Below are 72089 nucleotides of genomic sequence, written 5' to 3'. Positions count from 1 at the left end.
GATAATGGCTATTTTGCACATCAATGCAAACCTTTTCTATTTTTACTATTTAAAAAAAAAAAAAAAAGCCAAAGTATGTCCTGCAGTATCTCTAAAGCTAAATCAGACCAGGATAAGGGAAAATTTCTAAAAGTCTTGCCTTTTTGAATTAGTGGGAAGATAGGATTGTGCGGTAGGCAGACCACTGGATTAGGACTCAGAAACGGCTTCCTAGGTGGCGCTAGTGGTAAAGAACTCGCCTGCCAAGGCAGGGAGACAAAATAGATGCGGGGCTCCATCCGTGGGTCGGGAAGATCCCCTGGAGTTGGGCATGGCAACCCACTTTAGTTTCTTGCTTGAAGAATACCCATGAACAGAGGAGCCTGGTGGATCCATAGGGTCACAAAGAGTCAGACACGACTCAAGTGACAGCATGCTCGCAAACGGGCTTCCAGTCTGAGCTCTGCCATTAACTTGCTTTGTAAGTTTTGCTGACTACTTAGACTCTGGTGCTTTATGTGTAAAACAAAGAAGTGGACAGGAAGATGTATGTTTCCACTCTGATGCTGTTCTCTGGTTTCTCCCACCACTCCAACTATTATATCATCTGTCTCAGTTTTGGTTTTGGAAGAGGATATTGGTTACGTTTACAATTTGATCATTCCTTCCCACACACTGGGGAGGCTTCTCTGTACTTCCCTGATCCATCAGAGTCCTAGTGATGCTAGGACTGCCCATAGTTCCACTCAGGTTCCTCAGAAGGTTCTTTTTGGAGTCCTCACATTTTCTTTATTTCTTTATTTTCCTCCAGGCTCCTCTCTGTAGTTATGTAAACTCTTAGTGGTTTCCTACACAGTAGGTGAGCTCTGCATGCTCCTCAGGGCTGACGGAAGGTCAAATTCTCAGGCCTGTTGCTCAGGTATATTATGCCCCTAGCATGCCCAGGTTTTAGACTGGCCTGTGAGGCCTTATCAGCTATGAATATAGATGAGTCACCTGAATCTCTTATCTTTAGATGGAGATGATAATGACCATGTTTTCTTCCCTTTTTTTTTTCTTTTGCTGTTGTGTGCAATTGATAAAACTATCTATTAAATTTTAAGGAGAAAAAATGCTGCCTAAACTCTGAGGAAATAGCTCCCTGAGTTTCAGACTGCCTGATAGTAATAACAGACATTACTCTTTGGAAATGGGCATAAGACTTTTAGTACTTATTGATGGAGAATGGCAATGCCAGGCTTTGTTAGGAGCACCCCTTGGCCTGGATGCAGAGTTCTCAGAGAGCCTAATAGATGTGTTGTCGTTCAGTTGCTAAGCCTTGTCCATTTCCTTGCAATCCCATGGACTGCAGCACGCCAGGTTTCCCTGTCCTTCATTCTCTCCCAGAGTTTGCTCAAGCGCATGTTCATTGAGTCAATAATGCCATCCAACCATCTCATCCTCTGTTGGCCCCTTTTCCTCTTGCCCTCAGTCTTTCCCAGAATCAGGGTCTTTTCCAGTGAGTCAGCTTTTAGCCTCAGGAAGCCAAAAGTATTGGAACTTCAGCTTCAGCATCAGTACTTCCCATGAATATTCAGGGTTGATTTGCTCTAGGATTGACTGTTTTGATTTTCTTGCTGTCCAAGTGACTCTCAAGAGTCTTCTCCAGAACCACAGTTTGAAAGCATCAATTCTTTGGCCCTCAACCTTATTTACGGTCCAAGGGTCACATCTGTACATGACTACTGGGAAACAACAACAACAACATAGCTTTGACTATATGGTCCTTTGTTGGCAAAATGATGTCTGTTTTTTTAATACTCTGTCTAGGTTGGTCGTAGCTTTTCTTCCAAGGAGCAGTAGGTGTGGTGGCTCTTAATCACTAACAAGTGGAAATGCTGGCTAATTAGACTTGAAACCAGCAGTTTGTCAATAAACTATTATAATCTACTAATACACATTGCAAGGCTTAGGAAAACTGTTGTCAGGTATTTATAGTGTATGAAATGTGAAGAAGAAAAACTTTAAAAGAAATAGATCTGTGTTTCACTTTATACATGGAATAGTTACCTTTTAGTTGTTTTAGTTAAGAGGATTGTTTTTATTGACTCCAAAGTGGTGTAAACGTAGATTCGTAGGGTTTGAAAAGTACAAACTTTTAGAGATTTTGGTGTCTTTTGGAGTTCATTGAAGAGCATGTGCCTTCAATACAAGAATCAGACTAAAGAACATCTTCTAGTTCAAAACTTCTTCCTTTTCTTCATTTGTACTACATTTCACAAATTAAGTAACATGTTTTGTTAAAGCCTCTTTGTAGTATATTCAATAAGACAAAAAGAAAAAAAGTCAACAACAATATAGGAATTCCAAGAAAATACAGTCTGTGTTAGGAATGTCTCTAGTGGACATGTGTTAATAATAGCAATTATTATTATTGCTATGCTTTCTGTGCTGCTTAGATGGTACTTGCCCAAAGCTGTAAACTTTTGGGGTTGAAATAGTGTTTTCTTTTCTGGCCCATGCAGTGCATTGCTTAGAACTCTGACAATACTCATTATCAGATTGATAATGCTAATGAATATTAATTTCTCATTGACTATCCATGGAAATATATAGTAAAGGAGTTTTAACTTTGTTTTCAAGAAGTTCACAATTAAAATATTGTCTTCCTAAGTTTTTCCCTGTATTTAATATGTATTTTATTTTCCTATATCTCAATTAGATGTCTGGCATTCTGCAGAAATACACATTTGAGCAATGAATGGGTAAATGAATGAAAAAATAATTGAATGAACAAATAAATCAATCAGTCATTGAGTAATAAAACAATTCTCCTCCCTTTCATCTTATACTTCTTAAATTTAGTCATTTTTCCATGACACTTGCTTTTGATTCAGGATGATTTAATGGGGTTAGGACAAACTTTGGCATCAATAACTACACACGTAAGTCCAAATTCCACCACTCCATGTAATCTTGGCTATAATTCAGTTTTACTTTTCTATTTTTCCCTCTGTAAATAAGGGATAATTCTAACTTCTCCATGTTCCTCTGAGAGAAAATGAAATATAAAACTGTGCGTATCTAACTGTGTGCTGCTAGCAGCTAAAGCTCAATAAATGTATTTTTAAAAAATCACTCCAAGTGTCAAGACATCTAAAAGAAGCAAAATTCTTCAAAGGAAGACAAGAAAAAGAATAGTCAACTTTTATTTGAATTTTCTTTTAAGATGTAACAATTGCCTTGAAACTGTTGGATAGAACTTGGATAGGACTGCTCCAACAGCAATATCCTAATCACACTTAACACCATCAAAGAGCAAGCCCCAGGGACTGCTTTCCAATTCTTCCTTAGTTATTCCTTCAATGCTAGCATTAAGAGTCCCACTTTATACACCGAACATATCTTTGTGGGGAAATATATATTCTTTCCATATTTACTTAATCCTGCCTCCCTTAAAAATAAACACATTAATAGTTAGACCTAAGACTTTAAATACTAATTTCTTCAAATAAATTGATGGTTAATAATAAAGTAAACATACATTGGAATATTGCACACTTATAAAATTGTAACTGTTGTTGACCTCTGTCTTTCTGACTAAGCTGGTAGTTGATGATGTAGGTTGCAGCCTTTCTCTTTAATCCCTTTACAGGTGACTCTTACCAGGTTTCCCCACTACCCCAAGATCTTCTTTCTGACCCTTCTTTTAGTGGTGATTTGCATATTCTTCCTTTCAAGTTTGAATCTCTTTCCAGTTTAAAGATTTCAGCAATATAGAAAAACAGTCATTTATGTCAGTTGAATTGGTCCTTTGCTGTCTGAAGCTACCAGAATGGCCAACATTCTATTTTATAAGCATCTTTAGTTCAGAGATGGCCCTTTTGTTGATAATAAAATTTATATAACTTGTAGCTATATGAGCTATCTTTGCATGTAGTGGAAGAACCCAAGCCATCTCAAATAAAAGAAAATAATGAGGATGGTAGCAGTAATAATAACTGAGTTGCTGTTGCTGCTAAGTTGCTTCAGTCGTGTCCGACTCTGTGCGACTCCACAGATGACAGCCCACCAGGCTCCCCCGTCCCTGGGATTCTCCAGGCAAGAACACTGGAGTGGGATGCCATTTCCTTCTCCACTGCATGCAAGTGAAAATGAAAGTGAAGTTACTCAGTTGTGTTCGACTCTTAGCGACCCCATGGAAACTGCAGCCCACCAGGCTCCTCCATCCATGGGATTTTCCAGGCAAGAGTACCGGAGTGGGGTGCCATTGCCTTCTCCAATAATTGAGTTAAAAGCTTCCAAATTGTTTGTATGAAGTCCTTAGACTAACTGATTCTGTAGTTTAATATGGACAAAAAAGAAGCTATTTAAATTGTCACTAGAGTAATTCGCTATTAGGAAGGAAAAAAAAACCCCTCTGTATTCTGATTATAGAAATCACAACTAAATGTTACATTTAAATAATTTACAGTTTTTAAAAAATAATTGTTTCCTTGTTGATTTCATCAGCTAGCCAATCAAAAGAATAATTTTTATATTTTTCAAATTATTTTTTTATTTCCCATCTTTACTAATAGCTATATTTGCTGATTTACATCATATAAATAAATAGAAGCTAGTGTGCTTTTAAGTCACATTTTCATCACCATATGCAACTCCCTTCCCAAGTAACTTGTAGTTCTTAGACACCTTTTATGGAAAAATTCTGGAGCCACAACAGTTTCCATGGTATTTATATTTCAAGACTGAAATAGAACTTATGGTGGTTGGCAAACAATAGCTATGGGTAATAGGAGGTATTGTGGGCCCTAGAGCGTTTTTTTGCAGACCTTTCTACTCTTAGCATGATGCTAAGACAAACAATCTTTCTGCTCTGCAAATGTCTTTTTCCAGTGAGTTAGTTTTGCATAATTGTAAATGATTTGAATCTCAGAAGCAGAGTCCAGAGCTATAGTTTTAATGATTATTTGAAAGAATATTTGGGCACAGCATACCCTGGTACCTTCAGGCTCACAAGATCCTTTGACTTTTTTTTCAAATGTCATTTAGTTCAGTTCAGTTCAGTCACTCAGTCGTGTCCGACTCTGCAACCCCATGAATCGCAGCACGCCAGACCTCCCTGTCCATCACGAACTCCCGGAGTTCACTCAGACTCACGTCCATTGAGTCAGTGATGCCATCCAGCCATCTCACCCTCTGTCGTCCCCTTCTCCTCCTCCCCCAATCCCTCCCAGCATCAGAGTCTTTTCCAATGAGTCAACTCTTTGCATGAGGTGGCCAAAGTACTGGAGTTTCAGCTTTGGCATCATTCCTTCCAAAGAAATCCCAGGGCTGATCTCCTTCAGCCTGATCTCCTCCTTTTCTCTGCAGTGTTTCTTGCTACTGTTATAAATCCCAAGGGGATTCTGCCACACGCCACCCTCCACCCCACCCCCCTGCCCCCGGCAATAACAAAACCAAAAACAAACAAACAAAAAAACTCATTTGGGCAGAAGCTATCAGAGCACAAACCTGGATAAGGTAATTAAAAATAAATAAGATAAGGACTTGCAGAACCATCTATCTACACAGTCACGAGCATTTCCGCATGTGGTCATTGGTGTATGATGATAAAGAACATATCCTGGATATGTGCAGTGGCCTGGTACCTAGCACTTCCTGGATCATACTCTGTTTCTGCCATCAGTTTGTTATTTATTTGAGCCTGTCATTTATTCTTTTTCTGTTCTAAGTAGGTGTACCACCACAATCTCATTAAGAATAGAGAAATAACTTGAGATTCTGAGAAGAAAAATAAGCGGCAAATTATAAGCCCCTTAATTTCTCCATGATAGTACAATGTATTCTCATATGCTCTGTTCAGTAAACACCTGAGAAACTGCCTTTTCCTCATAAAGTGATTTCTCAGAGACTTCATGTATGGTCAGATAAAAGGAGTGAATTAATTCTTTGAAGTCAGAGGATGCAACCTAGTATCAGACTCAAGAGAGTCCAAATGCAATATATGCTTTCCATTATCTTTATTTTTTATTTTTTATTTTTTAAATTTTATTTTATTTTTAAACTTTACATAATTGTATTAGTTTTGACAAATATCAAAATGAATCCACCACAGGTATACATGTGTTCCCCATTATCTTTTAAGTGAAGAAGCCAGGCAGATTTTCCTGATGTTATAAGCTCCCATAAACAATTAGGCATTCACTTCAAATTCATCTCTCTTACTTGCCTCCCTCTTTTGCTGTTCAGATATTTTGCAATAAAGCTATGATAGCCGAAAGCAAACTGGGCCTTACTAGAGTAGAAAGGGCACTAAAATAAACACTTTGCCTTTCTGAAGAAATAGAACTGTAGATTCTTTTCTAGAGAACTCCTCCCTATGAATTTTCCATCAGTAAGTCACTAAATATTTCATTCTAGCCTAAAGAATGCTCTTTTTTTCTTAAAGGGCTGTGTCTTGTCCACAGAGAAGAGTGAAGTGGGATACGTTTGTGCCTGTGTTTGGCAGGGGGAGGCGGGAGGAAGAAGGAATACAAAGGTCATTTGATTATCATTCCAGGATATTAGAATTCTCAGAATATTAGAACCAATCCACGATAATGATGGGTGTCTTAAGGGACTATCATATAAATAAATAATGTATCAAAGTTAGTTTCCAAATACAGCTGACTCAAAATGCAAAACAAATCGAAAAGAAAAATCTCTCCTTGGAATGTGAAAGGAAAAAAACTTGTGGATATCCAGGAAATACCATCACTAACAAAGAATAGAACACAAATCTTGTTTCTCTCTAAAGAAGCACAATTCTCTTATCGCCTGTAGCTCCTTTCAATACTATTAGTCATTGCAGAAAGTTTTCATAAACCTAGTCTTAAGGGATCCTGCCTGTCACTCTGTTTCTGCTTGCCTCAATATTTCTTTCCCCTTTCTTCACATTCCAATAAACTTGCCTTTTCCATGTTTTACATATTTGAATGGAACATTACTTTCAGTTGAATCTTAAGCAGAGGTTTCTACTTCTTCAGTCCTGGCATTTATCCCAGGAGGAATACTTCCCGAGGGCTTGTGACTTGCTGAATGGGGGTAGGGAGAGCTTTTCCTCTAAGCCATTATTTTCTCTGGGTAGGTCTACCAGGGCACTTTGCCCATTCCTTTCGTCTACAGAGCAGTGAGCTTGGGTTGCTGCCACTTCGGGTTTCTCCCAAAGAGCCATTTTCCCAGAGGACCCTGAGCCTGGGAAATAAGCAAGGGCAGGATTCCCTTTAGTTCCTAAGTTGTGAGCTTTTCTCTTTTTTTAGTAGAAGAAACACTGCCAACTTGCCACCTTCTTCATTCTTTCTACTCTCATTCTAAAATAGTTCTAAGTATAGCAAAGATTCCATTGGTAAAGAAAAATAAGGGACCTTCAAGTCCGTAAGAACAAGGCAATGTTGGTGCGAGGATTTTACTGTTATTGTGAAATAGCTATTTTCTCTCCAAAATGTTATCTGGAATAGGTTTGCAACTCCAGATAACAAGTAGGGTGAGGGAAGCTAGACAGGGGCAAGCATCACTAACTTAGCACAGTCAATAATTATCTCTGCCTCTTCATTTTCTGTAACTCTTGAATTTCAATATAACTTGAAATTTTATGTAATTTTAACTAATATGCATGTTTTTGTCACATATTTATTCAAATAGAAAACAGAAAATATATATTTAAAGCTATGTCCTCATATCTCTGCTTTCATGATTCTATTCCTTCCAGGTATGCATTATTAAACGTTTGGGGTATTTTTTCCAGACTTTTTAAATGCATTGAAAACATACGTGTGAAAATGTAGAAACAATTCAAGCAATGATATTATACCATAAACATTATTGTTACTTGAGTATTCTTTTTTAAATTTAATAAGACACCTATGGAATTTTCAAAAGTATTCATACATTCTTTATTCTTTTTAAATCATATGGATAAGGAATATACTGAAATTCCCCATTACCTTGATTTATTTACATTAGAATGACTTCCATTACTTTCCCCCATTGATTAAATTAACAAAATATTTTTCTTAGATAATTGTGGATCACAATAAACTGTGGAAAATTCTGAAAGAGATGGGAATATTAGACTACTTGACCTGCCTCTTGAGAAACCTATATGCAGGTCAGGAAGCAACAGTTAGAACTGACATGGAACAACAGACTGGTTCCAAATGGGAAAAGGAGTACATCAAAGCTGTATATTGTCACCCTGCTTATTTAACTTATATGCAGAGAACATCATGAGAAACGCTGGGCTGGAAGAAGCACAAGCTGGAATCAAGATTGCCGGGAGAAATATCAACAACCTCAGATATGCAGATGACACCACCCTTATGGCAGAAAGTGAAGAAGAACTAAAAAGCCTCTTGATGAAAGTGAAAGTGGAGAGTGAAAAGGTTGGCTTAAAGCTCCATATTCAGAAAATGAAGATCATGGTATCTGGTCCCATCACTTCATGGGAAATAGATGGGGAAACAGTGGAAACAGTATCAGACTTTATTTTTTGGGGCTCCAAAATCACTGCAGATGGTGGCTGCAGCCATGAAATTGAAAGATGCTTACTCCTTGGAAGGAAAGTTATAATCAACCTAGATAGCATATTCAAAAGCAGAGACATTACTTTGCCAACAAAGGTCTATTTAGTCAAGGCTATGGTTTTTCCAGTGGTCATGTATGGATGTGAGAGTTGGACTGTGAAGAAAGCTGAGTGCCGAAGAATTGATGCTTTTGAACTGTGGTGCTGGAGAAGACTCTTGAGAGTCCCTTGGACTGCATCAGTCCATCCTAAAGGAGATCAGTCCTGGGTGTTCATTGGAAGGACTGATGCTGAGGCTGAAACTCCAATACTTTGGCCACCTCATGTGAAGAGTTGACTTATTGGAAAAGACCCTGATGCTGGGAGGGACTGGAGGCAGGAGGAGAAGGGGATGACAGATGAGATGGCTGGATGGCATCACCTACTCAATACACATGAGTTTGGGTGAACTCCTGGAGTTGGTGATGGACAGGGAGGCCTGGCGTGCTGCGATTCATGGGGTCACAAAGAGTCGCACATGACTGAACGACTGAATTGAACTGACCTGAACTGAAGTACTTGAAGTGGGAATTGATCTGCATTCTTTATATAAAGGTATCCTTGTTATAGAACAATTTTAGAATGCCAGTCAATAGCTTAGAAGATGTATTTTCTTACTTTATTCTTTTTTTTTCTTTTTTACTCTTAGCAACCTTTTCCATATAAACATGGATAAATTGTGTGTTCAGTATATATGTATTAAATTCCTAAAAAGGTCTAATCATAGTGCTAAATGTAGGATATGTAAAACAATTGAACTCCATTATGAGTTTTAGTCTAATGGCGTGACATATTTAAAAATTAATTTTGAAAGTTTTAGATATAAAATGATAAAAGATATCTTAGGAAACCTTGTTCAGCAAAAATGACAATACAATCCTAAAGATGCCATGTAACTCACAGAGAATTTGGTGAATTTTAAAGATGTGCTTTACAACTCAAAAATTTATGTGAAACTCATATGGACACACAAGGTGGCAAGATTTGTCACTGTGGGATCTTCACGAACTGACAGATATACTTACTTAGATGCTTAAAGTAGTAAATATATGGTCTGACATAGGGGATGGACAAAGGGAGGTCTTTTTAAAAATCATCATCATCATTATTGTCATTATCCCCCATTGATCTTACAGAGATCATTATCAGCTCTGTTTTCTGATAAGCAAGATAGGAGCAGTACCACTCATGTGTCCTGAGGATAAAGTAATATCCAGTGGCCCTGGAATCTGTTATAGGTGAAGAACAATAGCAATGATGATAACTACAGTTCCAGTCCTATTTCTTAGGCCCTGAACCACCCTCACCTCACATGCTGAGCAAATTCCACAGAGAGAATTTCCTCTGATGATACCAGTTACTTGAAAGAACGAGCAGAGGACACTTGATGATGGGGTACAGGAAACAAGAAGAATAAAACTAGTACCACAGAACCTGTACTCATCTGTAAAGATACAAAGTATTACCTAGTCTTCCATCAACGTCCTTTATCCTAGATATTAATGGATAAGTAAGCTAAGAGCACAAAGGTATATGATGGAATAATGAGGTACTCTCATGAAATGAAAGAGAAGAAAGAAAGTAAGGAGGGAGGGAGGGAAGGAAGAAGGAAAAGAGGAAGAAGGGAAAGAATCTATAAGTATCATTGAAAATGAAAGAATTGGATCACTATTTTATTAAAAATTAGTTTCTAAATATTTTTAGAGAGATAAAGGATATAGGAAACATGAAGTATGAACAAGAAATAATGAACAATAAAATTAAAATAATGACACCAAAATATAATTGTTGAAATACCTCATTGGATGAATTGAATAACAAATGAGAAATATATGGAAAAGAATGAATTTTTAAAATTGGGTTAAAGAATATTAGGAAGAGTAATAAGATAGAATATGGGAATTGTTAAGGGATATGGGAGACAGGAATAGAATTTGCAACATCAACCAACATGGATCCCAAGAGGAAAAAGAATAAAAATCAGTGAAAATGATATATTTGAAAAAATGAACTATACTAAACAAGTTTTTTTCAGCAAAAAAGTATACAAAACCTTAGATTCAAAGGATATATAGAAGACTATACAGGACATCTAAGAAAATGATTCATACCTAGACTCAATGCAGCCAAAATTCAAAGATGTTAAAATCAGACAAGTATTTTAAAGACTATAGCATTGAAAAAAAAATCAAATCTGTCACTCTTAAGAACAAAAATCATATTGACACTGGTCTTGTAAACATTGTTGCTGGATGTGTGGAAACAATAGTATAGTTTTTCTAAAATACTTTTTAAAAATAACTATGAAGTTTAATTTTATATCCAGGCAACTTCTCATTAAAATTGAAGGGTGAGATGAAGTATTTCCAAGCATATCAAGTTTCATTGCGTATCCCAAATACAGATTTTCTTTGATGTCATGGAGGCTATGCTCCAGCAAGAATATAGATGAAACCAGGAGGAAGAAATGAAACATGGAAGAATATGAATATATAACAATTCAATTATTCGTGCTACTATTGGTGGGCATTTAACTTGTTTACAGATTTTGGCTCTTATATATTACGTAACTATCAACTTCTGTGTACATATTCTCTTGGAGCACATATACGTGTATTTTTAGGCATGAAACTCCTGGGTTATAGGGAATGTGTATGTTCAGTTAGTAGATAACATTTTTATGAATTTACAACCTAGACAGCATATTGAAAAGCACAGACATTACTTTGCCAACAAAGATCCATCTAGTCAAAGTTATGTTTTTCCAGTAGTCATGTATAGATGTGAGAGTTGGACTATAAAGAAAGCTGAGCGCTGAAGAATTGATGCTTTTGAAGTGTGGTGTTGGAGAAGACTCTTGAGAGTCCCTTGAACTGCAAGGAAATCCAACCAGTCCATCCTAAAGGAAATCAGACCTGAATATTCATTGGAAGGACTGATTTTGAAGCTGAAACTCCAATAGTTTGGCCACCTGATGCGAAGAACTGACTCCCTGGAAAAGACCCTGATGCTGGGAAAGATTGAAGGTAGGAGGAGAAGGGGATGACAGAGGATAAGACGGATGGTTGGATGGCATCAACAACTCAATGGACATGAGTTTGAGCAAGCTCCAGGAGTTGGTGATGGACAGGGAAACCCAGTGTGCTGCAGTCCATGGGGTTGCAAAGAGTCGGACACAATTGAGAGACTAAACTGACTGACTGACTGATAAGTAGTGTACAAGAAATGCAGTTGTTGCAAATATTGACCAAAACTGTTATTTTTATTAATTTTTATTTCAATCATTTTAGTCACTGTGTATTGATATCTCATTGTATATTTACTTTTAAGATTTTTAAATCTATAGACACTTGGTACTATTTTATATATTTAGATTTTGTATTAATTATCTAGGGCTGCTATAACAAAGCTTCATAAACTGGATTACATTAACACAGAAATTTATTTTCTAAATGTTCAGGAAGCCAGAAATCTGGGCCCAAGATGTGTACAAGGTTGGTTCCTTTTGAGTGCAGTGAGGAAAAATCAGTTCTATGCATTTCCATAGCTTCTGGTGGTTTCCTGGCAATTTTTGACCTTTCTGGGGAGGATATGTGGGTTCAATCCCTGAGTTAGGAATGATAAGCCCTGGAGAAGGAAATGGCAACCCACTCCAGTATTCTTGCCCGAAAAATCTTGTGAACAGAGGAAACTGGTGGCTACAGCCCTAAGGGCCGCAAAGAATTGGACATGACTGTCTGACTGACTGACCTTTCCAGTATCACCTCTTTTTAACTGACTACATCTGCAATGACTCTGTTTCCAAATAAGGTCAAATTCTGAGGTACTAGGTCTAACTGAGGAGTTAGAACTTCAACAAATTAATTTTGAGGGGATACAATTCAACCTATAACAGACTTGAGGTTTCTCTATTACTGCTTTTTGTGAATGGTTAAAGGTATTACTTTTATTCTCTATGGATAAATCAATATTATTTATTGCTAAGATTTCTTTTTTATTGCTTTGTTCTCGATGCTGACTTATTGATAAATTAGAAATTTATATATGTGCTACCTTGTTTCTGGAGATAAAGTTCAGGGAATCACTGGAAGACAATATTTTTAAGATAATCTCCAAATTGATTAATCACAATAAAAATTCAATCTTATTTTTTTGGTGGAAAATGATCACCTGAATCTGGATTACATACACACAGATGCCATAAAGACATACATACACAAAGGAACAAAAAATAGCTAAGAGAATGCTGAAAAGGAATAAAGTGGGAAGATTTACACAAGATAGAAGTTTAACTGTATTAAAACAGACTAATGTGAGCACAGTGATAGATGAAGGGACCATTTCATTCCTTCCTAAGTATTTTATATTTTTATGTTCTTAGAATTTTATGTTAAAATTTTTTTCTTATTTGTTGCTTGCATACAGAATTGCAGGGGTTGACCTGGCATCCAGTTGCTATTTAAATTCACTTATTAACCCTAATAATTTTCCTGTGAATTATTTTGGATTTCTACATGTACAATTATGTAATAGGCAAAATGACAAGTTAATTTTTTCTTTCCATTCCTTATACATCTCAATTGCTCTTCTTGCCTCTTACCTTGATTGGGATTCCAGGACAATGTTAAAGAGTATAGGTAACAACATCCCTCTCTCATTTCTAATTTCAAGGCAAACACTTTTAGTTAATCTCATTATTGGTGATGTTTTCAGTAGTTTTTTTTTTTTAATAGTTTAATTTATTTATTCCTGGATATTGCCTCTTTGTACATAACAAGTTAGCACAAACTTAATGGCTTAATATAACACCTATTAGCTCACAGTTGTACAGGTCAGAAGTCAAGGATTTTCTGTTCAGATTATCAAAAGGTTGGAATCATGGTGTCCCCACCAAGCTGAAATTTCATCTGGAGGCTCTGAGAAAAAACCTGCTCTGAAACTTTGTCTTGTGTTTATCAGAATCCAATCCTTGCCAAGCTGTCAGCTGGGGATGACTGAGCTCCTGGACATTGCCTGCATTCTTTGCCAAACTGTTCCCTCCATCTTTAAGTCAACATCTGGCTAGCATGTCAAATCCTCATATTTGAATTCCTATCTTTCCCCGTTTCTGACCTCTAAATCCGGATTTAGAAAGTTCATGTGATTTGGTAAGGTTCATTCAGTTAATCTCCCCATTTTAGAGTCAACTCAAAGTAGGTGAATTGCATCCTGATAGATTTAATTTTATAAGATGTTCAGAATTTTTTTCATCTTACAAACATAGATTGTATTCCTTACTACCGCTTGTCAGATTTTGATATTAATAATATACTGGCTTCATAAAATGTTTTGGGAAACTGTTTCTTCCTTTTCTATTCCTGGAATATTTTATACAAATTCAGTTCAGTTCAGAAAAGTCACTCAGTGGTGTCCGACTCTGTGCGACCCCATGGACTGCAGCACTCCAGGCCTCCCTGTCCATCACCAACTCCCAGAGTTTACTCAAATTTATGTCCATTGAGTTGGTGATGCCATCCAATCATCTCATCCTCTGTCATCCCCTTCTCCTACCGTCTTCAATCTTTCCCAGCATCAGGGTCTTTGCATCAGGTGGCCAAAGTATTGGAGTTTCAGCTTCAACATCAGTCCTTCCAATGAACATTCAGGACTGATCTCCTTTAGGATGGACTGGTTGGATCTCCTTGCTGTCCAAGGGACTCTTAAGAGTCTTCTCCAACACCACAATTCAAAAACATCAATTCTTTGGCTCTCAGCTTTCTTTATAGTTCAACTCTCACATCTATAAATGACTACTGGAAAAGCCATAGCTTTCACTAGATGGACATTTGTTGGCAAAGTAATGTCTCTGCTTTTTAATATGCTTTCTAGGTTGGTCAGAGCTTTTCTTCCAAGGAACAAGCGTTTTTTAATTTCATGGCTGCAGTCACCATTTTTGGTGATTGTGGAGCCCAAAAAAATAAAGTCTGTCACTGTTTCCACTGTTTCCCCATCTATTTGCCTTGAAGTGATGGGACTAGATGCCATGATCTTCGTTTTCTGAATGTTGAGTTTTAAGCCAACTTTTTCACTCTCCTCTTTCACTTTCATCAAAAGGCTCTTTAGATTTTTGCTTTCTGCCATAAGGGTGGTGTCATCTGCATATCTGAGGTTATTGATATTTCTCCCAGCAATCTTGATTCCAGCTTGTGCTTCATCCAGTCCAGCATTTCTCATGATGTACTCTGCATATAACTTAAATAAGCAGGGTGACAATATACAGCCTTGATGTACTCATTTCCCAATTTGAAATCAGTCTGTTTTTCCATGTCTAGTTCTAACTCTTGCTCCTTGGCTGCATACAGATTTCTCAGTAGGCAGGTCAGGTGGACTGGTATTCCCAAGTCTTGAAGAATTTTCAACAGTTGTTTGTTGTGATCCACACAGTCAAAGACTTTCATATTCTTATGATTTAAAAAATTCACCAATAAGCTCTTTTTTAACAAGTGTAATTTATTTAATAGATATATGATTATTCAAAATTTCTACTTTTCCATGTGTTTTTCCTCCAAAATTCATTTATTCCATTTTTTAAATATATTATCATTAAGTCACTTATAAGATCCTTATGTTATCTATATATTGCTTGTACAATCTATAGAAATGTCTTTTCATTTCTGATATTAGAATCTTTTATTCTTGATCAGATAAAAATAAATGTTTTAATATTTTCTCTATTATGTTTGTTTATATTTTATTTTTCCTTTTATTATTTTCTTTGTTCCAATTTTATGTCATTTTGATTTTATGTTCTTTGCCTAACTTCCTTATGTGTTTGCTAACATTATCATTATTAGGTAAAAACAGAATATTTTAAAATGAAAATCATCCTCATAATCAAATTTTAGAAGAAATGATATAAATCTAGAGCCTGAATTCCTTTTTGATTGATGCTTTAGTTTTATTGTGCATCCCACTATGTTCTGTGGCTTTGAATTCCTGTATTGCTCTTCCAAATCTGGACCCACAGTCTCTCTTAAGTAAGTCGCTTACATTATTCATATGTATTCTTAATATTCCTAATCAAGTTTATTTTTATATTCTATAGATTTTTTCCTTCAAATTAAATTTCATTCTCATTACTATAACTCCAACCTTGAATTTGTCATTCTACACCAATGCCTTCTGTTTCAGCAAATTTTATTCCTTCTCTTGATTATATTATTAATTCATCTTCCTCAAACACTACTTTTATGTTACATATTTGATTAAAACAATGAAATTGATCTATGCTTATTCTTGTTGCTAATAGTTTTTACTTTTCTCATTACTAATATAAATTTTCCCTTATTTCTTTCATAATGCCTATTTATTTTACAGGATCATTTCTAACTACTCTATCCCTGTGATTCATCTTAATTACTTTTTTTGTGAATAGAGATCATATATTTTTGTTTCCTTTCAAAATCAAGTTAAAAACTAAACACAAAGTTTGGTTGGCATCAAAATATATTTATTGATTACATTTTAAAATCAGTGCCTTAATGAGGCTTCCCTGGTGGCTCAGATAGTAAAGAATCTGCCTCCAATGCAGGAGACCTAGGTTGGATCCCTGGGTTAGGAAGATTCCCTGGAAAAGGGAATGGCTACCCACTCCAGAATTCTGGCCTGGAGAATTCCATGGACAGAGAAGCATGGCAGGCTACAGTCCATGGGGTCACAAAGAGTCATATACAACTGAGCAAATAACACTTTCATTTTCACTTAGTTATACTGAGCTATCATGAGGACAATCAGGATAATATAATTTCTAAATTGAAGCTTCAAAAATATACATGCACTCCAACATTCATTGCAGACCTGTTTATAATAGCCAGGACATGGGAGCAATCTAAATGTCCCCCAGCAGAGGAATGAATAAATCAGATATGGTACATATACACAGTGGAATATTACTCAGTCATAAAAAATAATGAAAAATGCCATTTGCAGTACCATGGGAAGGCCCTGAGACTGTTATATTGAGTGAAGTAAATCAGATAGATTAGGACAAATATGTACGGTGTTGTTTAAATGTGGAATCTCCAAAAAAAAAAAAAAAAATAGAACAAATGAATTTATTTACAAAACGGAAGTAGACTCACAGATGTAGAAAACAACTCTGTGGTTCAGTTCAGTTCAGTTCAGTCCCTCAGTCGTGTCCGACTCTTTGCGACCCCATGAATTGCAGCATGCCAGGCCTCCCTGTCCATCACCAACTCCCAGAGTTTACGCAAACTCACGTCCTTTGAGTCGGTGATACCATCCAGCCATCTCATCCTCTGTTGTCCCCTTTTCCTCCTGCCCCCAATCCTTCCCAGCATCAGAGTCTTTTCCAATGAGTCAACTCTTTACATGAGGTGGCCCAGATGGTAAAGAGGAGGAGGGAAAAATTGGGAGATTGGGATTCACATATACATAGTCCTATATATAAAATTGATATTTCTCCCAGCAATCTTGACTCCAGCTTCTGCTTCCTCCAGCCCAGCATTTTTCATGATGTACTCTGCATATAAGTTAAATAAGCAGGGTGACAATAAACAGCCTTGATGTACTCCTTTTCCTATTTGGAACCAGTCTGTTGTTCCATGTCCAGTTCTAACTGTTGCTTCCTGACCTGCATACAGGTTTCTCAAGAGGCGGGTCAGGTGGTCTGGTATTCCCATCTCTTTCAGAATTTTCCACAGTTTATTCTGATCCACACAGTCAAAGGCTTTGGCATAGTCAGTAAAGCAGAAATAGATGTTTTTCTCGATCTCTCTTGCTTTTTTGATGATCCAGCGGATGTTGGCAATTTGATCTCCGGTTCCTCTGCCTTTTCTAAAACCAGCTTAAACATCTGGAAGTTCACCGTTCATGTATGGCTGAAGTCTGGCTTGCAGAATTTTGAGCATTACTTTACTAGCGTGTGAGATGAGTGCAATTGTGAGGTAGTTTGAGCATTCTTTGGCATTGCCTTTCTTTGGGATTGAAATGAAAACTGACCTTTTCCAGTCCTGTGGCCACTGCTGCGTTTTCCAAATTTGCTGGCATATCAATAACCTCGGATATGCAGATGACACCACCCTTATGGCAGAAAGTGAAGAGGAACTAAATAGCCTCTATATGAAAGTGAAAGAGGAGAGTGAAAAAGTTGGCTTAAAGCTCAACATTCAGATAACGAAGATCATGGCATCTGGTCCCATCACTTCATGGGAAATAGATGGGGAAACAGTGGAAACAGTGTCAGACTTTATTTTTCTTGGCTCCAAAATCACTGCAGATGGTGATTGCAGCCATGAAATTAAAAGATGCTTACTCCTTGGAAGGAAAGTTATGACCAGCCTAGATAGCATATATCAAAAGCAGAGACCTTACTTTGCCAACAAAGGTTCGTCTAGTCAAGGCTGTGGTTTTTCCTGTGGTCATGTATGGATGTGAGAGTTGGACTGTGAAGCAAGCTGAGTGCTGAAGAATTGATGCTTTTGAGCTGTGGTGTTGGAGAAGACTCTTGAGAGTTCCTTGGACTGCAAGGAGATCCAACCAGTCCATTCTAAAGGAGATCAGCCCTGGGATTTCTTTTGAAGGACTGATGCTAAAGCTGAAACTCCAATACTTCGTCCACCTCATGTGAGGAGTTGACTTATTGGAAAAGACCCTGATGCTGGGAGGGATTGGGGGCAGGAGGAGCAGGGGACGACAGAGAATGAGATAGCTGGATGGCATCATCGACTCGATGGACACGAGTTTGAGTAAACTCCGGGAATTGGTGATGGACAGGTAGGCCTGTCGTGCTGCAATTCATGGAGTCACAAAGAGTAGGATACAACTGAGCGACTGAACTGAACTGATATATAAAATAGATAACTAATAAGTACCTACTGTATAACACAGAGAACAGTACTCAATACTCTGTAATGATCTATATGGGGGAAGAATATTAAAAAGAGTGGATATATCTATATATATAACTGATTCATTTTTCTGTACAGCAATAAGTAACACAATATTGTAAATCAATTGTATTGATATATATATCTATATATTGATATATATATTAATATATAAATATATTTATATATATAATAAATATATTTTAAGAAAAGAAAATAAAAAGTTGCATAATAGGTTTGAAGTTTTCAAGACTTCAGAAAGTTCTGGACTTAATTCACTTCACTCTAAGCAAATCATTTTGGTTTGGATTCATCATATGGCAGTGAAGTGGAAAAACATGTTTAAAATATTAGGTTTTCATCCCTTCTCCATTTCACCTTCTTACAGAATCAAAAGCTCTAAGAAATGAGCAATTAGATATTGTAAAAAATCAAAGTGACAATCACCAATACTCATTTCAGAGAAAAGATTAAAAGGCATCAAGAGAGATTTTCTCCCTTATTTTACATGTAAAAGAAAATATGCTTTTCGTTCCCATTCAGAATTTATCCTACTTTTTGTAAGAACAGTATGAATATCCTAAGCTTTGGCCTATCTTTCTTTTCTTTTGAGGCCAAAGGAAGAAAATACATGTCTTCCCATTTGGGAATCTTCTAATCTTATTTTGGAAACCCAGACATTATCTTGATTTAAGTGTCTGTGTTATACTTACTTTACTGACAACTGAATATTTAATTTAATTTTTTAAAAAAGTAACAAAAATAGGTGAAACCAAGAGTCTAAAGCTGTTAGTGTGATTATGTTTGGGCTGTTCAGTAACTTTAATAATAATAATAATAATAATAATAATAAATGTGTCCATGGAAGAGTGGCTGTTTTTAACACTAGCAAAAATTCACATATTTTATTGGCAGATAGTTGAATGTTTTCCCACCTCAGTATGCATAATGTACGCATTGCATATAAAATAGAGTTTGAAATGAAGTGTAAGGAATAAATGATTATTGAATTTCTAAGGATGAAGAGACAAAAAACAGTATGCTTCTAAAACCTGAGGGAAGCTTGCATACATAATGGGAAAAGCAGGGGGCTGTGAGTTAGAACCTCTGGATTAAAGAGGCAATGTAACATTTTACAATGAGCAGTGATTCTTAAGGCATACACACATTGTATACAAGACAACTGAGATTAGAAAAGTCAGTTAAAATCTGGATCTCAGTTTTCCCATCAGGAATGGTAATTCTATTATTCAACCCATAGTGTAGATGCCACTTGAACATTCAGTGTTTATTTTTACTGTTTTTTCTTTTTTTCCCTCAGTTTCACAACTGGATCAGTAGAGTATAGAGGTTTCAATGTATCGATACATTAAATAGAATCAGAAATTTAAGGAAGTCCTTTTGGCTTGAAAGTAATCAGAAATAAATAAAATAGTCAGGGATGAAATACCAAGCAGAGATTGAGATAAAGTTGGAAAAGTTAGTTTAAATTAGGGGGCTGAGCTAAGGAAAACAACAGAGCAGAAGTCTGAGATAGATTGGATTGTAGGAGAAATGGATGTTAGCCAAAATTTGTACCAGGGAAGAAAACAAATGATGGAATAAGTGTGTGGATGACAGGAAACAGACTGCATCAAAGGAAATAAATAAATAGCTTTGTTTTGGCGTATTCAGTAGCTCAGTCATGTCCGACTCTTTGTGACCCCATGGACTGCAACATGCCAGGCTTCCCTGTCCTTCACCATCTCCCAGAGCTTGCTCAAACCCATGTCCATTGAGGTGATGCCATCCAACCATCTCATCCTCTGTCATCCCTTTCTCTTCCTGCCTTCTATCTTTTCCAGCATCAGGCTCTTCACATCAGGTGGACAAAGTGTTGGAGCTTCAGCTTCAGCTTCAGCATCAGTCCTTCGAATGAATATTCAGGGTTGATTTCCTTTAGGATTGACTGCTTTCATCTCCTTGCAGTCCAAGGGACTCTCAAGAATCTCCAACACCACCGTTCGGGAGCATCAATTCTTTGTCACTCAGCTTTCTTTATGGTCCAACTCTCACATCCGTACATGATTACCAGAAAAACCATAACTTTGACTATATGTACCTTCGTTGGCAAACTAATGTCTCTGCTTTTTAATACACTGTCTAGGTTTGTCACACCTTTTCTTCCAAGAAGCAAGTGTCTTTTAATTTCACGCCTGCAGTTACAATCCATTTTGACTTTGGAGCCGAAGAATAGTCTTTCACTGTTTCCATTTTTTTCCACCTATATGCCAATGAAGTGAAGGGACTAGATGCCATGATCTTTGCTTTTTGAATGTTGAGTTTTAAGCCAGCTTTTTCACTTTCCTCCTTTAACTTCATCTAGAAGCTCTTTATTTCCTATTTGATTTCTGCCAAAAGAGTGGTGTCATCTGCATATCTGAGGTTATTGCTATTTTTCCTGGCAATCTTGATTCCAGCTTGTGATTCATCCAGCCCAGCTGAACAGCAAAAAATTATTCTACTAATCCTACTACTTGTTGAATCTGATGGGGGTACACTGGGATTTTGATGGGCCACTCCCCCTGAAGTTAATTTCTATGTCTCTTCCTCAGGTCAGTGTTGTCAGATCAGATATTTGGTTAGTTCATTTGTAGAGTCTACACTTGTTTTTGTTTATTTATTTGTTCTTTTAAGTACCTATTTTATGTTGGGCATTGTAACCTTGTATGTACTCAGTTGTGTCCAACTCTTTGTGACGCCATAGACTATAGCCTGCCAGGGTCCTCTGTCCGTGAGACTTCCAGGTAAGCATACTGGAATGTATACGGAGATTATATCTCCTTAAAGATATAATCTGTGCCCTCATATCCAATGTCAGGAAATAAATGTAATCAATTTAAAAAGTTGTTTTTGTATATTGGAAAGTAATTTGATTTGCTTTGGAGAGGAATAAACCAATGGTGTACCAAAGGGATTTCAACCGTAAATAGATTGGTCAAGGATGCTCTCCTAAGGAGGTAAACAAATTTTTAAAATACATGAAGGAGTCAGTCATGCAGATATATAGATAAGGATTTCAGAAAGAGAGATTAAGATAGCTAAAGGAGACTGGCTTTAAAACGAAGAACTATAAAACTACTAAATGAAAACATAAACAGTTTTCTTACTCTTTAACACTAGTCTTGACAACATTTTTCGATATGTTTCTTTAAAGGAGGGAAACAAGCAAAAGTAAAACAATGGACCACATCAAACTTAAAAGTTTTTATACAGCAAAAAGAAACATCAACAAAACAAAAAGCAGCCTACTGAATGGGACAAGATAGTTGCAAATGACATATTCAATAAGGGCTTCATATTCAAAATATATTAAAAGCTCATAGAATTCAACATCAAAAAACAACCCCACTAAAAAATGGCCCGCCGCCACCACTGCCAAGTCGCTTCAGTCATGTCCGACTCTGTGCGACCCCACGGACTGCAGCCTACCAGGCTTCCCTGTCCATGGGATTCTCCAGGCAAGAACACTGGACTGGGTTGCCATTTCCTTCTCCAATGCATGAAAGTGGAAAGTGAAAGTGAAGTCACTTAGTCGTGTCTGACTCTTAGGGACCCCATGGACTGCAGCCTACCAGGCTCCTCCGTCCATGGGATTTGCCAGGCAAGAGTACTGGAGTAGGGTGCTATTGCCTTCTCCCAAAAAATGGGCAGAGGACTCAAATAGACATTTTTCCAAAGAAAGCATACAGATGACCAATAGACATGTGAGATGTGCAGCATTACTAATCATCAAGGAAATTCAAATCAAAACCACAATGAGACACCACCTCACACCTATTGGAATGACTATCCTCAAAATGACAACAAATAACAAGTATTGTTAAGCATGTGAACAATAGGAAACACTTATACGCTGGTGATGGGATTTTAAATTGGTGCAGCCACTATGGAAAACAGATGGGGGTTCTTCAAAGTAGACTGCTATATGATTCAGTAATTTCACTTCTCATATTTACCCGAAGAAAATGAAAACACTAAATTTAAAAAATACATGTGCTTTAATGTTCACTGCAACATTATTTACAATAGCCAAGATATGGAAGCATCCTAAGTGTTTCTTGTTAAACAAATGGATAATGAAGATGTGGTATATGGTACATATGTAACGGAATATTGCTCAGTCATAAAAATATTGTCATTTGTGACAACATAGATGGATCTAGAGAATATTATGCTTGCTAAGTGAAATAAGTCAGACAGAGAAAGACAACTTCTTCATGATCTCTCATATGTGGAATGTAAAAAAACAAAACAAAACAAAAGTAGACTCATTGATACAGGGAACAAACAGATAGTTGACAGAAGGAGGGTGATGGGAGGGTAAGCAAAATAGTTGTAGAACATTAAGAGGTACAAATCTGTAATTATAAAATAAATTATAAGAATGTAATATTCAGCATAAGGAATATGGTCTATAATATAGTAATAACTTTATATAGGGACAGATGGTTACTAGAATTATTGTGGTGATCATTTCATAATGTATGCAAATGTCAAATCACTATGTACTATACCTGAAACTAACATAATATTATATATCAACTTTCAATTTTTTAAAAAAGAAATTGAATAGATGAAATAAAATCAGAAAAATACTAGGAAAGTAAATAGTGTAGAACCCTACAGGCCATCATAAGGACTTTGCCATTCATTGTGAGTGAGATAAAACACTTGCATGGTTCTGAACAGAGGAGAGCATAATATGATAAATACTTTAAAAAATGACTTTGGCTGCTTAAGTAATGTTAAGAAAAGATTCCAGAGAGGGGAAAGAAGACAAACAGAAATAATTTTAGAGACTATTGTAAGAATCCAGGTAAGAGATAATGTGGTTTGGTCCAAAGTGATAGCAGTGAGGTACTGGCAAGATATCAGAATATGAAAACCACAACATTTCTTGACAGTCTGGATGTAGTATGTGAAAAAATAAGTTGCATCAATGGTGTCTCTTAGAGTTTTGGCCTAAACAGCAGGAAGAATGGAGTTGACTTTAAGTGAGATGTAAAAGACTACAAATAGAACAGGTTTGAGAATTAAGATCAAGAGTTCGGTTTTGGAGATATTAAATCTGAGATTAAATATGAGATGTAAATTAAATACCTAATGATGATTTGAGTTGGTAGTTGAATATAAAAGTCTGGTAGTCAGAGTAGTGATCTAGGACAGAGACATGACTCTGGGCATTATAAGCTTTAAATAATATTATTAAAAGAGTGAATGCAAATAGATCAGAGATCCAAGGACTTAGCTGTGGGGCTTCAGTGTTAAGAGGTTGGGAGGAAAGTAAAAATCACTAGCAAACAAGACAGAAAGGGATATTAGTGAGGTTAAGGTAGGAGGAAAACCAAGCACTGGTGGTTTCCTGGAATCCAAGTGAAAAAATGAGTTTTTTTCCAAGAGTAGAGAGTGGTCAAATAGTGAGTATTCTACCAAATAGTGAAGATAGGGTTTATAATATGAGAATTGAAAACTGAACAGTAGATTTAGAAAACTGCAGTCCAATAAGTTATCTCCTCAGTAGCTGCTTCAGTGGAATTTTGTGGTCAAAAGTCTAATTGGAGTAGGGTTGCACTTTCAAATGTTGGGCTTGCCTTCTTATCTTTAAGAATTTGGATAAATTTTAGGTAAGGTAAAGGAAAGGTTACAGTGAGAAATGGCTTCCCAGGTAGCTCAGTGCTAAAGAATCTGCCTGTCAATGCAGGAGACACAGGTTCAATCCTTGGGTCGGGAAGATGTCCTGAAGAAGGAAATGGCAACCCACTCCAGTATTCTTGCCTGGAAAATTCCATGGACAGAGGAACATGGCAGGCTACAGTCCATGGGACAGCAGAGTTGGACATGACTGAGCAAGCACACAGCCTGCAAGCACAGTGAGAAATATTTGTTTATTTCCTTCCAAAGCTAATAGTTATAGAAGGATGACATTTGGTTGTCATTTAGGATCCCTGAATGAAGTTTTCAAATAACTATCTATTACTACCACAGATTTCTGAGTGAAATATGATACTTTAGGAAAAAACAATCTGTTTATTATTATAAGAGGTTTGTTTCATGTTTGTTTGGTTGTTTTTTGACTCCATCTTCAATAGAATCTCTTCGTAATCTAGGGAGAAAACTTGGAAGTATAGAAAAAAAAAAATACTTGCCTTTGCTAAGTAAAATATTTTCCAAGTGTAAATAAAGTAGCCTCTTTGCTATTCTTAACTGGTTTAATATAAATGGTGATAGTAGGTAATATTAAGAGAAACATTCAAGGGAAAACTGATGCAAACTGAGTTTTTTTCTTAAGGCAACAGAAGTCCATGTAAATTCATTTATCCTGTTGCTCACCTTGATTCTTACTAACTTTTATTATGTTTGTGTGGAAAGTGAGATGGAGGAGGGTATTTCTTTTGGAATAAGGACAATCTAAGTGCCTATGTCATTATATGTAGCTTTCTAAGGAGCTAGAACTCCCCAAATGTTAAACCTTAACATCTGGAATTTTTAAAAAAGACAAGATCCCATGAAAAAACACCACCATGGAAGCACAGGGTTTTAACTGACACTTAAATCTCAATTTCTAGCAATATAATTCAATGACTGTCCTTGAGGGACTTCCCTGGTGGTCCAGTGGTTAAGAAGTCACCTTTCAATGCAGGGGACACGGGTTTCATGCTTGGACAGGGAATTAAGATCTCACATGCTGTGAAACAACTAAACCCTTTAAACTACAACTAGAGAGTCCATGCACCACAATGAAAGCTCCCACGTGATGCAACCAAGATCCCACAGGCTGCAACCACACCTGACACAGTCAAATAAAGAAATAAAGGTCATTGATTATGACTTTCTGTACCAATCTTACTAATTCTTGGAGCCTGTTATGGGAATTTGGTATGAAGGGTAGTGTAGAGTGACTAACTTCCTCCAGTGTTCACCAAATTGCATATGAATTAAGATGAATTAATCCTGTTTGCTTGTAGTTCACAGTTAGCCCCATTCTTTTCTCATTTATCCTTCTCCCACTTTCCATCATTTTAAGTCCTCCCTCTACCTCCTGCCCGGTGCAGAACTGCTTTTCTCTCAGGGTTCACTCAATCTCAGCTTGCTTCATTTCTCAGCAATTCTGATCTTCCTGAAATCCCAGGGGACGCATCGCCATCCCCTTCTGTCTCCCACTTCCTCACACTGTAAGGTCCCATGTAGCTTCTTTATAATTCTTTAATAGGCACAAATACAGTTAGAGTTCTTGTTCCTATCCTTAAAGGACCAATCAAGGAGTAGATTTCTAGTTTTTGTTTGTTTTTCATTTTCCTTGTTCTAATAGGTTGACAGACTAAGTTAGCCATAAAATAACTACAGATGTAGTAGGCTCTATGTCAAGCATTTGTTGCTAAAAACTGGGCATAGGCAATCTCAGGGTAAATTGAATAACATTTTCTAATAATACATATTGGCAAATTTTGGCCTAATTAGAATGACTGTATTATTTTGGCAGTAATTTGATAGTAAATTATTAACAGTGGCATTCAATTCACTGATTCATGAAACCTTAGTGATATTAGGGACTTTATGTGTCATCGGACTTAATGCCCCTCATTTAAGCCTTGCAGAAAAATAAAGATTAGAAGTGTAAATGACTTGTGGAAGTTCCTTAACCAGATCTCACTTCTTTCAGCAGTTTCAGTATTCTTTCTAGTGTCTCAAGTACTCAGATTCTTGTCCAGTCTTATAGAAATGGTTCTCTGCCTCACTGGAAGAATGCTTAATATCTTAAAATATTTAATTCATTTTATTAGAGTCAGTTTTAATCATTTTTGTTCCAGGTCATATACTTTTCCTGGGCACCTTTCTATGCATCATCAGTATAAGTAATATCCTTAGTTTAGAGAGGTAGTGTCGGGCAGTTGCAAGACTGTCAGGATTTGCTATTTCTTTCAGGGTGAAGATGGGAGTTGGGTTGACCTAGCAAAACTTCTCTAGTTTCAGCAAATAAGGGGTTTCTTTTTCTCCTCTGCCTGCTTGAATTACAAACGACTCCTTGAGGCATCTGTTTTCACTAAGTTTGACAGCCAGGAAGGAAGGTTCACAATTTCGGCAGCTGTTATTTGTTTTTTTCCTTTACTAAGATGAGCAGCAAGACCACAATGTCTAGAGATTTGTTTGATTACTCAGCAGGACAGTAGGAGCTAAAGCAGAAAGATGAGAGAAAGCATGAGAAGGGAGGAGAAGGCATGATGTGAGCAAACATCAAAAAAGCACAGTTTGATAAGTAGGATCTCAAAATAAAGTTTACTCCAGTGACATGGTGACCAGAGGGAAGATTACTGATGCAAATAGCTAAAATCAAGGGCTGACTCAATGGCACATATTAACATTTATAGTGTATAAACTGAGTCCCAGACATCTTTATTTCCAAGACAGATTTTTATGTTATTAGACAGTAGGTTACAAACCTTCTGTATCTCATAATGCCCCTCTCTTTATAACTACTCTTAGTAAATTTTCAAGTGGGAGACTGTTTCCAAATGGCTTTAAGATAGAATATTTGCTGCCTGGCTTAACAAGTGATTGAGAGAGAAGCATGAAGCCCAAGATATAAAAAAACAAAAGCAGAGAATAAAAACACAGAGCTGAGATGAGCAGAAGTTTCAGGAAAGATACAGAGAAAAGCACGGTACAAAAATCGGCATCCAGAAAATGCAAGCAAATAAGCCTGCTAGAAAGAAACAGAACCGCAGCCCACTCAGCTTTCTCAGAGGAAAACATACACATAACATTCAGTGAAGTGTGAGGAACTAATGGCCTATTCTTCAGGCATGGAGAGCTTCAGCATGAAATCACAACATTTATTTCTGTGCAGCAGCCCAACTCATGAGCCCCGGAAAAGCAGTCTATCTCTGTGAAGATTAGAAGGAAAATTTGAAGAGTGCAAGACAGACAGGGAAAGAAGGTCCAAATCAAAGTGGCAAATTTATGAAAGACTGTGTCTTCTGAAGATGTAACAGAGAATGCTGAGATATGTTTTATAAGCAACAATATTATTACAAGTATAGTTAATATAAACAATTCCATTTTCAAACAATTATAAACTAAACAATTAATGGTTGTTTGCCAATTGCAGAGGTAGAAAAATGTTGAACCAGAGTTTAAAGGGAATGGAAAGGTACCTTTTACTCATCAAGTAACACTGTGAAGATACCAAAACAAAGCATATTCTTCATGATCATTTTAAGTGGAAATTTAATTTTAGCTAAATGAATTTTTTTCAGCTTTCTATTCAACCTTTAAAATGAAGCATTTTTAAAAGAAATCTTTATTTTTATCTTCAATGTAGGTCACAGTGACCTTACATTTTTTATTCTTTGGAGAACAAAAGAGTGCTCCATGCCACGTATGGGAATTTGTAGAAGTTTGCTAATGTTTTATAGGAGAACTTGATAACAGAATTCTTAAAACTAAGAGCAGTTTTAAAACTGAGATTTTGCTAAGGAGAATAGAGCTATGCACACTTTGATGGTGAGTGAAACATGGCTTGGATTTTATCTGACTTTTAATGCTCATTTGACATAATTCAATTTACTGGTAAATTAGATTGATTAGTTTAGAAAAACATTTTTCTGTCCTCCCGTTTTTATTGTTTTAATTAAATACAAATTGCTATTCAAAGATTTTCTTGACTTTATAGTAATGCAAATAAAAAAAAGTGATGACTTTCTTAATTACCAAAAAAGTAATAAAACTGTAGTATTGACAAAATAAATGGGTGAATAGAAACTCTATTAGCGTTGCTGTTGTGGAGACAGGTGTATTTCAATTCAGATAGAGTTATTTCAAGGCAGAATAATGGATGTTGGTTTAGTAATATTAGTGAAAAGTAAAAGTGTTAGTCACGCAATTGTGTTAGATTCTTTGTGACCCCATGGACCGTAGCCCACCAGTTTCCTCTGTCCATGGAATTTTCCAAGAAAGAATACTAGAGTGGGTTGTCATTTCTTTCTCCAGGGGATCTTCCTGACCCAGCGATCGAACCTGGGTCTCCCACATTGTGGGCAGATTCTTTACCATCTGAGCCACCATATAATAAGGCCTTGTCAAAATCTATACATGAAGTCAAATTCTGGGAAAGTCATGTTCTATACAGTAGCAGATATAAAAGATTTATTTTATAAATTTTTGAAATATTCAACTGATGGAGCACCTTACAGGAAAGATAAGTTCAATGGGTTTATGATCACTTCAAACTAATTTTTTGATATATTTTTATATGAAGAGTATAAAAGAACAACTTGAATGGTTATATTTGATGATGAAATTATGGATGACTTTTCTTCTTTGTATTACTTTTTATTTCCATTTTTTTTTTTCTATAGTGTTCTTGCATTTGTTTTGTATTAAAAGTGTAACATTAAACTTTTTCCAAACTGGTCACCTATTTGGTCCATCTACACCTGAAAAACTAGTCATTATTGGGCCACATTAACTCTAACTTCATTGATTAAATTTTTAGTATGGTTTTAGTCTTATTAGGTTGGTTTATGGTAAGATAACAAATAAGCTTAAAATATCAGTGGCTTAAAACAGAAAATGTTTATTTCCCATGGGTAAGGCCTTATTTACCATTGTACCTAAAATGATGGCAGACAGGTAGAGTCTCAATAACATTTTGTTGAATAAATAAAATAAACATATGCACTCCCCCTTTTTCTCCCCAAGACTACCCTCTTTTCAAATGATTAGCTCAGTCTTCCAAGAAGCTTAGAAATTATCTTCATATAAACATACCGCTCTATTCACTATAAACTAGAAGAACAATGGCGAATTGTGTACTGGTTCTGCAACTCATCTTCTGAGAAGTAACTCATACAGTTCCTGCTTATATATCATTGTTCAACATTAGTGGCAGGATATAGCTCAAAGGGCATGTGCCTGGAAGAAGGAGGGGATCAGAATTCTTGTGGAAACATTAGTAATTTTTAACATAATTTAAATTTGTAAATAATTAACAATATATATGCCCTTTAAGAAACATGTCCTTTTCATTATTGGGGACTGGAATGCAAAAGTAGGAAGTCAGTAGTTATCTGGAATAATGGGCAAATTTGGTGTTGGAGTACAAAATGAAGCAGGTAAAAGGCTAACAAGAATTTTGCCAAGAGAACACACTGGTCATAGCAAACACACTATTCCAACAATTCAAGAGAAGCTCTATATGGACATCACCAGATGGTCAATACTAAAATCAGATTGATTATATTCTTTACAGCCAAAGATGGAGAAGATCTATACAGTCAGCAAAAACAAGACCAGGAGCTGACTGTGGCTCAAATCATGAACTCCTTATTGCCAAATTCAGACTTAAATTGAAGAAAGTGGGAAAAACGACTAGACCATTCAGGTATGATCTAAATCAAATCCCTTGCTATTATACAGTAGAAGTGAGAAATAGATTCAAAGGATTAGATCTGGTAGACAGAGTGCCTGAAGAACTATGGGTGGAGGTTCACGACATTGTACAGGAGGCAGTGATCAAAACCATCCCCCCAAAAAAAATGCAAAAAGGCAAAATGGTTGTTGGAGGATGCCTTACAAATAGCTGAGAAAAGCACAGAAGCTTTAGGCAAAGGAGAAAAGGAAAGATATACCTATTTAAATGCAGACTTCCAAAGAATAGCAAGGAGAGATAAGAAAGCCTTCTTCAATGATCAGTGCAAAGAAACAGAGGAAAACAATAAAATGGGAAAGACTAGAGATCTCTTCAAGAAAATTAGAGATACCAAGGGAACATTTCATGCAAAGATAGGCACAATAAAGGACAGAAATGGAATGAACCTAACAGAAGCAAAAGGTATTAAGAAGAAGTGGCAAGAATACAAGGAAGAACTATTCAAAAAAGATCTTCATGATCCAGATAACTATGATGGTGTTATCATTCACTTAGAGCCAGACATCCTGGAATGTGAAGTCAAGTGGGCCTTAGGAAGGATCACTATGAATAAATCTGGTGGAGGTGATGGAATTCTTTTTGAGCTATTTAAAATCCTGAAAGATGAAGCTGTGAAAGTGCTGTACTCAATATGCCAGCAAATTTGGAAAACTCAGCAGTGGCCACAGGACTGGAAAAGATCAGTTTTCATTCCAATCCCAAATAAGGGCAATGCAAAGAACATTCAAACTATGGCACAATTGCACTCATTTCACACACAAGCAAAGTAATGCTCAAAATTCTCCAAGCCAGGTTTCAACAGTATATAAACCCTCAACTTGCAGTTGTTCAAGCTGATTTTAGAAAAAGCAGAGGAACCAGAGATCAAATTGCCAATATCCACTGGATCATCAAAAAAGCAAGAGAGATCCAGAAAAACATCTACTTCTGCTTTATTGGCTATGCCGAAGCCTTTGACTGTGTAGATCACAACAAACTGTGGAAAATTCTGAAAGAGATGGGAATACCAGATCACCTGACCTGCCTCTTGAAAAACCTGTATGCAGGTCAGGAAGCAACAGTTAGAACTGCACATGGAACAGACTGGTCCCAAATAGGATAAGGAGTGCATCAAGGTTGTATATTGTCACTCTGCTTATTTAACTTATATGCAGAGTACATCATGAGAAATGCTGGACTGGATGAAACACAAGCTGGAATCAAGATTGCCAGGAGAAATATCAATAACCTCAGATATACAGATGACACCACCCTTATGGCAGAAAGTGAAGAAGAACCAAAGAGCCTGTTGATGAAAGTGAAAGAGGAGAGTGAAAAAGCTGGCTTAAAAAGTTTAACATTCAGAAAACAAAGGTCATGGCATCTGGTCCCATCACTTAATGGTAAATAGATGGAGAAACAGTGGAAACAGTGACAGCCTTTATTTTTTTGGGCTCCAAAATCACTGCAGATGGACTGCAGCCATGAAATTAAAAGATGCTTACTCCTTGAAAGAAAAGCTCTGACCAACCTAGGCAGCATATTAAAAAACAGAGACATTACTTTGATTGCAAAGGTCCATCTAGTCAAGGCTATTATTTTTCCAGTAGTCATGTATGAATGTGAGAGTTGGACTATAAAGAAAGCTGAGTGCCAAAGAAATGCTGCTTTTGAACTGTGGTAATGGAGAAGACTCTTGAGGGTCCCTTGGATTGCAAGGTGATCCAACCAGTCCATCCTAAAGGAAATTAGTCCTGAATTTGCATTGGAAGGACTGATGCTGAAGCTGAAACTCCAATATTTTGGCCACCTGATAAGATGAGCTGACTCATTGGAAAAGACCCTGATTCTGGGAAAGATTGAAGGTGGGAGGAGAAGGGGACGACAGAAAATGAAATGATTGGATGGCATCACCGTATATATGGGCATGAGTTTGAGTAAACTCCAGGAGTTGTTAATGGACAGGGAAGTCTGGCATGCAGTAGTCCATGGGGTCGCAAAGAGTCAGACATGACTGAACAACTGAACTGAACTGAGACATTCCTTTATAAATATGAATCATAGAAGAAAGGTTCCTTTAAAACTTTCTGAGATTAACTCATGTTCATACATAATGTGGACAACACTACTTCTAGTTTACATCTAAATTTACACATATATATTCCTTTAAAAAGATATTAGTTGTCCTGGACCTTAAGAGGTCATGCATGATGTTAGACTGAGTGTTCTTTCATTTTATAATAGCAGTTCCCTATAGTAGACTTATGGGAGAAGGCAATGGCAACCCACTCCAGTGTTCTTGCCTGGAGAATCCCAGGGACGGGGAGGCCTGGTGGGCTGCCGTCTATGGGGTCACACAGAGTCAGACACGACTGAAGCGACTTAGCAGCAGCAGCAGCATAGTAGACTTACAGAAAATTGCTGTCAAAGAGGTGTATATCAAGTATCCTGATAGAACTCACTAATCTTTACTTCTTGGGGGAAATCTGCTAAATTTATATAGCTTTAATTGGCCAGTGAGAATATGACCAGATTTTTTTCCAAAACCACAGTGGACATTTGAGATTTGTGGAATACTGGAAAATATTATAAACTTAATGAAGAGATACAATTCCCCTCAAGGTCATCCCAGAGTACCAGACGGGGTTCCTTGTCTTATACAGCAACTTCTCTAGAGGGATGGGATGGGTTAGAGGAGGAAGGCTCAAGAGGTAGGGGTTATATGTATAAATTATGGCTAACTTGTGTTGTACATCAGAAACCAACACAAATCATAAAATTTTTTTCACTTGAAAAAAAATACATGTCCCCTAAATTTCAACTTTTTTTAGATGTCATTCTGTTTTGATTTCTACTAACTAGCATACTGATATCTATTTATTAACATACCTATATGTAATATATTTTGTAAACGTATAATAATTTTATGTTTTATAGAAATGGAAAATAAAACAGCAGGATACCCTAATATACAAACCATAATTAATTCTTGTAAATAACAGTAGATAGTTCTAGAAATCCTCTATATCTGAAAACTACATAAATACCCTTAGCCATTCAGAAATGTATTCAGAACTCCATACCACCACCACTTCATACACATATCATAAAATTCTATGAGTCTTCACCAATAAAAGAATTCAAGGTATCCCATGTGAAATATAATTAGTCAATACTAAAAATATTTTTATTTTATATGATTCTGAAGTTCATATAGAATTCTTATTATATGGATGCCTCTCCTGTGAATTTAAATGTTAAGGAAAATCTTTTGCTTGTTTTGTATTTCATTTTTGAAATTTATTTATCATAAATCTTAAGGCCATTGAATATTGGTGCTATTAATAGAAGAATGTTTGCTTACATTTTGATAAAGAGAAGCTAATCTGAAGATATATCAACACAATTGGGTGGATCCCTTTAAAAAAAAAGACAAGCAAAATCAATACTTAAATTATGTATTCATCTGAATAGTGTAATGGCCCATATAATATATTCTTTCATTTAACTGATTATTAACTGGTGATTTAGGACTTGCAATATACAAAGATTTTAGGCATTTACTTTAAAGTTTGGGATTTTAAAATATCCAACTTGGAATAAGAGAATTTTATATATTCACTTTTTAAGGAAAATTTGAAGTTAGTAATTAAGTATTTAGAAGATGGATAATGTTCAGCTCAGAGCATATACTCTAATATGCTTCTTTTTCTTTATCTCTATTTAGCTGTATATTAAAATAGTTACATAGCATGTTTACGTTTGGTGTTTTATGATATATATTTTGCTACCTTTTACTATTTACCTGTCTGCCTTATTTTTAAGGGCTTCCCAGGTGACTCAATGGTGAAGAATCCACCTGCCAATGCAAGAGATGCAGGAGCTGTAGGTTCGATCCTTGGGTTGGGAAGATCCCCTGGAGGAGGGCATGGCAACCCACTCCAATATTCTTGCCTGGAGATCCCATGGACAGAGGAGCCTGGAGGGTTATAGTCCATAGGGTTGCAAAGAGTCGAACATGACTGAAGTGACTTGGCACCAGCATGCACATCCTGAGTTCACAGATCATTTCCTCCTCTATGTATAGTCTGCTAATCTATCAAATGATTTAATTTCTTATATTGCATTTTTATTTATAGCATTCTAATTTGGATCATTTTAATAGATTTCTTCTTGTGTTAAAAATAGATATTATCCATTTTCCCCCTACATACCATCACAGTTGTTTCCTAGTTGCTGTATAGTATTATGCAAGTTTCAGACATACAATATATTGATTCACAATTTTTAAAAGTTATATTCCATTTATAGTTACTATAAAATATTTACTACATTTCCCATGTCATATGCTATCATATGCTATCCATGTCATAAGCTATCCTTGTACCTTATTTTATATTTAATAATTTGTACCTCTTTGCTCTCTGCCCCTGTATTGCCCCTCCTCCTTCCCTCTCCCCAGTGGGGAACACCAGGTTGTTCTCCTGTCTGTTTCTTGTTTGTTGTATTTTTTTTAAATTCCACATATAAATGATATCAGACAGTATTTGTCTTTCCGTCTGACTTACTGTACCTAGAATAATGCCCTCCAAGTCCATCATTATAGTTATTTTTTAAGTCCCTTTTTTTAATTATTATTATTTTTTTACTTTAAAATATTGTATTGGTTTTGCCATACATCAACATGAGTCCATCACGGATGTACACATGTTCCCTGTCCTGAACACCCCTCCTACCTCCCTCCCCATACCATCCCTCTGGGTCATCCCAGTGCACCAGCCCCAAGCTTCTGTATCTTGCATCAAACTTGGACTGGCGATTCGTTTCTTATATGATATTATACATGTTTCAATGCCATTCTCCCAAATCATCCCTCCCCGCCCCCCAAAAGTCCAAAAGACTGTTCTATACATCTGTGTCTCTTTTGCTGTCTCGCATACAGGGTTGTCGTTACCATCTTTCTAAATTCCATATATATGCATTAGTATAGTGTATTGGTGTTTTTCTTTCTGGCTTACTTCACTCTGTATAATAGGCTTCAGCTTCATCCATCTCTTGAAAGCTATTTGTGCATCTGGCCAAGCTCCTAGTTTGTTTATTTATTTGGGTGGTTTTCTTTCCTGAGACACTTTTTTTTTTCCTTCTTTATGTAAATAAATTATATTTTCACCTGGAAGAGTGCACCTTTCTCTCAAGCCTCCAGGATGAGAAAGATAATCTTATTGTGTAATTAGCTACATCTGAGCTTTGTTATTTATTTAACTAGAATCATTCACCATAGCATTCAAGTAATTTTAGCACTGGCTCGAGATCTCCCTTCAGCAGAACTTGGGATCTGAGTCTGGCAAGACATAAGGTATCCCAGTCATGTGTATTCAGAAGCATGGAGTTCCTCACTCTACCTTATAGTCTGGATGCCAGTTTTGGTGGACTAGGGGCTGGTGAAGGGTCTGTGCCCTCTGAACCCACCATGTTGGTAAGTCTCTTAGAAAATCTATTCACCTCTTTTGCCCTTTCCTCAGACTCAGAATGGAGACTGGGTGTAGCAAGGGCCTCAATGCCACAGAGAGCTCTGTACACAGATCTCTTCAAGTTCTGCACACTTATGTTTCAAGGGGCCCCCTGTAAACAATCCTCCCCCTAGTACTCAGTGAGAGCCCAGAAGGCTTCAGATAGTTAAAATTAGATTTTTGACCTACTGTTAGTCCTTAGACATGCCTGCCCTTAGTCTGCCTCAATTAAGTGACATTTCTCTCAACTCCCCCTCTCTGTTTTCATTCTTCTGCTAGAAAACAGAGTAATAGCCCATGACAAAGGGCTAGAAAGGTGGATATGAACTATCTTTTCTTATGAGGCTTCTTGGAATTTTAAAACATCATGTGGCCTTTAAAAATTTCTCATTTCTTCTTATCTCCATCTATGACAGCTTTCTCTTCTTCCCGTTGCTTCACCAAGGATGGAGTGGATCAGGTCTTTTCTAGGGTGGTAATTAATAGGTTTTTGAATTTTAGTTCATTCATTTGTTTTTCCTCAGTTCCCTGATAGATTAAAAAAAATTTTTTTTGTTTCTATTTTATCTGGCTTCTTGTCATTGTTAAGTTGGAATTAATACTTTTAGCAATTTTCTATATCCTTAACTGAAAGTGAATTCTAATCTGCTTCTTTGAAGTGTTTACTTTATCATTGTTTTCTTTCTGTTGTACTAATTTATTGGGTGGTGAAGTTGATCTAATAATGAAATAATCACATATTTCTTCTATCCTAGCTATTTTTTTAACTTAAAAAATGTCAAAAAGTTTCTGCATGATATTATGCCTAGAAATGAACACAGGTTTACACTGAATATTTTAATCAATATGGAACACATAAAACACTCTTAATCATTTAGTTCTAACAGATACTATTGGCAAAAAACAATAAATGAACCAAGTTATTAAATTTAGAAGACTATTTAAATAACCTTACACTGAGTTTCTATTGAAATTTCTTCTAGTTTGGTAGAAAATCCACCAATACTTACCATAATTAATTATTGATTTATAATGATTTCTTGTCACCTGGTCCTCAAACGTGTGTTGCTATAACACAACTCTAAATTAGAAAATGTTATGTACTTTTTTCTTTTCCAGAGCATTTATTACCTTGTTCTAAGTCAAAATTGATTTGACACAGATGAACCCTTGTAGCTGGCAATCCTTCACCTAATGCTTTCTAAAGCAGATGTGCTGTCTTAACTTCTCAGGAGATGTTTCTATTTCTTTTGCTTTCTGGTAAGTGACCCAAACGATCAATTATTTCCTTATTTCACAATTTTTTTTTTTACTTATTTGAGATCATTTATTTTTGTCTTGGCACTTCTCTATATACTGTCATCATGCTAGCTAACAATCAATCTGTCAAGAGCAGCATTTTTCCAGTTTGTTGAAGTTAGTACTCCATGAGAGAAGTTCCAAAGGGTAACTGATTTTATTTCATAGTAATACAAAGTAGAAGGAGGGATGTCCCTGGATTTCTTTGGTGGCCTGGAAGTAAAATTTATTTATTTACTTGATTAATTTTTAAAAACTGATGGTACTGAACCATGATTCTAGTTATAGTTCATATTAAGAAACTGTTTCACCTTTATTCCAGTGTATATAATTTCTTATGTTAAAAGAATAACCTGGAATTTGGTGTCAAAGAAATTTTGCTCCTGAATTCCACAGCACTCTTAAGAAAAGAGTATTAGCATGGAGGGATGCTCTCTCCATCTTTCTCTTCCAAGCTAGAAATAGTTCACCAAAACTTCCTTCAGCGTATTGTCTATTACTCTTATTTGAAAGTCACAAATCTTGACAGTTTTTTATCTAAATTTAAAACTAGATATTTTATGATAGCAATCTAATTGTATCCAACATTCTTTCCAGAGTCTTGGGAGCCATGTTGCTTTGGGGAGATAAACTTAACCGTCAAGCTTCTCAAAATCATAACCATTGGCTCACGAACTATTTTACTGAACAAATAGCTCTGAAGTCCTCACAAACATAAACAACAATATCTGCACACTTTACATTCTATTCTGAACATTTCAAATCTCCAAGCTTGTAAACCTTGAGGTTTTTGTTCCAAAGGGATCATAAAATTGTATAATATAAAGGGAGAGAAAAGGTATAGGCAATTTCAACATAGGGATAGTTGATACCACTCTTTTCATGACATTAGAAATAGAGAAGAGGGCTGGTTATTAATATTGAAAATACAGAACTAAGGGATAAAGAGAAAGCAAAGGCTGCCTGAAAAGTCTCTTGAAGTAGCTCATAGCAACAGAAAATAATCATGTCTATACTGACTTAGTTCTACCCCCAAGCAAGAAGGGATTGTTATAATTACAGTAGCAGTTTCCTCAGGTATCTGCATATGTAATATATTTTAACAATAAAGAGAGATTTAGCTTTAGTGTACTTGGTTAACCCTTTCCATACCAGTACTAACTTGCTCTCGTTCCGTTGTTTAGTCACTAAGTTGCCTTGGACTCTGCGATGCCATGGGTTGCAGCATGCAAGACTTCCCTGTCCTTCACTACCTCATGGAGCTTGCTCAAACTCATGTTCATTGAGCCTGTAATGCCATCGAACCATCTCCTCCTCTTCTGCCTCCTTCTCCTCTTGCTCTCAATCTTTCCCATCATTAGGGTCTTGTGAAGAGTCAGCTCTTCGCATCAGGTAGCCAAAGTATTGGAGCTTCAGCTGCAGCATCAGTTCTTCTAATGAATATTCAGTGTTAATTTCCTCTAGGTTTGACTGCTTTGATATCCTTGCAGTCCAAAGGACTCTCAAGGGTCTTCTCCAGCAACACAATTTGAAAGATTCTTTATCATCGAAGCCACCAAGGATGCCTGCTCTCTTGGTTAGGTGTGCATGTGTGCTAAATCACTCCAGTCATGTCCAACTCTTTGTAACCCTATGGACTGTAGCCTGCTAGGTTCCTCTGTCCATGGGATTCTCCTGCCAAGAATACAGGAGTGGGTTGCCATGCCCTCCTCCAGAGCATCTTTCTAACCCAAGGATCGAACCCAGGTCTTTTATGTCTCCAGCATTGGCAGGTGAGTTCTTTACCACTAGTGGAATCTGGGAGGCCCCTTGTTTAGGTACAGTTTGTTTCAAAGAGAACTATTGTATTTGGTAAATACAAGTGAATGATATTTTTCAGTGTTTGAAATGCTATATGTAGCTGCATAATATTTTAAAATATGAACTTGCATGCTTTTAGTCTCTCTATATTATGAGATATTTTTTGCCTCAGGAAAGATACATGTTGGGGTCTCAAGAATACACAAAGCACGGCCAAAAGCACTGTTCAAAGCCCTGAAATTCTTACTACTCTCCTGGCATACAACACATGCCATTCCCCAAATCTAAGCTCTTAGTAAAATTTATATGATTGATTGATAAGATAGAAGTGAGATAGGATGCGTGGAAGAAGTTAGCGTTAACAAAAGGCATGTGGAAAGAAGGATTCCCCATAAAGCTAAAAAAGAGATTTACTGTGGCTTTGCAGAATAAAGAGAGGTGTGTAACACCTGGGACAATTTAAGACAGCTCCAGTGCTGTTCCCCAGGAAGAGGTTGAAAGGGATTGCTACATAGTCATGGCCTAAGGAAACTGGATCATAGGTGCTTTTGCACTCATGAAAATACCGTCACAAAGGCCCTGAAAACTCCTGATGCAGGGACAGTGGATATCTTGCTGTAAAATATGTTAACAGCTAGATGATCTCAACATTCAGAGAGCCCCAGCTCCACCTAGGTCTATCCTTTCCTCTGTCTTGGCATTGCTTAGGATTCTAAATCACTGATATAACCCAAGAAAAGGAAACAAAACAAAAATATAACCAAGAATGGTTAAGATTGCAGCCCTGTGGATTGAGTGATCAGATCTTAAACTGGATTACTGAAAGTGAAAGTGAAGTCGCTCAGTCGTGTCCAACTCTTTGCGACCCCACGGACTGTAGCCTGCACCAGGCTTCTCCGTCTGTGGGGTTTTCCAGGCAAGAGTACTGGAGTGGGTTGCATTTCCTTCTCCAGGGGATCTTTCTGACCCAGGGATCGAACCTAGGCCTCAGGGATCAAACCCAGTTCTTTCATCTTGCAGGCAGATGCTTTACCCTCTGAGCCACCAGGGAAGCTTACTGAAAAGAAATACCTGTTTCTCATATACCTAACTTTGTCAGATGCAAATCAAAAACTCTGTGCATAATTGGATACATGATATGCCAATGAGGTGCTATAAGAATTGATTTCTGATCAAAGTGTTTTGTTGTTCCAATGAAATACCTGCTTACTGTTCTTTAAGTAACTAAGTGGTCATTACTTTCAGATGCTAACTTGGGCTTCAGTATCATGCCAACTTCCCTTTCAATAAGCTAGTCCCCTCAACATGAAAAGATTTTTAAGAAGTAAGTACTTTCAAAACAAGCATGCTTCAGAGTGTCCTGTTGTCTATATGCATTTATACATAACTGCACATGGTTCACTGAAAGATAGCTCAGATCAATCTATTAATTGTTTGACCAGTCTAGGAGATAGCTATATAGAGAACTTTAAATTTTGAACAGACTTTCCCTATATGTTCATGAGTTTGTGAAGGTAAAAAGATTGGAGGATTGGAGGAGTTCCAAATTCATAGAAATGTCAGTCAAGGAGGATAATGCTAAAAAGGTGAAGCATCGCTTAAATTTAGTATAGTGCTAGTACTAATGCTAAGTCGCTTTAGTCATGCCCATAGTTTTTCCCTACTTCATTTCCTGAAGATATTGATACTTTTGTATACTTGAGGAGGGAAAAATTAGACTTCATTGTCATGTGTAATCTGGTGGTTTTGATATTTAATCTTTTCCTTATACAACTGTTAATCTCATAATTCTCTCATTATACTTCAGAGGCATTTTTTTCAAACTACCCACTCCAGCATTTAGGCCTGGAGAATTCCATAGACTGTATACTCCTTATGGTCACAAAGAGTTGGATATGACTGAGAGACTTACAAAAACAAAAAAACAAAAAAAAACTTCAGAGGCATTGCTTTTCAAATTTTGAAACTCAGAAATTTATATATTGTATATATTTAACTTTTTATACATAAAAATAACTTTTGACACACATAAACAGCTTTATATATATATATATATAAATTACTGTATATATGTGAATAGCTTTACTTTGGTACAAATTGACCACAGATATTATCTTTGTGTATGAGGATGTTTAAAAGGCACTATTTTATATTTTAATAATGGTGAAATCTGAAATCACCTTAGACTTTGAATCCTAGAATATAAGATTATCTCTGTATGATTAGTTAATATAGGTATAGCACTTGAAAAGTGACCTTAAGACCTGTTGAATATTATCTAAATATTTGCTATTATCATTCAATTTTCTTTTTTAACTTTCTATTTTGAAATAAGTTTAGACTCATGAAAAACTTACAAAAATAGTACAGAGTTTCCTCATACATCCCTTACTAAACTTCCCTTAATGTTAACGTCTTACACAACTGGAGCAGAAGTATTGAATTTAAGAATGATATTATCACTAATGGAAAAGTAACGACATTTGCTGTTAAAGCAAAGCACAGCCCATCTCATCCCTGCTCACTGACTGTATAACTGCACAAGCGTCTTTGATCTATTGTATGTCCAAGTTTCTCATCTTCAAATTAGAAACTGGAGTGTCATTGCGTTATTTTCCAGACCTAAAGTAGATAATAGCTGCAAAGTAATAAGCTCTTCAGAGAGCCATCAAAATGAATGACTGTGTTTCCAAAAAATTAGGCAAAGGAAGTAGGACCCAGAGAAGACAGGCATAATCTAATAGCTCTTATTTGGCTTTCTCATAGACTATATTTTAGGCTATTTTAGATAACTGTGAACTGGCTGTATTTCCTAACATATTAATTGAGTACCAATTATGGGTCAGACTGGGGATACAAAAAAGATAACACATACTTTTCTCTCCTAATGGGATTATAGCCTGGTGAACTGTCAAACACATTCTCAAGATTGATTTGTGTGCAGAGTCAAATGTGATCTTCTAGAAGGGTGATAGGTAGAGAAGAAAGTAAATCCATCTGCATTTTGCAGACATGGAAAGTCTGTGAAAAGGTAACAGCTTTCCACTGTTCACATTTTGAAGGAAAGTCTATACTTTTCAACCCTGAAATTTGTTAATTTAGGCTTCTGAAAAAGTTACTTAATATATATGTAACAGCTCTGGGGCTGTGTTTTACATCAACAGCCACTTTTGAGTGATGTTATTAAGAACAATTATCCAAGGCTTGCTTAGTGTGGACTAAGGTAATAAGTCAAGATTACAATTGAAGAGTATACTGAAATTTACTAAAATAGCACTATGTAAAAGATTATGCAGAAATTTCATTAAAAGTAAATAGCAGTTTTTCAACAAGTGGTAAGTGACTAACCAAAAAGATAGCAGATTAAGCCTATATATATTAAATCCCTGTTTATTTAACTTATATGCAGAGTACATCATGAGAAACGCTGGACTGGAAGAAACACAAACTGGAATCAAGATTGCCGGGAGAAATATCAATAACCTCAGATATATGCAGATGACACCACCCTTATGGCAGAAAGTGAAGAGGAACTCAAAAGCCTCTTGATGAAAGTGAAAGTGGAGAGTGAAAAAGTTGGCTTAAAGCTCAACATTCAGAAAATGAAGATCATGGCATCCGGTCCCACCACTTCATGGGAAATAGATGGGGAAACAGTGTCAGACTTTATTTTTCTGGGCTCCAAAATCACTGCAGATGGTCACTGTGACCATGAAATTAAAAGATGCTTACTCCTTGGAAGGAAAGTTACGACCAACCTAGATAGCATATTCAAAAGCAGAGACATTACTTTGCCAACAAAGGTTCGTCTAGTCAAGGCTATGGTTTTTCCTGTGGTCATGTATGGATGTGAGAGTTGGACTATGAAGAAGGCTGAGCGCTGAAAAATGATGCTTTTGAACTGTGGTATTGGAGAAGACTCTTGTGAGTCCCTTGGACTGCAAGGAGATCCAACTAGTCCATTCTGAAGGAGATCAGCCCTGGGATTTCTTTGGAAGGAATGATTCTAAAGCTGAAACTCCAGTACTTTGGCCACCTCATGCGAAGGGTTGACTCATTGGAAAAGACTCTGATGCTGGGAGGGATTGGGGGCAGGAGGAGAAGGGGACGACAGAGGATGAGATGGCTGGATGGCATCACTGACTCGATGGACATGATTGTGAGTGAACTCCGGGAGTTGGTGATGGACAGGTAAGCCTGGCGTGCTGCAATTCATGGGGTCGCAAAGAGTCGGACATGACTGAGTGACTGATCTGATCTGATCTGATATTAAATCCATACTTAGATCTGAAAGCATTTTAAATCATGCTTTAATCTATCAATGCTCTATCCATCTGTATGTGTATGTATGTTTCTATCATGTATGTATATATTTTTCATCTAACTGGGATGATGGATGAAGTAAGAATCAAAGTAAGAGGGAAATGCATGTATCATTTACTTGTAAGTTTTCTTTCTCACTGTTTAAATAATCCTACTGAGGGTAATGCTTTTCTAGATTAGCCTACCATAATAATACCATGGACTGAGTAATTTAAATAATGTTTACTTTTCCACTGTTTTGGAGGCTAGAAGTTCAAGATCAGAATGTCACAACAATTGGGTTCTGATAAGCACTCTCTTCCTAGTTTGCAAAGCACTGCCTTCTCCCTGTATCCTCATATGGCAGAGACAGAGAGATGGAGTGAGCAAGCAAGCTGTCTGTGTCTCTTCTTCAGTTCAGTTCAGTTCAGTCCCTCAGTCGTGTCCGACTCTTTGCAACTTTGGACTGTAGCACATGAGGCTTCCCTGTCTATCACCAACTCCCAGGGTTGAGTAAGCCAATCATGTCCATTGACGGTGATGCCATCCAAACATCTCACTTTCTATCATCCCCTTCTTCTCCTGCCTTCAATCTTGTCCATTGATTCGGTGATGCCATCCAACCATCTCACCTTCTGTTATTCCCTTCTCCTCCCGCCTTCGATCTTTCCCAGCCTCAGGGTCTTTGCAAATGAGGCAGTTCTTCGCATCAGGTGGCCAAAGTACTGCAGTTTCAGCTTCAGTATCAGACCTTCCAATCAATATTCAGGACTGATTTAGGATGGATTAGTCGGATCTCCTAGCAGTCCAAGGGACTCTCAAGAGTCTTTTCCCATACCACAGTTCAAAAGCATCAATTCTTCAGATCTCAGCTTTCTTTATAGTCCAACTCCTACATCCGTACATGACTACTGGAAAAACCATAGCTTTGACTAGATGGACCTTTGTTGGCAAAGTAATGTCTCTGCTTTTTAATATGCTGTCTACATTGGTCTTAACTTTTCTTCCAAGGAGCGTCTTTTAATTTCATGGTCACAGTGACCATCCGCAGTGATTTTGGAGCCCTAAAAATAAAGTCAGCAACTGTTTCGACTGTTACTCCATCTATTTCCTATGAAGTGGTGGGACTGGATGCCATGATCTTAGTTTTCTGAATGTTGAGCTTTAAGCCAACTTTTTCACTCTCCACTTTCACTTTCATCAAGAGGCTTTTGAGTTCCTCTTCACTTTTTGCCATAAGGGTGGTGTCATCTGCATATCTGAGGTTATTGATATTTCTCCTGGCAATCTTGATTCCAGCTTGTGCTTCATCCAGTCCAGCATTTCTCATGATGTACTCTGCATATAAGTTAAATAAGCAGGGTGACAATATATGGCCTCGATTGACTCCTTTCCTGATTTGGAGCCAGTCTGTTGTTCCATGTCCATTTCTAACTGTTGCTTCTTGACCTGCATAGAGATTTCTCAGGAGGCAGGTCAGGTGGTCTGGTATTCCATTTCTTTAAGGATTTTCCACAGTTTGTTGTGATCCACACAGTCAAAGTCTTTGGCATAGCCAAATAAAGTAGAAGTAGATGTTTATATTGAACTCGCATGCTTTTTCGATGATCCAGTGGATGTTGGCAATTTGATCTCTGGTTCCTCTGCCTTTTCTAAATCCAGCTTGAACATCTGAAAGTTCACAGTTGATGTATTGTTGAAGCCTGACTTGGAGAATTTTGAGCATTACTTTGCTAGCATCTGAGATGAGTGTAATTGTGTGGTAGTTTGAGCATTCTTTGGCACTGCCTCTTTTTAGGATGGAATGAAAGCTCACCTTTTCCAGTCCTGTGGCCACTGCTGAGTTTTACAGTTTGCTGGCATATTGAGTGCAGTACTTTTACAGCATCATCTTTGAGGATTTTAAATAGCTCAACTGGAATTCAATCAACTCCATCAGTTTTGTTCATAGTGATCCTTCCTAAGGCCCACTTAACTTCATATTCCAGGATGTCTGGCTCTAGGTGAGTGATTGTGGTTATGGTGAGATAACCACTGTGGTTACCTCGGTCATGAAGATCTTTTGTGCATAGATCTTTTTTGCATCTGTGCATTCTTCCCACCTCTTCTTAATATCTTCTGCTTCTTTTAGGTCCCTACCATTTCTGTCCTTCATTGTGCCCATCTTTGCTAGAAATGTTCCCTTCAGTTCAGTTCAGTTTAGTCACTCAGTCGTGTCCAACTCTTTGTGACCCCATGAATTGCAGCATGCCAGGCCTCTCTGTCCATCACCAACTCCCAGAGTTCACTCAAACTCATGTCCATCAAGTCAGTGATGCCATCCAGCCATCTCATCCTCTGTTGTCCCCTTCTCCTCCTGCCCCCAATCCCTCCCAGCATCAGAGTCTTTTCCAATGAAGCAACTCTTCGCATGAGGTGGCCAAAGTATTGGCATTTCAGTTTTAGCATCATTCCTTCCAAAGAACACCCAGGATTGATCTCCTTTAGAATGGACTGGTTGGATCTCCTTGCAGTCCAAGGGACTCTCATGAGTCTTCTCCAACACCACACTTCAAAAGCATCAATTCTTCAGCGCTCAGCTTTTTTCACAGTCCAACTCTCACATCCATACATGACTACTGGAAAAACCGTAGGCTTGACTAGCCGGAACTTTGTTGGCAAAGTAATGTGTCTGCTTTTGAATATGCTATCTAGGTTGGTCATAACTTTCCTTCCAAGATGTAAGTGTCTTTTAATTTCATGGCTGCAAGCACCATCTGCCATGATTTTTGGAGTCCCCCAAAAATAAGGGTGAAATAAGCAGAAACGTGGCCGAGAGGAGCTACTCCATGTCTGAGGTCAAGGGCGGCAGCCGAGAGTGCCAGGCTGTGATTGTGAAGGAATGGCTGAGAGGAGTTACCCCATGCCCGAGGCCACGGGCGGTGGCTGAAAGGAGCAACCCCACGTCCAAGGAGCGGTGGCTGCACCAGCGCAGGAGAGTCGAGAGGACCTACTCCACGTTCAAGGTCAGGAGGGGAGGCAGTGAGGAGATACCCCTCCTCCAAGTAAGGAGCAGCGGCAGCGCTTTGCTGGAGCAGCCATGAAGAGATACCCTACGTCCAAGGTAAGAGAAACCTAAGTAAGACGGTAGGTGTTGTGAGAGGGCATCAGAGGGCAGACACACTGAAACCATAATCACAGAAAACTAGTCAATCTAATCACAGGGACCACAGCCTTGTCTAACTCAATGAAACTAAGCCATGCCCTGTGGGGCCACCCAAGATAGTTGAGTCATGGTGGAGAGGTCTGACAGAATGTGGTCCACTGGAGAAGGGAATGGCAAACCACTTCAGTATTCTTGCCTTGAGAACCCTATGAACAGTATGAAAATGTTCCCTTGATATCTCTAATTTTCTTGAAGTGATCTCTAGTCTTTCCCATTCTATTGTTTTCCTCTATTTCTTTGCATTGATCACTGAGGATGGCTTCTTGTTTCTCCTTGTTATTCTTTGGAACTGTACATTCAAATGGGTATATCTTTCCTTTTCTCCTTTGCCTTTCACTTCTCTTCTTTTCTCAGCTATTTGTAAGGCCTCCTCAGACAGCCATTTTACCTTTTTTGCATTTTTTTTTTCCCTTGGCGATCGTCTTGATCACTGCCTCTTGTACAATGTCACGAACCTCCATCCATAGTTCATCAGGCAGTCTATCTATCAGATCTAGTCCCTTAAATCTATTTCTCACTTCCACTGTATAATCGTAAGGGATTTAATTTAGGTCATACCTGAATGGTCTAGTGGTTTTCCTTACTTTCTTCGATTTAAGTCTGAATTTGGCAATAAGGAGTTCGTGATCTGAGCCACAGTCAGCTCCCGGTCTTGTTTTTGCTGACTGTATAGAGCTTCTCCATCTTTGGCTGCAAAGAACATAATCAATCTGATTTTGGTATTGACCATCTGGTGATGTCCATGTGTAGAGTCTTCTCTTGTGTTTTTGGAAGAGGGTGTTTGCTATGACCAGTGCATTCTCTTGGCAGAACTCTATTAGCTTTTGCTCCGTTTCATTCTGTACTCCAAGGCCAAATTTGCCTGTTACTCCAGGTGTTTCTTGACTTCCTGCTTTTACATTCCAGTCCCTTATAATGACAAGGACCTTTTTGGGTGTTAGTTCTAGGAGGTCTTGTAGGTCTTCATAGAACTGTTTAACTTCAGCTTCTTAAGCATTACTTGTCGGGGCATAGACTTGGATTACTGTGATATTGAATGGTTTGCCTTGGTAATGAACAGTGATCATTCTGTCATTTTTAAGATTGCATCCAAGTACTGCCTTTCAGACTCTTTTCTTGACTATGATGGCTACTCCATTTTTTCTAAGGGTTTCCTCCCCACAGTAGTAGATATAATGGTCATCTGAGTTAAATTCACCCATTCCAGTCCATGTTAGTTTGCTGATTCCTAAAATAGTGTTCACTTTTATCATCTCTTGTTTGACCACTTCCAATTTGCCTTGATTCATGGATGTAACGTTCCCGGTTCCTATGCAGTATTGCTCTTACAGTATAGGACTTTACTTCCATCACCAGTCACATCCACAACTGGGTGTTGTTTTTGCTTTGGCTCTGTCTCTTCATTCTTTTTGGAGTTAGTTCTCCACTGATCTCCATTAGTGTAACGAGCACCTACTGACCTGGGGAGTTCATTTTTCTGTGTCCTATCTTTTTTGCCTTTTCATGATGTTCATGGGGTTTTTAAGGTAAGAATACTGAAGTGGTTTGCCATTCCCTTTTCCAGTGGACCACGTTTTGACAGGACTCTCCACCATGACCCATCCATCTTGGGTGGCCCTACACGACATGGCTCATAGTTTCACTGAGTTAGAAAGACTGTGGTCCATGTGATCAGGTTTGTTAGTTATCTGTGATTGTCATTTTCATTCTTCCAAGGGCACTAATCTCTTCTTACTAGGGCACTAATCCAATAATGAGTGTCCATTTCATGACCTCATCTAAACCTAATTATCTCCCAAAGGCCCATCTGCAAATACCATGATGTTGAAAGTTATGACTTTAATGGATGAATTTTGGAGGAATTCCAAATTTTTAGGACCTTTCTACCTAGTCTAGATTATGAGTTTTAGAAGTGTGTAAAAGTATGTAGCATGAATTAAAGCTTATATTTGTGTTGATATAGATGAGTGTTTTTAGGAAGGGTTAAGATAATGGGAAATTGTTGCTAATCAAGGCTATGATCTTCAATAGCAAACACCCTCTTCCAACAACACAAGAGATGACTCTGCACATGGACATCACCAGATGGTTAATACTGAAATCAGATTGATTACTCTCTTTGCAGCCAAAGATACAGAAGCTCTATATCATCAGCAAAAATAAGACCAGGAGCTGACTGTGGATTAAATCATGAATTCCTTATTACAATATTCAGACTTAAAGAAAGTAGGAAAAAACACCAGACCATTAAGGTATGATGTAAATCAAATCCCTTACGATTATACAGTGTAAGTGACAAATAGATTCAAGAGATTAGACCTGATAGATAGAATGCCTGAAAAACTATGGACACAGAATTGTAACACTGTACAGGAGTTGGTGATCAAAACCATCCCAAAGAAGAACAAATGCAAAAATGCAAATTGTCTGAGGAGGCCTTACAAATAGCTGAGGAAAGAAGAAAAGGGAAAGACAAAAGAGAAAAGGAAGGAATATCCATTTGAATGCAGAGTTCCAAAGAATAGCAAGGGGGAGATAAGAAAGCCTTACTCAGTGATCAGTGCAAAGAAATAGAGGAAAGCAATAGGATGGGAAAGACTAGAGATCTCTTCAAGAAAATTAGAGATACCAAGGTAATATTTCATGCAAAGATCGGCACAATAAAGGACAAAAATGGTATGGATCTAACAGAAGCAGAAGATGTTAAGGAGAGGTGGCAAGACTACACAGAAGAACTATACAAAAAAGATCTTCATGACCCAGATAACCAAGATGGTGTGATCACTCTGCTAGAGCCAGACGTCCTGGAATGCAAAGTCAAGTGGGCCTCAGGAAGAATCACTGTGAACAAAGTTGGAGGTGATGGAATTCCAGCTGAGTTATTTCAAATTCTAAAAGATGATGGTGTAAAAGTGTTGCAGTCAATATGCCAGCAAATTTGGAAAACTCAGCAGTGGCCACAGGACCAGAAAAGGTCAGTTTTCATTCCAATCTCAAAGAAAGGCAATACCAAAGAAAGCTCAGACTACTCCACAATTGCACTCATCTCACACACTAGCAAAGTTATGGTTACAATTCTGCAAGCTAGGCGAAAACAGTACATGAACTGAGAACTTCCAGATGTACAAGCTGGATTTAAAAATGAGAATTTCAGAAAAACATCTATTTCTCTTTCATTGGCTATGCTAAAGCCTTTGGCTGTTTGAATCACAGGGAACAGTGATTACCTACCTCCTGAGAAATCTGTATGGAGGTCAAGAAGCAACAGTTAGTACTGGACATGGAACAATGGACTGGTTCCACATTGGGAAAGGAGTACGTCAAGGATATATATTGTTACCTTGCTTATTTAACTTATAGGTAGAGTACAACATACAAAGTTCTGAACTCAATGAATCCTAAGCTGGAATCAAGATTGCTGGGAGTAGTATCAACTACCACTAATATGAAGATGATAGCCCCTTTAGGCAGAAAGTGAGAAGTAACTAAATAGCCCCTTGATGAGCTTGAAAGAGAAATGTGAAAAATCTGGCTTAAATTCAACATTCAAAAAACTTAGATCATGGCATCTGGTCCCATCACCTCACGGCAAATAGTTGGGGAAAAAGTGGAAGCAGTGACAGATTTTCTTTTCTGGGGCTCCAAAATGACCATGGACAGTGGTGACTTGTTGTTCAGTTGCTAAGTTGTGTCCAACTCTCTGCACTCACATGGACTGCAACACATCAGGACTCCCCATCCCTCACTATCTCCCTAGAATTTGCCCAAATTCATATCCACTGAGTTGATGATACTATCCAACCATCTCATCCTCTGCCATCCTTTTCTCCTTTTGCCATCAGTCTTTCCCAGAATTAGGGTCTTTTCCAATGAGTCAGCTCTTCACATCAGGTGGCCAAAATATTGGAGCATCAGCTTCAGCATCAGTCCTTCCAGTGAATATTCAGGGTTTATTTCCTTTAAGAATGATTCATTTGATATCCTTGCAGCCTAAGAGACTCTCAAGAGTCGTCTCCAGTGCCACAATTCAAAAACATCCACAGTGATTTCAGCCATGACATTAATAGATGCTTGTTCCTTGGAAGAAAAGCTATGACCAACCTAGACAGTGTATTAAAAAACAGAGACATTTGCTTTGCTGACAAAGGTCCATATAGGTATGGTTTCTCATAGTCACGTATGGATGTGTGAGTTAGGCCATAAAGAAGGCTGAGTGTTGAGGAATTGATACTTTTGAATTGTGCTGGAGAAGACTCTTGATAGTCACTTGGACTTCAAGAAGATCAATTCAGTCAATCCTAAAGTAAATCAGTCCTCAATATTCACTGGAAGGACTGATGCCGAAGCTGAAGCTTCAATACTTTGGCCACCTGATGCAAAGAGATGACTCATTAGAACAGACTTTGATGGTGAGAAAGATTGAGAAGGGGGTGACAGAGGATTAGACTGTTGGGTAGCATCATAGACTCAATGGACATGAGTTCGAGCAAACTCCAAGAGATGGTGAAGGACAGGGAAACCTGGCATGCTGTAATTCATGGTGTTGCAAAGAGTCAGAAACGACTTAGTGACTGCACACAACAATTTCAGAGAAAAAAATAAAATCAATATTGGAATATTTCAAATTCATATAAGGTATAAGACAATGATGATGTGGTAACATTGTATTTTTAAAAATAGTGCATTAGTAATCTGTTTTCAAAAAATAAATACGAAGCTAAAGTAATGTCTGCAGGATAGATATAAAAGTGTCAGATGGTAAAGAATCTGCCTGCTAGGCAAGAGATCCAGGTTCCATCCCTGGGTCAGGAAGATCCCCTGGAGAAAGAGGGTCATCTACCTCCTTCTGCTTCCTAGTCCTGTATTCTTGCCTGGAGAATTCTATGGACAGAGAAACCTGGTAGGCTACAGTCCATGAGGTCACAAAGAGTCAGACCTGACTGACCAACTAACACTTTCAGTTTCACAGATATAAACGGGACTCCTAAATAAAATAAAACACAACAGTCATAGAAACAGGCACAATAAACCACAAACAAACTTAATAATAGTCAACTTTTTATAGTCATTAATTAGTGAAAATCAGCCAGTTATATTTTGAAGGTGTCTTAGTAACTTTTAACCTTATCTCCCACTCCTTGAAGGTTGGAAAGAGTTGGTGGAACACAATGGTAATAGTTGCTACATTGAGTACAATAACACACACTTGACTGAAGATGATGCTCTATTGGCTGTAAGTCATCTTATAAATTCTCATGAAAATTAGCTGAAAAGACACCATTACAGAATTTTCTTTTTTTGCTTTTCTTTTTCATTTCAATTAATTATCTAGGGCCACAATCAACTTAACAGGCTTCTTTTAGAATTTCTTCTCTGTGGCACTTCACCACAGAACAGAGAGTTTAACTAGATGATTTTATTAGGATGCAATTAACACTTGGAGCTCAAAAAACACCCAATGCATCTTTTATTTAGCTCAGTTGAAGAAGCACCATAGAAGGCTTCCAGGGCAAGCTTCTGATAGTCAGAGGAGTGTTGACAGTCCATGTTCTTTGATGACAAGAAATTATAGTATAAAGAGATATATTTAAAATCCTTATGTCTGAATATAAATCAATTTGGTAGCAAAAAAAAATCCACAATTCACCCCTTTTAAAAACAGATCTAAGAAAAGCTGTGGGCCTTTTATCCGAAGTTTTAGGGGTGAAATAAGGGCAAAGGACTTCTTTATGAGTTATCACAAAATACTACTACAAATAGATTTGTGTTACCAAGAATCACATTTTAGGTCTAAATGACTGTTTGTGGAAGAATAACCCTCCTTTTGCTTTAATTTGGAAGTTTGTATTCTACCATTCTGAAAAATTCAGAATTTTATGTAACCAGAGATTTAAAATTAAGTTTGTGAGGACAGAGTGAGTATCTATGAAATTTGCTGATACACATAGACCACATATGCAATACATTTTCTATCCTTTTTTTAAAAAAAGTTTTCTTTGGTAAAACATGTTCTCTGTTTATTAAAGGGATATTGTTATGTTCATTCTTCATGGAGTAGCTAGAAGGAATGGAGGTAAATTCAATGGGTATCATTGATAAATGTCAGTGGAGACCACAAAAACATGATAAATGAAACATCATTTCCTATCCACTGATTTATGTGGAAAATTCTGATTCTTAGTTACATTATCTAATAGAAGCACTATAAAGAGACCCCCCTCTGACTATTTTCCAAAACAACTTATTATTAAATATACTACCACTGATTAAAATTTTGAATTATTTGGAGCCTCTTTTCTTGTTTTTAACATGATTCTAATTTTCATGACAACATCTTTTGAATGTTTACAATTTCCATACTTCATGTTTTGCAGTTTATGTGAATCATTTCACTTGAGCAAATAAACAACCCTACAGACTAGGTAATGCTGTTAGGCCATATTTTTCAAAAGGGTATATAGGTTTAGAAAGAATGTAACTGATGAGACCAGTGTTACGTCTGATGTCGATTTCACATGCACATACACACAGACACACACACACAGTGTGTATATTCTGAAATATGAATTGGGAAGAGTAGAATAATATTCTTAAATAATTCTGTAGTAGGTTTTTCATCTATCATCCTCTACTATTTCCTTTTGCAGTACCTCTCAGCTCTTCCTTCTTCACCATACCCTCCAAATATACAAATAATTCCTCCTAAAGTATAAAGCTTACCGTACAGGTTATTGATAGCATTGTCCAATAAGGGTCAATGTGATTCACAGCTATGAGGAATGCGTGTTGCTTTCTTTCTTTCTAACAGCTTTGAGCAAAAAGCCATAAATACTTGTGTAGTGCACATGAACAATATTAAACATTATTCACTCACAAATAGTGAAAACTTCTTCACTCATTCATCCGCTCAAAATATTAATTTGAGCCAGGGATAATGGCAGACCCTAGAAATAATGCAAAAGAGAAGACAAACATGCTCCCTACACTCACAGAGTCCACTACTTTTATAAAATTGGAATATGCACTGATAATTACACATATAGAATAGCAAAAAGGGAAGTTAGTGATGCTCTGGGAGAGAAAACATAGAAGTATACAAGCTTCTCTGGGAAGACAGGGAACATTTCCCTGAAGAATATGAGACTGAAATATAAAAATTAATAATAAGAAAGAGTTTGGAAAAGAAAACATTGAAGGAAGAGTGGACCATGCAGGGGAAAAAAAACAAAACAGAACAGCATGCAAACAGCTTGTGCAGTCAATAGAGGAGGTACTGAAAGAATAAAGGGTATCTGTAGCTTAGGCAGCTACAGGAGAATCCTGCTTTAGAGGAAGGGAGGAACCAAGTAATGCCATTCCTTTTTAACTATGGCGAATATCCTGAGAATGGGATTCCACTGAAAGCTTTTAAATGGCAGTGGGCACAACTGATTTACACTTCAGTTGCTCTGTAGAGATTAGAGAAGAGCAAGAGTGGAACAAAGGGAAGAGTTAGGAGGTCATTACAATAATCCAAGAAGGAAAGATGGTGGTTTGAAGTATGCTGATATAATACTGAAGAAACAGTGGAAGATAGAAGACTTATGAAGCTGAAGACTTAGCTTACTGAAGATGAAATGAGGAAGCAGTTGAGGGCCACGCTTAGAATTCAGGCCAGAGTAGTTAAGTGGACTGGAGAAGGCAGTGGCAACCCCACTCCAGTACTCTTGCTTGGAAAATCCCATGGACGGAGGAGCTGGGTAGGCTGCAGTCCATGGGGTCGCAAAGAGTTGGACACGACTGAGTGGCTTCCTTTTCACTTTTCACTTTCATGCATTGGAGAAGAAATGGCAACCCACTCCAGTGTTCTTGCCTGGAGAATCCCAGGGATGGCAGAGCCTGGTGGGCTGCCGTCTATGGGGTCGCACAGAGTCAGACATGACTTAAGGGACTTAACAGCAGCAGCAGCTAAGTGGACCATGGTGGCAGTTAGTGTAGGGATGCTGGGAGAGGAATAGTTTTGAGTAAGAAATTCACTTTACAACATGTGCTTGAGATATTTACATGACATATAAGTGAAGGTGGAAGTAAGAACCTGGCGATAGTAGTCTGGAGTTCAGTAAATGTGTAGTTTCATTGCAGATTTAGCGATTATCAGCATATTGAGGAAAACTGAAAAATTACAAAAATAGTAAGTTTCTCTAGTGAATTTATAGTGAAAATACTACCTTGCTGAGTGCATGTGTGCATGTGTGCTAAGTTGCTTCAGTCATGTCCAGCTCTCCACCCCTATGGACTGTAGCCTGCCTGGTTCCTCCATCCATTGGATTCTCCAGGCAAGAATACTGGACTGGGTTGCCATATCCTCCTCCAGGATGCTTAATGCATAGAGGAAGTTTAATATTCAAGTGTTCCTTGGAGAAGAGTTTCCTTTAAAGGAGACAGAGACATGAAAAGAGGTAGACAAGAAAGACAGGAGTATGTGGTTCTATGAAGCTCAAGTTCTCAGAAAGTATTAAAGTAGTTTTCAATGTCTAATTATGCAATGAAAGGCCAAATAATATAAGGACTGACTGGTATCCAATGAAGTCATTTGCTTCTTTCAATGATAATCTCTCATCATTTCCTAAGTGCATAATATAGTTTTATTGGAATTAATATGATTACTTTCAGCTTCAATTTTGATAATTATTTTATCTAAATTTGTTAGGACGATAATCCATAGCTCTCAGGCATATAGCCATGGCAACTAGCAATTGGTTAAATATTTGATGCCTACCAATTCATACAGTTTCCTTATAGTGTATGTGAGACAAAGTAGATGATATAGCAGAACAGAAACTATTATGTGCATCTATTAAATCTGTAATATGGAATTTGCCAAATTCCATATGAGTCCACCCTAGGGTTAGGAAACTTCTATGTGGGATTTCTTGGGTTTAAAAGAATCATATTATATACATACTTCCCTGGTGGCTCAGATGGTAAAGAATTCAATGTGAGAGATTGAATTCCTTGCAATTCAATTCCATGCAATGAGGGAGACCTGGGTTTGATCCCTGGGTGAGGAAGATCCCCTGGAGGAGAGCATGGTAACTCACTCCAGTATTCTTGCCTGGAGAATCCACATGGACAGAGGAACCTGGAAGGCTACAGTCCATGGGGTCACAAAGAGTAGTACACGACTGAGTGACTTTCACCCACTCATATACATACTTTCTTTCTATGAAGAAATCCCTACAGCCCAAATAATCTGCAGCATTCAAAAAATATTCTAATGATAATATAGCCATGGTAGACAGTTGGAAAGGCATTTTATTTATTGTTGGTTGGTGTGGCATCACTGACTTGATGGACATGAGTTTGAGCAAGCTCTGGGAGTTGGTGATGGACAGGAAAGCCTGGCATGCTGCAGTCCAAGGGGTTGGAAAGAGTCAGACATTACTGAGAGACTGAATTGAGCTGAACTGAGTGTGTACTTGTATGGTAGAGGTACTTTCTGGAACTTCTTAAATTTCCCCTTCTAAGAATAGCCCTAACTGACCCTGCATAGGAAACTGAAGGTGTTTTGACAGGAGCCTTTTAGAACAAGATTATATTAGCACTGGGTTAGATAGCCTCAAGGAATTATTCAAGGGCAGATCTCACAGAAGATCTGACAGGACCAACGCCATCAGTTTCAGATGCTGCCTTTGATGGTTTAATGAATGTTATAAAAGTGTATATTTTTGCATATTTTCTAGGTGCACAGCATAATTTATAAGCTGATGAATAACCATTGTTTAGACACTGATTTTTTAAAATTGAATGTTGTCAAGAAAATTTCTTTCCTCTCTTTTAGCAGTGACTCTCCATGCTGGCTGTGCATGAGAGTCACTGGAAGGCTGTGTAAAATATACAACAATCCAGAAACCATCTCTGCAAAGTGTAGTTCAGTATTACTGGAGTAAGGCCCAGGGCACTGTATTTTTAAATGTTTCCCATAAATTTCAAATGTATATTTCTCACTGGGAATCACAGGAATGCTATCAAAACACTTGGCTAATATCACTGATGGCTTGTTAGTGGCTGTTTCAGTGGCAGAGGTGCCTAGCAAAATTATCTTTTTACACATTGCAAGACTGCAGAGAAATACTTCCAATGCTGAAAATAACCGTAACTTTTGGCTGTAAAAATGGCTCAATCCTGTCCCTTGGAGGCAAGATAATAAATCTGTATGAATTTGTCCCTGAGGAAAATTTTTCATTTTCAGAACACTTTGCCATTTTTATAATGGGAGAAAGAGCAGTAAAACGCTTGTGGCAAAACAAAAGTTCAGAACTCCACTTACTGACTTTTTTTGAACCAAAGTTGATGGTATCAGTGAAAACTGTCCCTTTCCTTTGGTAACCAAAGAGAGTACAGTATTTTTTTTTTCTAAATGCAATGAAGATATTTAATCAGCTTCAGAAAAGAGATGTATACAAAGTCTTAATATACCTATGCATACATCAATCATTTTAATAAGGGAGTGACAACAGTTTATATTTAGTGATAAAATCCATAGCCTTTTTGATCACTCATAAATATGTTAGGTATGACTCATTTACTGTGCCTAAGGCCAGGTAACCTTGATTACCTTCATTCTAAGAAATAACTTCAACACCATTTATAAGTATGTTTTAAACTGTAAATATTCATTTATACTTTAACTCAGATTCTTTATTTGGAAAATGAAGACATTTGGTGATATTTTCAAATTGTATGTAATGTTTAGCATGTTCAGGTTTCAACAAACTAAAGGCCCCAGATCAAATATACTGACCTAAGTTTTGTACATAAAATTTTAGTGAAACACTGCCATGCCCATTTATTTACATATTGTCTATACATGCTTCTACATCACAATAGCAGAGTGTAGCAGTTGTGACAGAGACTATATAGCCCACAAATCCTAAAATACTTTCTATATGTTAATTAATAGAACAAATTTTCTATCTCCTGTCTTAGACTGTTATAACACTATATCCAGTTGAAAACTACTTTAACTCCAATGGATTGATTCATTCATATATCCAAGTATAGGTGGGTCCTTAAATGAATATTTTTGTGTCACAAAGATGTAATCCAGGACAAAGTAGTCTATAATATTTCTGTACATGGTTGCAAAGTGACTTTAACTAGTTAAGACAACTCATACAGAACTTATCCAGGTACAAAGAAAATTAATTTATATTTGATGTGAATGGGCAACAGTCTTTCTATTAGGGAAAAAAATATTTCCCAAAAGCTTCCAGCAGACTAACTTTTGGTTCCACCGGCCATTATCTAGTTACATGAACATACCTAAATAAAACACAGGTAGAGGTATAGAATTACTGAAACTGTAATTACTGTAACTGAGTCTTGGGAAGAATCATCTGCATACAATTGGCACTCTGTCAGTAAGAGCAAGTTAGGGATGGGTGTGGGTTAGACATCCACCATTGTCTACCAACGGGCCAGAGACACTCAGACTAGTATTTGGATCAGTGCTATCAAATTTCCTAGCTGTATAACTAGCTATGGTAAACTTATCTGTCAAATGGTCATAGTGTCACGCTTAATCTGTTTGTGTAAAGTGAAAATGTGATGACATGTGCTATATTCCTAGCACATGGCTTCTACTTTCCAACTTTCCCTTTGGACGAATGGTGTGAGCATGAAAGAACTATCCAATTTTTTCATCTTGGCCTCAAATTATTCATGTGATTTTGGTACCTGCCTTCAGCTGAGTCTCTATGAATGATGTACAAATCCAATCATACAAGTCTCTGTACTCTTGCATATGTCGGGTCAAACTTGGATTCATTTCACAAAGTGCTCTCTGAAAAAATTAGGTCATATTCCTTCCATGCTGCCTATAAAATAAAGCTTCTTAGGAGTCATCTACACTTCAAGCTGTGAGCTTGCCTCAGAGAATTCTCTTTTAGTAAAATAGGCAAATGAGTCATATTCATATGTATACATACATATATTTCTCAAAAAATAAACGGTCTAAATGTTTACAGCTTCTAATTCTTTCTATAAAATTTTTAACCATGATTTTCTTCAAGAATGAATTTTAGACAGTCAAGGTACTATTCTGGTTTCTTCTTGGGTCAAGACATATTTAATTTATTTTTCTATTTACATTGTATTCTCTTAGGGGTGAAAGAGAATAACTTTAACACATGAATTTAAGGCAGTGAAGGTTTTCTCTTCAACACAGTTTAGTGGGTTAATCTTCCTGAATGATGTGTATTACAATTAAGATTCTGCCCAAAGTCATCATCAGCAGAAAGTACATTGTAACAAAAATAGAGATTTATGTATGGTTAATATCTGCCGATACTAGATCAGTACATTTTGTCTAAGAGATATTCACAGATACACAGCCATTTTCAGCAGAAGTGTAACGCAAATTATGTTTCTAAATCTGTATATATCTGATGTCTACATACAATTTTACAAAGTGAATACAAATTGGATAGAAATATTGAAAATATCATATAATTGTACGTTGGTCTTTGGTGTACATAATGTTTCTTCTAGCCCTAGTCAACTCAAAGTCTAAGCTATGGAGCAAAACAGTTTCATGATACGCCACACAATAATTTCTGTATATGTGTATATAGAGATATAATTTTATATGTACATAATACAATGTATACATACACACACAGTACTTTTATCTGGTGAATGAATTTTCTTTTTAATCAAAGGTTCAATCCTTAACAGCCAAAATAGGGCTATTAAATTATCTAATACAATCTACATATGTATGTTTATTAAGATAGACTATAGCATACTGATGAAGAGTAAGGACTCTGAACTTTAAAGATATTCCTCATCTGTTTATCAGCTGTGTGGTCTCCTTAACTCCAGTTCTTTATCTGTGAAATTGGATTCTGGAGCCACCACATGGAGTTGTAAAGATTGAATATGTATATAAACTATCTAGAATACCTGGCATAGACCCGGTGACCAATAAAAATAAATTGATACCACTCATTAATATTATCACTATCATTATTCTTATAATGCAATGCTGGAGAAGCAAAAAATAAAATGAGCCCTGATGGGAATTCAAAATGCTAGAGACAATAAAATGTTTGTTTAAAATGTGTAAAAATAAATCAAAACCATTAAAATATAGAAAAGATAGAGGAAATAAAAGTAAAAATATTAATTTTATTAAATAAGTTGTTTAGTTGCTATGCTGTTAATCATGTCCGATTCTTTTGTGACCCCATAAGAAGCTCCGCTATTCGTGGAATTTCCCAGGCAGGAAAACTGGAGGGGGTTGCCACTTCCTTCTCCAGGGGATCGTCCCCAACCAGGGATCAAGCCCATGTCTCTGGCAGTGGCAGGCAGATGCTTTACCACTGAGCCACCAGGGAAGCCATTTATTAAATATATGTATATATAAATATGCAACGAAGTACTGATATAATACATATAAAACCAGTAGATTATTATACTAATATGTGTGCTCAGCCAGGTCTGACTCTTTGTGACTCCATGGACTGTAGCCTGGTAGGCTCCTCTGTCCATGTAATTTTCCAGGCAGGAACAGGGAGCAGGTAGTCATCTTCTACTCCATAGGATCTTCCTGACCCTGGGATCAAACCTGTGTCTCTTGTATCTCCTGCTTTGGCAGGCAGATTCTTTACCACTGCACTACCTGGAAGCCTTATTATACTAGTACACATATATAATAAAAACACAAAGATGAATTTAAAGGCAAGATAGACACAGCTGTGGAGAGAATTACCATGAACACAACCAAAGGGATAATGATAAGTAAAGAGATGAGGCTGAGAGGCATGGGAAATAAAAGAGGAAGGTCTAACAGATGTCTAGTAAGATTTCCATAATAAGGAAATAAGGAGAATTGGGATAATATAGTGAAGGGAAATAATTAAAATAAAGATTGAGATAATGAATAAATGTAAGACTGAAATGATGAAATAAACAGAATCTTCATATTCAATAACTATATCATGTAAGATAAAAAAAATTAATGCAAACAGAACAGTTTATAATACATAAATAGCATAGTAAATATGAATATGAATGCATTTCAAAAACACACCTGTTGAATTAAAACAAAAGTATTGAAAGGGCTCATCTAGTGTTGACTCCCAGTCATATAAATTTAAAACTGTGCTAAACAACTGTTTATGAATATAAACAAAAAGTAAAGGGAAAACTCCTCTTTATTTTTATTCATACAGCTTAAAGATATAAATGTGAGGCAAAGTTTAAATCCATATTTGGAAATAATATACAGTGGATTTAGTATATGTGAAGGGGGTATGAGATTTAAGTTATATTTCAAATATTTTATGCCTTTAAAAAATAATTTAAAAAAGGAACTGAAGCCAACATAGCAAAATAGTAATATCAGTTTATTGGTAGTTGTTGGTGCACAAGGATATGTTATACTCTTTCCTGTGCATTTAAAGTATTTTTTAAAAAATTTAATCATTGAGCCCTTATGAGATCTCGTATTTTATAAAAGACAGTTCTTAAGAGAAAATACTATGGGGAATTCTTCATTAATTAGGTGGTTAACACAGATTTTTGGGAATAGAAAAAAATTTTCCCCCAAAACCCATATAAGCTGAACTACAAGGAATGTACCTTATCTCTCAGAAAATTAGGGAGCTATATCAGTCTTGCCAGGAACTGAAACTGGTTCCACGGAGTCTAAGAATTTCAGAACTGATACATATTCTACTAAGGGTCATTTCAAGAGACATTTATAAATGAGATGCTCCAGATTCAAACTTTACCCACACAATTATAAAAAAAATGATTTAGTATAGAGGATCTATAAACACTTTTACTTAAAATTAAAAATGTTTTTACTGAGAACATGAGCATTAAAGTGGAAATAATGAAAACAAACACATGCAAAGTAAGAAACCCAAATCACACAAATGTTCTTTCTCTATGCTTGAAAGAGAGCATTTGTTTCCAAAAAAACAGAAAAAATATTCAAGCTATTATCATATATGCAATGGTTTCACTATATTTTCTGTTTACAATGTAGTTAAGATTCAAAGATTAAAGCAATTTTATAGGGATAAGGGTTGTGTAGAATATTATATCAGAATGGCAATTCAGGTCCTCTCTGTTTTCGATCCTTCCTCTGTTCAGTTCAGTCACTCGGTTGTGTCTGACTCTTTGTCACCCCATGAACTGCAGCATGCCAGGTCTCCCTGTCCATTACCAACTCCCGAAGTTCCTACAAACTCATGTCCGAGTAGGTGATGCCATCCAGCCATCTCATTCTCTGTCGTCCCCATTTCCTCCTGCCTTCAAACTTTCCCAGCATCAGGGTCTTTTCCAAAGAGTCAACTCTTCGCATGAGGTGGCCAAAGTATTGGAGTTTCAGCTTTAGCGTCAGTCCTTCCAATGAACACCCAGAACTGATATCCTTTAGAATGGACTGGTTGGATCTCCTTGCAGTCCAAGGGACTCTCAAGAGTCTTCTCCAACACCACAGTTCAAAAGCATCAATTTATCGGCGCTCAGCTTTCTTCACAGTCCAACTCTCACATCCATACATGACAACTGGAAAAACCATAGCCTTGACTAGACGGGCCTTGTTGGCAAAGTAATGTCTCTGCTTTTCAATACGCTGTCTAGCTTGGTCGTAACTTTCCTTCCAAGGAGTAAGCGTCTTTTTATTTCATGGCTGCAGTCACCATCTGCAGTGATTTTGGAGCCCAAAATAATAAAGGCTGACACTGTTTCTGCTATTGCCATGAAGTGATGGGACCAGATGCCATGATCTTAGTTTTCTGAATGTTGAGCTTTAAGCCAACTTTTTCACTCTCCTCTTTCACTTTCATCAAGAGGCTTTTTAGTTCTTCTTCACTTTCTGCCATAAGGGTGGTGTCATCTGCATATATGAGGTTATTGATATTTCTCCTGGCAATCTTGATTCCAGCTTGTGCTTCTTCAAGCCCAGCATTTCTCATGATGTACTCTGTATATAAATTAAATAAGCAGGGTGACAATACACAGCCTTGATGTACTCCTTTTCCTATTTGGAATCAGTCTGCTGTTCCATGTCCAGTTCTAACTGTTGCTTCCTGACCTGCATATAGGTTTCTCAAGAGGCAGGTCAGGTGGTTTGGTATTCCTATCTCTTTCAGTATTTTCCACAGTTTATTGTGATCCACACAGTCAAAGGCTTTGGCATAGTCAATAAAGCAGAAATAGATGTTTTTCTGGAACCCTCTTGCTTTTTGATGGTACAACAGATGTTGGCAATTTGATCTCTGGTTCCTCTGCCTTTTCTAAAACCAGCTTGAACATATGGAAGTTCACAGGTCATGTATCGCTGAAGTCTGGCTTGCAGAATTTTGAGCATTACTTTACTAGCATGTGAGATGAGTGCAATTGTGTGGTAGTTTGAGCATTGTTTGGCATTGCCTTTCTTTGGGATTGGAATGAAAACTGACCTTTTCCAGTCCTGTGGCCACTGCTGAGTTTTCCAAATTTGCTGGCATATTGAGTGCAGCACTTTCACAGCATCATCTTTCAGGATTTGAAATAGCTCAACTGGAATTCTATCACCTCCACTAGCTTTGTTCGTAGTGATGCTTTCCAAGGCCCACTTGACTTCACATTCCAGGATGTTTGGCTCTAGGTGAGTGATCAGACCATCGTGATCATCTGGGTCATGAAGATCTTTTTTCTACAGTTCTTTTGTGTATTCTTGCCACCTCTTCTTAATATCTTCTGCTCTGTTAGGTCCATACCATTTCAGTCCTTTATTGACCCCATCTTTCCATGAAATGTTCCCTTGATATCTCTAATTTTCTTGAAGAGATCTCTAGTCTTTCCCATTGTGTTGTTTTCCTCTAGTTCTTTGCATTGATCACTGAGGAAGGCTTTCTTTCCTCGCCTTGCTATTCTTTGGAACTCTGCATTCAGATGCTTATATCTTTCCTTTCTCCTTTGCTTTTTGCTCTTTTCACAGCTATTTGTAAGGCCTCCTCAGACAGCCATTTTGCTTTTTGACATTTCTTTTCCATGGGGATAGTCTTGATCCCTGTCTCTTGTACAATGTCATGAACCTCCATCCATAGTTCATCAGGCACTCTGTCTATCAGATCTAGTCCCTTAAATCTATTTCTCACTTCCACTGTATAATCATAAGGGATTTGGTTTAGGTCATACCTGCATGGTTTAGCGGTTTTCCCTACTTTCTTCAATTTAAGTCTGAATTTGGCAATAAGGAGTTCTGAGCCACAGTCAGCTCCCGCTTTTGTTTTTGCTGACTGTACAGAGCTTCTCCATCTTTGGCTGCAAAGAACATAATCAGTCTGATTTCGGTGTTGACCATCTGGTGATGTCCATGTGTAGAGTCTTCTCTTGTGTTGTTGGAAGAGGGTGTTTGCTATGACCAGTGTGTTCTCTTGGCAAAACTCTATTAGCCTTTACCCTGATTCATTCCGTATTCCAAGGCCTAATTTGCTTGTTACTCCACGTGTTTCTTGACTTCCTACTTATGCATTCCAGTCCTCTAAAGTGAAAAGGACATCTTTTTGCGGTATTAGTTCTAAAAGATCTTGTAGGTCTTCATAGAGCCATTCAACTTCAGCTTCTTCAGCGTTACTGGTTGGGGCATAGGCTTGAATTACCATGCTATTAAATGGTTTGCCTTGGAAATGAACAGAGATCATTCTGTCGTTTTTGAGATTACATCCAAGAACTGCATTTCGGACTCTTTTGTTGACCATGATGGCTACTCCATTTCTTCTAAGATATAAGGTAGTAGATATAATGGTCATCTGAGTTAAATTCACCCATTCCAGTCCATTTCAGTTTGTTGATTCCTAGAACGTTGACATTTACTCTTGCCATCTCTTATTTGACCACTTCCAATTTGCCTTGATTCATGGACCTGACGTTCCAGGTTCCGACGCAATATTGCTCTTTACAGCATTGGACCTTGCTTCTATCACCAGTCACATCCACAACTGGGTATTGTTTTTTTCTTTGGCTTCATGCCTTCATTCTCTCTGGAGTTATTTCTCCACTGATCTCCAGTAGCATATTGGGCACATACCAACCTTGGGAGTTCCTCTTTCAGTATCCTATCATTTTGCCTTTTCATACTGTTCATAGGGTTCTCAAGGCAAAGATAGTGAATTGGTTTGCCATTCCCTTCTCCAGTGACCACATTCTGTCATACCCTCCACCATGACCTGTCGTCTTGGGTGGCCCCACACGGTATGGCTTAGTTTCATCTAACACAGCAGAATCTGTATAGAAGCAGGAAGAGTGAGCAGTGCCATGTCATCTTTCAGTCATAATGTTAGACCCTGGTCCCTTCTGCATGGTTCTTGTGACTGATGGAAGAAGCTGAGCAAATTTTAAACATAATTACACTAGAGGTACAATAAAGAAGACAGAGATTGGGAACTAGCTCTCCATGTATTTACAGTGCTGTTTCCCTTTTTAAATTTTTGTTTGAATTTATGCACACACACATATATTCATTTTAGAAAAACTGTGATGTGCTTAAGCATATCCATGTCTATCACTATTAATGTTATTCATATACATACTCACATAGATCTAAGACATAAAAATCCCTATTTTCCAGTTTTGTGATTTTTTTCGTTATTTTTGGCCTAACAATACCAAGCAAATGTCTTTCTAAGCAAATACATCTTTATCCATTTCTAACAGTTTAACTTATTTCTATTGTATTTTAAGGTCTAGGGGGTTCTGAACATTTTTGCACAAATATGGAATTGCAGATCTTACAAAATGAGTCTATGTATTAATGAAAACAAAACCTGATATTCCAAACTAGAACTAGAACTAGATAATCTTTTCTCTGACTTTGAAGAGATGATCTTGAAACTGAGTGCGACACTGTGGGGCCTTCCTGGGGATAGATCCCCACATCTACTCCCTGCTCCATGTCCTCTGCCTCTTGTTTGTTTAAAAGAAAAAAAAGGAAAAAGGAAAGAAAACTTTAGCTTCCCAGGCCTTTTCTGAGTTCAAAAAAACAAATTTAATCAGAGGAGTAAGAAAAAGCAGTAACAAAGGGAAACAGTCAAGTAAGACAACATAATAGTAGTTTAACCATAAAATAAAGGCTTCCCAGGTGGCACGGTGGTACAGAATCTGTCTGGAATACAAGAGATGCAAGAGACATGTGTTCAGTTCCTGGGTTGGGAAGATCCCCTGGAGAAGGAAATAGCAACCCACTCCAGTATTCTTCCTGGAAAATTCCATGGACACAGGAGCCTGGCGGGCTACAGTCCATGGGGTCACAAAGTAGTTGGACATGACTGAGTGCACACACATCATAAAACAAATGCAAGGCAAGGACATTTTGTTCCTGCTCAAGGATTATAGATAATATCCTGAGCCATATTTTTGTGTTGTTTTACAGATACTAAAACTCCCACCAGATGGAGGAAGCTAACTGCATGATGACCGTGAAGACTAGCCCCCAGAGGGGTGGAGCCTAAGGGTTGATAAAGCTGACCTCAGTGACCTCACATGGTTACCTCACTACCAATCAATCAGAGAACTGTGCATGAGTTGATCACATACTGGTGACCCTCTCCCTCACTTTGTGTTTAAAAACCCTTTCCTAAAAGCCATGGGAGAGTTTGAGTCTTTTGAACAGAAGTTATCCATTCTCCTTACTTGGCTCCACATTATAGTAAAAGCTGTAATTTTCCTCACCACAACCTGGTCCCAGTGGATTGGCTTTACTGTGCATGGGCAAGCAAACTTAAGTTTGGTTCAGTAACAGTCTGGAAGTCAAACCTCTATCATATTCTTCTTTTAAAAACATTACTCCAAGTACTTTTACCTGGACAAACAAATTCTAGACACTAAGAAGTCCCCAGTTCTGAATGAATAACACAACATTGTGCTGCTGTGTTTTCAATAGCTTACAACTGCATGCCAATTTGAAGAATTGAGCTCTTTAAGTAAAAAGATGATAATTATGATGATCATTATTATGATATACTGATCAGTCAGTTCGGTCGCTCAGTCATGTCCAACTCTTTGTGACACCATGGACTGCAGCGTGCCAGGCTTCCCTGCCCATCACCAACTCCCGAGGCCTACTCAAACTCACATCCATCGCATCAGTGATGCCATCCAACCATCTCATCCTCTGTTGTCCCCTTCTCCTCCCACCTTCAGTCTTTCCCAGCATCAGGGTCTTTTCCAATGAGTCAGTTCTTCACATCAGGTGGCCAAAGGATTGGAGTTTCAGCTTCAGCATCAGTCCTTCGGATGAATATTCAGGACTGATTTCCTTTAGGGTTGACTGGTTGGATCTCCATGATATACTGATACTACTCTATAAACATTGAATCTGGGTTAACAGACTGTGAATTTAGTAGGTATTAGTATTTAAATAATATTCTGTGGGTTTCATTCAAATATAAACTCAATGCCTCCTTTTGAGAGTCTTATTTGAGGTTCATAAATAATAAAATCAAAAGATTATACTTTAAACTCATTGACTATTTATGGACATGAACATTTGTGAAAATATAAGTATCTCTTAGAGAACTACTTTTGCAGCACAACAGGTCATGGGAATAGTTGCAAAACCAAGGAAATGTTGAATTGATGTATTACAGGAATAAAAATTAATGCTATTTATTTTTCTACTAATTCTTACTAAATTTATAGATATTAATCCACCTATCTATAATAGATAATATTTGAATTTCTGCATGTGTATTTTTACTTGTAAAACAAAGACTTCTTGTGCTACGTGCGTGCATGCTAAATCACTTCAGTTGTATCTGATTCTTTGTGTCCCTATGGACTGTAGACCACCAGATGCCTCTGTCCATCAGATTCTCCAGACAAGAATACTGGAGTAGGTAGCCATGCTCTCAGTTGTCATAAAAATTGACCTTTGCCAGTTGTCTTAAGCAAGATCTACTACACACGATGTGAATGTAGTTGAAGAGGATCTTGTGTTTTAACAATTAATTTTATTAAAATAAGTAGATAAATTAAAAACAGTTAATACTACAAGCTGCTTTTCCTGCTGTTATTGAAGTCATATAAGAGTGATGTTAGGAACAAATCTGTTGGGAAAAGCTGAAAGAGACAATATTTTTCACCCAAATAGAAAGCACTGCCCAGACCAACAGTGCTCTGCACAATATCATACTCTCATGTACTGTATTATCAATTACAACAGATGGTATAATTGGAAGGACAAAATAATCATTAACTACAAAGAGCTTTTCCCCAGGCTTTCAGAAATAAAACATGCACTGTAGGGAGTATACTTATGTTGTCTCATCCAGTATTCATGAAGTTCAGTTACTCTTAACCTAAACAGAATGACAAAATATTAACCCTGTCATTATAAATCAGCTCTACTACAAATGTCTTTCCCACTAAAAGATAAAAATACTTCTTAAAAAACTTGATGATCAGAATCAACAAATTTGCAACTAGTTGCTGCTGGTTTAAGGTTTAGAGCTTTGAAATAAAACACATTTAGTACCAAGCTATGATGGCATTTAAACAATATTTTGAGGTTTTCCTTTTTGCTGTCAACAACATTCAGTAAGCATCTGCTCTGTGCCAGGCACAAATATGGTGTTGATACACATTAGTGAGCAAGAAAGACACAGACTCTATTCTCTTGGAACTAATAGTAAAGACAGGGGTTAAAAAAAAGAATAAGGAAATAAGTACAAATACAATAAATGCTCTGAAGAAAGAAAAGTGAAATTAAAAAAAAAAGGAAGGAAGGAAGGAATGCTACATAATATGTGATGAGGAATCTCTACTGAGATGATGGCAGGGATGATCTGAGCAATATACAAGTGCAAAGAAACCAGGTATATGATTATTTGGGGACATACGTTTCATACAAATCACATGGGCTGTATCATCCCTGAAGTGAGAGTGAGTGTGGCTAATTTAAAATAAAGTAAAAGTAGCTAACATGACCAGAGGTGAGGTTAGAGTGGTCAGCAGGACCAGGACATATAGGACCTAAACACAACAGATGAGCTCAGATGTTATTTTCAGGGAACAGAAAGCCCTTTGAGGAATTTAAGTAGGAGATAATAATACAGCCTGATTCATATTTTGACTATATCACACTGACTGTGTGAGCTAAGTGTTAAAGCAAAGACTTGTCATCCACTTGAGGTGAAAGACAGTTCAGAAAAATGTGACAGTAGTGGAATGGAGGCAGGAGCATGGATGACAGATATGACATGAGGAAATGAATCAATAGGAATGTGATTCAAAGGATGATCAAAGATGATTCCTAGTATTATGTCTTGAGAAATTTGGGAGATGATGCTATTTTCTGAGATGGTGAAACCTAGGAGAAGAGATGAATTGGAAAGTTAGTAAATCAAAACTGCTTTGGATATTTGAAGTTTGAGGTTATCTATTATAGTTGCAAGAAAAATACCAAGTATGGAGTCTGGAGCTTAGGGATGAAGCCGTGATTGAAAATGTGAAAATGGGTGTCATAGATATAAGAAAGTGTGTAAATCCAAGGGACTGGAACCAAAGATTTCGATATTGTTGCAATAATATGAACATATAATAGGAAATAAGGGTCATGTGAGGCCTTGTAGGTCATGTTAAAAACTTTACTTTCACCCCAAAGGAAATGGGAAAAGACTGAAAAGCTCGAATAGTAGATTTATAGGTTTTGTATTTTTAAATACCCTTGCTGTGGGGAAAACGTGCTGGAAGGAGTAAGATCGAAACATGAAGACCTGTAGGATGCTATTGCAGAGTCAGGTGAAAGTATAGCTAACAACGGGAGTATATACAAGTCACATGATTTTACATTTATTTTGGGAGTAGAGACAAGAGGACTGCCTGAGAGATTAGATTCAGAGCCTGAGACAAAACGGGCTTCCCTGATGGCTCAGACGGTAAAGAATTCACCTGCAATGTAGGAGACCAGAGTTTGATCCCTGGGTCGGGAAGATTCCCTGGAGTAGGGAATGGTTAACCACTCCAATACTCTTGTCTGGAGAATCCCCACGGACAGAGGATCCTGATGGGCTACTGTCCATAGGGTCGTAAAGAGTCAGACACAGCTGAGAAACTTTCACTGAGAAAAAATGCTATGTCAAGAATGACTCCCAGGTTTTTTGATTTGGGCATCTGAAAGGACATGATGATCACCAGAAAGTTAGAAGGATATGGGAAAAGTGTATGAGGGTTTTCCAAAGATATAGAACTAATAAAGATATACATATATATATATATAAAATTTTACAAAATATATGTAAAATCAGACTTGATAACCAGAGGAACTGAGGGTGAGTGTAAGCTCCAGTGAATTGGAGACAATGTGATGAGATGTCTCAACTCAACTATCTGAGGCAGAAAAAAGAGACAAATTCCTTTGTTCTCTGCCTTTTTTCTATTCAGGTCTTCAATGGGTTGGATGATGCCTTACCACATGGAAAAGACAATCTGCTTTGCAGAGTCCATCAATTTAAATGCTTATTTCATCCAGAAACATCAGCACAGACTCATATGGACATAATGTTTAATCTGAATATCCCATGGCCTGTCAAGCTGACACATAAAATTAACTTTCACATACAGGATTGCATAAAATATGAGGAGTTCAGTTTTTATGTGTTCACTTTAAGGAATGTGTCTAGATTACCAGGTGGATATTGGTATGCTTATGAAATTGACAGAAGAGAAAACAGTAGTCCCAGTGGGTTAGATACTGGCCCAAGTATCATATTAGTCTACCAGGTTTAACATAAAATAGAACATATTTCACTAATATTCATCTTAAGTACAGGGGCTCTTCCATGAAAGTAGTCAGTTGCCTGATTATTCTATTTAGGTTTTCACTTTAGAAATGTGTATAGGTATTCCCTGAGAGATTTAGAGACTTGATCTCTAAATTTCGTAAAGTTTGACAGCCATAGTCTGTGAAATAGAATTCATTTCAGCCACCATTTTCTCTAATGGTGTCTCTAGCAAAGATAACTACTTAATTACTGTCAATAGATGCACACAATCATATTATAATTTTCTGTATGATATTTGATGAATAACACTAATCTTGTAAGAGATTTTATCCTGTGTTTTATCACTGACTTTCTATTTTATATGTTCCTATATTCAAACTATATATACTGTTGGGATGCAAATGGTGATTTTCATGGGGTGGAAAGAATTTTCAAACATGAGTAGGTGCTATCAAAAATGATATTAAAATCATTACATTGATTTGTCTTAGAATCTCAGGTTGGTCTTCTATTATTAATTTTAAAAGTAAACAAGTGTGATTTAGACTGTCACTATTCTTTCCTGCACTCCACCAAACAATAATTCTTCACAAGCTTATCTTGACTTTCTATTGGACAAAGATTGGATTCCATCCTAATACATTAGCCAGAACAAAACAGCCATATGGGACACATTCTACCTTGAGACAAATAATTCTGGACAGCTTCTTAATTAATATTCTTCTTTCTATATTCTGTTTAAAGTTTGTCTACTAGATAAACAAACTTCAAGTAAGACATAGCAATCTATAGGCTGGGTTAAGTTCAGTTCAGCCAAATAAAATGTTGAATAATTTAGTTAAAGCTTATCTACAACAAAGCTGCCAAGTGAGAAAAACTGAGCCCCAGAGCTTCCCATAAAGCAGACATTCTGGTGGGATTTCTGGTTCTTATTTCCTTATGACTTTAGGATAGTCTGAGAACAGCTTTGCGTGTCTTCTCTGCAAAGAACACAAGCATAGTGGCTTGATTAAAAAGAGAACTAATGATGATTACTATTTTTGGCTCTCCATGGGTTTCATTCAGTGTTTTAACATACTTGGTTTATACATTTCAGAACAGAGGACAGTTAGAAATAATCTGTGTGTTTCTATTTATGTTGTCCATATTTATTGCTTTGTATTGAATCTAAGGGGATCTTTAAGGACATCAACATTTTTTGTGATTTGCATTACATCTGCTTGAGAATGAGAAAAATTATCTTCACAAAAACAAGGAAGGAAGCCTTAAGTTCCATACTGTTTGCTCCATTTATTATGTCCATGCTTATCTTTACAAAGTAATTTAAACTATTTCCACCAAAAGTGTATGAATACTCAATTTTATATCTTAACTGCAATAGAGAGCAAGTGAATGAAACTTATTCAGTCCTGTCCGACTCTTTGCGACCCCACAGACCATACAGTCCATGGAATTCTCCAGGCCAGAATACTGAAGTGAGTAGCCTTTCCCTTCTCCAGAGGATCTCCCCAACCCAGGGATAGAACCCAGCTCTCCTGCATTGCAGGCGGATTCTTTACCAGCTGAGCCACAAGAGCGGTACTATATAATAGGGTGAAATAATACAGTTCCGCATTTTTAATGCTTTTACTTTTGATCAATAATGGCCTTATAAAAACTATATGTTCCATATGATTTTCTGATGTTCCGTACTTTAATGTAGAGGAATATTAACCTCATTATTCATTGAAAACATGAACTTTTCAGAAATTACTAAAAAAGATGAAAGTGAAAGTTACTCAGTTGTGTGACTCTTTGTAACCCCATGAACTATACAGTCGATGGAATTCTTCAGGTCAGAACACTGGAGTGGGTAGCCTTTCCCTTCTCCAGGGGATCTTCACAACCAAGGGATTGAACCCTGTTCTCTGCATTGCAGGCAGATTCTTTACAAGCTGAGCTACCAGGGAAGCCCAAGTAAAAAAGATAATTAAAAACAGAAGAGAATAACAGATACTATCTATTCATTGACAACTTTCTAAAGATCACTCCAAAGAACAGGTTAGTTTATTGGGTAAACTCCCTACATTTTTTCCTTCTTGAAATTGAAAGTGAAAGTCACTCAGTCCTGTCTGACTCTTTGCGACCCCATGGACTATACACTCCATGGAATTCTCCAGGCCAGAATACTGGAGTGGGCAGCCTTTCCCTTCTCCAGAGGATCTTCCCAACCCAGAGATGGAACCCAGGTCTCCCACATTGCAGGTGGATTCTTTCCATCTTTCCTACAAAAGAAGCCCTTTCCCTTCTTAACTCTAACTAAAGACATACTGTAG

Source organism: Bos indicus, chromosome 1, assembly GCF_029378745.1.
Source record: "Bos indicus isolate NIAB-ARS_2022 breed Sahiwal x Tharparkar chromosome 1, NIAB-ARS_B.indTharparkar_mat_pri_1.0, whole genome shotgun sequence".
Lineage (NCBI taxonomy): Eukaryota > Metazoa > Chordata > Mammalia > Artiodactyla > Bovidae > Bos > Bos indicus.
Note: the sequence above shows the minus strand (reverse complement) of the source record.